The following is a 60,948-nucleotide window of genomic DNA, read 5'->3' on the forward strand; positions in this document are numbered from 1 at the left end:
ATAATTTCGTCGTATTTAAACCTAATGTGGGACCTGTACCATCATTGCCAGTTCTGACTATTTTCAGAAATGATTGGTTACAGAAATTATTGCTATTTTTAGAAATGAGTAATACTTTCAGAAATGAAACTACTGTTGGATACGATCTTATAATTATTATGCAATCCGAATATTTAGAAGTGACCATTGTATTCAAAATGTATTGGTACTTTTATATACGATTTTTAATATTGGAAACGATGACTAATTGTATAAGATCCCTTATTTTAGAAGTGATCCCTACTTTCAGATAAGTAGTTACCTTAAGTCTGAAACGTAGCCACGTGTGTATGTCTAAAGCTGATTCCTTTGTTGTATATTCTCCACTTGTTTTACAACCACCACCTGTCATTAATGTCCCCCACCTGTCATTAATGTCCTCCACCTATCATTAATGCCCACCACGTGCCATAAATGTCCCCTCCACCTCTCATTAATGTCCACCACCTCTCATTAATGTCCACCACCTGTCATTAATGTCCACCACCTGTCATTAATGTCCCCACCTGCCATTAATGTCCCCCACCTGTCATTAATGTCCCCCACCTGTCATTAATGTCCCCCACCTGTCATTAATGTCCCCCACCTGTCATTAATGTCCCCCACCTGTCATTAATGTCCCCCACCTGTCATTAATGTCCACCACCTGTCATTAATGTCCCCACCTGTCATTAATGTCCCCCACCTGTCATTAATGTCCCCCACCTGTCATTAATATCCCCCACCTGCCATTAATGTCCACATGTCATTAATGTCCCCCACCTGTCATTAATGTCCACATGTCATTAATGTCCCCCACCTGTCATTAATGTCCCCCACCTGTCATTAATGTCCCCCACCTGTCATTAATGTCCCCCACCTGCCATTAATGTCCTCCACCTTTCATTAATGTCCTCCACCTTTCATTAATGTCCACCACCTGCCATTAATGTCCACCACCTGCCATTAATGTCCACCACCTGTCATTAATGTCCACCACCTGTCATTAATGTCCACCACCTGTCATTAATGTCCCCCACTAATGTCCCCCATCTGTCCTTAATGTCCCACCACCTGTCATTAATGTCCACCACCTGTCATTAATGTCCCCCACTAATGTCCCCCATCTGTCCTTAATGTCCCACCACCTGTCATTAATGTCCACCACCTGTCATTAATGTCCCCCACTAATGTCCCCCATCTGTCCTTAATGTCCCACCACCTGTCATTAATGTCCACCACCTGTCATTAATGTCCACCATCTGTCATTAATGTCCCCCACCTGTCATTAATGTCCCCCACCTGTCATTAATGTCCACCACCTGCCATTAATGTCCTCCACCTGTCATTAATGTCCCCCACCTGTCATTAATGTCCCCCACCTGTCATTAATGTCCCCCACCTGACATTAATGTCCCCCACCTGACATTAATGTCCCCCACCTGTCATTAATGTCCACCACCTGTCATTAATGTCCCCCACCTGTCATTAATATCCCCCACCTGCCATTAATGCCCAGCGCCTGCTAGCCGACGCCCTGACCTACCAGTCGCCCGTCCAGTCGCTCAGGACCATCGTACGGTGTGGCGGGGACGTCAACGGGCCGGTCAAGAGGGGGCTCCGGCCCCTGCACTACGCCGTCCACTCTGGGTATGTGGAGGGGATCCAGTTCCTGTTGGAGCAGGGGGCGGACGTCAACGCCCCTGATGATATAGGGTATAGGCCCGTACACCTGTGTGCTAGGAAGGGTAGGTGGTCGTGGTGTGTAGTGTGTTGATGGAGTGTAGAGTGTTAGTGGTGTGTAGTGTGTTGGTGGTGTGTAGTGTAGTGTGTTGGTGGTGTGTAGTGTGTTGATGGAGTGTAGAGTGTTGATGGAGTGTGTTGATGTGAATAGTGTGTTGATGGTATGTAGTATGTTGACAGTGTGTAGGGGTCGGCGTGGGTTGGCTGGTAAAGCTAATGAGTCCCGGGTTCGAATCCCCCAGCAGACGAGTCTCGATAACTGGGGGCAGAATGTAGGAGAGCAAACTCTTAAATCAAACAACTGCTGATGTGTTTTTTTTTTTAGATGGACAAAGGCTATGGAAGCAAATCCAAATAGGAGTCAATGTCGAATAATGGGTTGACACGTAATACTTAATTGTGTTGGAGGAAATCCCATCCAACATAAAAATTAAAACAAAGAAGATTGTGTGTTGTGTGTTGCAGATGGTACATGACATATTACCCTGTAAGAGCCTCACCCACTAGTCCACCCCCAGACCTGCTGGAGCCACTGACGGTTGTGTGTAGTATGTTGATGATGTGTTACCTGGCATATTCCCCTGTAAGAACCTCACCCCTTGTCCACCCCCTGCTGGAGCCCCTGACATATTCCCCTGTAAGAACCTCACCCCCTTGTCCACCCCCTGCTGGAGCCCCTGCTATATGACATATTCCCCTGTAGGAACTTCACCCCCTGCTATATGACATATTCCCCTGTCAGAACCTCACCTTCTTGTCCACCCACAGGCCTGCTGGAGCCCCTGAAGATGTTGATTGACCACGGAGCTCAGGTCCATTTCTTTGTCGAGGATGTCGAGAACGCTGACCCGTCCAGGCACCTGGGATATCTGACCATTGGTGACTAGACTTTTATATCTGTCCATTGGTGACTAGACTTTTATATCTGACCATTGGTACTAGACTTTTATATCTGACCATTGGTGACTAGACTTTTATATCTGTCCATTGGTGACTAGACTTTTATATCTGACCATTGGTACTAGACTTTTATATCTGACCATTGGTGACTAGACTTTTATATCTGACCATTGGTGACTAGACTTTTATATCTGTCCATTGGTGACTAGACTTTTATATCTGTCCATTGGTGAATAGACTTTTATATCTGATCATTGGTACTAGACTTTTATATCTGACCATTGGTCGCCCGACTTATAACTGTCCAGTGGTGACTCGATTTTTATATCGGACTATTGGTGGATAAATTTATATTAGACCATTGATGACTAGTGTAGTGACTAGATTTACATCTGACCGTTGGTGATTAGACTTTTATCTAACCATTGGTAACTAGACTTTTATAACTGACCAGTAGTGACTCGACTTATATCTGAGCACAATGCAACTATACTTTCTAAAGAGTTAGATCGTTATTCCTCCTGGCTCCTGACCACTCCTCCCCCCCCACAGAGCCCCTCAACATGGCGCTAGAGAACAACCACGTGGAATGTGCCAGACTTCTGCTGTCCAGCGGGGCCAAGCCGGACAACCACTACTTCCTGGGCTACGAGATCAACCTGGTGCCCCTGGAGAACCTGGACTGCATGAAACTGCTGCTGGAGTTTGGTGCCGACCCCAACGTCTTCAGCCGGTCAGTCATCCGTGACGTCAGTTTGGGTGTTTGGTTTGGTGTGTCAGGTGGCGGGGAGATAGGTTGTCCATGTTGTCACGTGTCAGGTGTAGAAAGGTCATCTTATAGCGTCACTTTTGTCACTTGTCACTTTTGTCACTTGTCACTTTTGTCACTTTTGTCACTTGTCACTTTTGTCACTTGTCAGCGCTATTGCCATTGGTTAGCAGTGGTGACACTACGTACTATATTTGTCGCTTTTCTCATCACTTGCCACCATTAGCTAGCTTGTCACTAATATAGCCACCTGTTACCAGTATTAAAATGTATTACCAGTATCACCATGTGTCACCACTCACCCTTAATATCACCACTTCTCAATTATATCACTTTTGTCACCAGTATCACAACATGTCACCACCTGACACCAGGATCACCACTTATCACTGGTATCACCACTTGTCATGAATATCACCATTGGTCACCAATGTATCCACTTGTCACTTAGATTGTTTTACAATATTATCTTCCACATACCTAATATCCTAAAACCAATATCCGCTCCTCTCTCCTCCCCCCCCCCACAGCTGCGGCCTGTCCCCCCTGATGAAAGCCTGCAGACAACACAACATGCGCGTCACCAGACTGCTGCTAGACCACGGTGCCGACCTTGAACTTCAGCCAAGTTCAAGGTTCGAGCAGGTGACCTTGTTTGACATTCAGTTCTTCCATAAACTTTCCACTGTTTTAGTATCTCCCCCCCCCCCCTCCCCAGGGCCCACACACGCTAGACAGAAGAGGCACCCTCAGGTTAAAGTCTTCCCCCCCCCCCCCCTTTCTTCCCCTCCCAACCTTTCTATCATTAATTTCTAATTCATGATCTATTAATAAACACCTCATTAGATGGAGAATCTTGATTAAATAGGCCAACGATATTCTAATCAAGAACACATTTTAAAAATTATTAGTTGCTAAGCTATAATTACTCATTAATTTACGATTTGAACCAATTTATCAAAATTGCGAACATCATGTTTAAAAAAAATAGAGTGTTGACATTTAAAACGAATTGCCCTATTATGATTGGTTGATTTTAAAAGCCCGAGTCTGATTGGTTGATTTAAAGTTCAAACATCACTGCCGAGTAGTTTTATGACCGGAAATAGCCGGTTAGCCGGAGGTAGCTAGTCATAACATTTCACGACTTGACAGCAATAAAATAGAGAACCGGCTCGAAAGTGGTGTCTTGTGTCCGGTGTTTATTTTTCCATCATAAAACTCGGTTGTTTATTTTAGTTGATCGTGTTTTGTTATGTTGAGTGAAGTATTAGGAGGGTTTTGACAGCAAGGATCTGACCGGTTTTACACGGGGTAAAGTGTTTGATACCAGATCAAATCTAGATCTAGCAACAGGTGAACACTATATGTAGTTACAGATGTGTCTTATAAAGATTCTCCTACATCTGTTTAAAAAATATATCAGAAGCCGGATGCTCGCAACTCTCCCTTATACAACGTTAACGCTGGGCACTCAGTCAGTGTGAATGAATAATCTCCTACAACTTGCTTCAAATATTAGGGGACGGGCACCTACCAACTTACACACCCTCCACCCCCCACCTACACACACACAAACACACTAGAATTGTGCCCCCCCATTTATCTTGGTCGCCAAGTCGGATCTGTTCGATCAGTTCTTCCCCACCCTCAGAAAAAACAAACGTGGGGTGGGGGCATCCTATCCCAGTCAAATGTAACTTTGTTTTTCCTCTCAGTTGACCACGTTGACTAATATTTATTATTGCTCACCCCACCCCCCCCCCCCCCCCCCCCAGAAAACAGCCATCCACTACGCCGTACAGTCTGGCAGTACCGGCATCACCAACGCTCTGTTGAGGCGTGGGGCGGTGGTTGGCCGACCCCCGGGGTACAGGTAAGTCATTAATGTTAGCATTACACAGGTAAGTCATTAATGTTAGCATTTCACAGGTAAGTCACTAATGTTAGCATTACACAGGTAAGTCATTAATGTTAGTATTACACAGGTAAGTCATTAATGTTAGTATTATTTATACAGGTAAGTAATTAATGTTAGCATTACACAGGTAAGTCACATTAATGTTAGCATTACACAGGTAAGTCATTAATGTTAGCATTACACAGTTAAGGCATTAATGTTAGCATTATACAGGTAAGTCATTAATGTTAGTATTATTTATACAGATAAGTCATTAATGTTAGCATTACACAGGTAAGTCACATTAATGTTAGCATTATACAGGCAAGTCACATTAATGTTAGCTTTACACAGGTAAATCCTTTAGTCAGGTACTTGCCCAAGTCTAGTGGCGAACTTCGGGAAAAAATTGAACAATCTATAAAGACTTGTGACTAAAAATTCACACCTCACTAATAAATAAACAATAGATTTCAGAAAGTTGAGCACACATGACAGATGACTACATTAGTCTTAGCTACATAAAGGATTACTTTATTCACCTGGTGAAAGTGAAATTTTAATAGAAAATGTAATTGCTCTATCATTCTTTCCCTAAGACAAGAGACATTCCTCGACTTGAGCTATTGGGGGAAACGGCTTTATTTAACTATAGATAATATATTGTGACTTAAGTTTCTAAAATACTTTTTATTAACTTAACAAAATAAAACCTTTAGATTTTGCTTGCTTTTGTTTTAAATAAATCAATACCCCCCTCCATTACCCCCCCCCCCCCCAGGTACTCAGCCCTGCACACCGCCATCACGTGCGACAACCCGGACATGTGTGAGCTACTGCTCCGGTGGGAGGCGCACGTGGAGGAGGTGACCGACGAGAACTCCACCCCCCTGCAGTTGGCCTGCGCCACCCCCGGGCTCAAGCACCGGCTGGACATCGTCAAGGTTCTCCTCCAGTACGGGGCCAACCCCAACGCCAACGCCCCCTTCCTGTCCTACAGCAGCCCCTTCCTCTCCCCCCTCACGGAGTACATGCGCTGCGAGACGGAAGAAGTTCAGTATGACGTCATCCACGCGCTGATCCTGTACGGCGCTAAAGTTCACTTCTGCGCCGCCTCGACCTCCAGCCGCGCTAAAGACCCGCACGGCATCCTCCACTGCGTCCAGTACCTGAAAACCAAACCGGAAGTCTTCCACCTGCTGATCAGCGCGGCCAAGGTGTTCGACGCCGACTCCATCAAAGTCTACAGTAGCCTGTCGCCCGAGCAGAGGTTCACACTTCTCGCTGTGGCCGAGGCCCCGCGAGATCTAAGAACGCTAACTCATCTGTTTCTCAGAGACCACCTCAAGTCAAAACTCGTCGAGTGTGTTAGAGTTCTGCCCCTTCCCCGCCTCGTCAAACAGTTTCTGCTGTTTAACCCTACATCCGGGTTCCTAGATTCGCCCAAAGGGGAAGAAACTCCCCCACATTAGCATCAGCTGTACATAGAGAGACAACCATTTTATTTATATCAATCGTGCTGTGATCTGTAAAGTCAACTTACCTCCCCTATTTATTCACATTGTAAATACATTTCATGAGTTGCTGTACTTGTTTATGCGTATATTGTTTATTTCTTATGCTGTCTTTAAAAAAAAATGATTTAAAAAAAAAATAAAACTATCTTAATCACACTGAAAAGCAAAGCACGAAGTATGTGTATAGGTAGGGTGGGTGGGAAGGGGAGGGTTACAGTAAGGGAGAGCGTTTAATTGCCTCCTCGAGAAGTCCTGTTCGTACTCCGGTCAGATGAGGCTGGCTAGCTGATACACCTACCCATCTAGTAGAGAAAACTCCAAAATCAAACAACTGCTGTCGTAGATATTGTTCTTGGGTTGGATAAAGGCTAGCAAGTTCAGAGAGAAAAGCTTTCTGAGGTTGGAGGCAACGGGACACATGACGCATAACATGTTGACACGTAGTGCTTAATTGTGTTAGAGGAAATCCTTCCAGTAAGACATTTTAGACCAAAGATGAAGACATTTAAAAAGACTAATTTAACAATAAATACTTTGAATTACCCGTTTTTGATGAACTTGCTTCTTCTGGTGTTTTATTTTTCGGTCCGTCATGGATCGAAACTTTCGAGCGAAATTTCAACCATTTTTATCAACCTATTTCTGGTTCAGATCCGATAACAATGTGATGTGACATAAAATTTGACATAATTAAATGCTTCATTAATATTATAATTAATTAAAGATTGCTAAGTACAATCTTTTCGTGTTATAGCCTACTTGTGTGGGTTCATTTGGTGCACAAGTGCTTTTAATCTTGCGATTTGATTTTATGAACATTTATGTAGTGATTTCGCGAACTAAAATTCTATGATCTAGATACAAAATTATGTGAAGGGCCTATTTTTAAAAAAAGCCAAGTTTTATTAAAAATTTAATTAAGTATAACTACTACTGTGTGAAAACTCGTTACCTTCATGCTTCCTACACGTCCCCTCACAAATCCTCTCTTCTCCCCCACAATGGCCCACACATCACCTCATTTCCCCTACGATCCCCCACCATTCCCCCGCCCTCCCGGACATAATTTGAACAGATTGAGACAGAACTCTCCACTTTCCTTGAGCCAATTATCTGCTGCTAACTTTAGAGCTAAGCTGCGCGCGCATTTAACATCGTACAATCAAGAGTGGTCCACCTTTGAAAGACGTCCTAGTGGTAAACCTGTGGGTGACGTCCTAGTGGTCAACCTTTGGGTGACGTCCTAGTGGTCAACCTGTGGGTGACGTCCTAGTGGTCAACCTTTGGGTGACGTCCTAGTGGTCAACCTCTGGGTGACGTCCTAGTGGTCAACCTTTGGGTGACGTCCTAGTGGTCAACCTCTGGGTGACGTCCTAGTGGTCAACCTTTGGGTGACGTCCTAGTGGTCAACCTCTGGGTGACGTCCTAGTGGTCAACCTCTGGGAGACGTCCTAGTGGTCAACCTCTGGGTGACGTCCTAGTGGTCAACCTCTGGGTGACGTCCTAGTGGTCAACCTCTGGATGACGTCCTAGTGGTCAACCTTTTGGAGACGTCCTAGTGGTCAACGTTTGGGTGACGTCCTAGTGGTCAACCTCTGGGTGACGTCCTAGTGGTCAACCTCTGGGTGACGTCCTAGTGGTCAACCTCTGGGTGACGTCCTAGTGGTCAACCTCTGGGTGACGTCCTAGTGGTCAACCTCTGGGTGACGTCCTAGTGGTCAACCTCTGGGTGACGTCCTAGTGGTCAACCTCTGGGGGACGTCCTATTAGTCAACCTTTGGGAGACGTCCTAGTGGTCAACCTCTGTGAGACGTCCTAGTGGTCAACCTCTGGGTGACGTCCTATTAGTCAACCTTTGGGAGACGTCCTAGTGGTCAATCTTTGGGAGAGGTCGAGGCCAAACAAAATCTACCGTAATTGTTCATTAATTCTAAGCTAGTGAGAAAATATTCCTATTAGTAACTTGACTAAATAACTGTTTACAAATAAACAACAGATACCTTTTTATATTCATACTCGAAAATTACAACGGAATCTGATGTAAAATTGATGTTTCGGGAAAAAATTTATTCGTCTTTTTGAAAGTGTGTCGTTGAACACTTTACCAAAAGTGATGATGTAGGTCGGTAAATTTTAATAAGTGAGTAAAAGTCATGCTGGTTAGTATAAATTATTGCGTAGTATACGTATAGAAATAATTAATAATTATTATTATAATAATTAAGCCTAATTACTAATATTAACTAATCAAATAATTGGTATGGAGACAGCAACCCATCTAGGAGAGAAAACTCCAAAATCTGCACTTGTAGTTTGCTCTTGGTTGGACAAAGGCTATGGAAGCAAGTCTAAAAAGAAGCAGGCTGAAATCTGAGTCAATGGCCATATTGCACATACCATGTTGACACCCAATACTCAATTATGTTGGAGGAGATTTATTTCAAAATATAATTGAGAACGAAGAAGATGTAGACTATAGTGATGTAAAAACCATAAGCAATATAACAAACAGAGGCGTAGCGAGGGGGGGGAGGGGCGGGGGTGCGGAACGCACCGGGTGACACCATTTAGGGGGATAACACCAAGGCAAAAAAATAGCAAAATATATATAGAAAAACTTGATGGGGGGGGGGGGGCAAATCGAAAACTTGAAAGTTTGTCCCCGGGAAGGGTCGCTACGCCTCTGGGGGGTGACACCATTAAGTGCCGCACAGGGTGACACCCGACCTCGCTACGCCACTGATTACAAGACCATGAGATTCGCTACTAAACGATATATCCTTTAACGAGGCCACGAAAGACCACGTCCCATAGGCTTTGGCTGATATCACGTGATCATCACACTCCCAAATGACGTGGTGGGGGGGGGGGGGGGCTATTTAGGTCACACGTGATTGATGACAGTTCCTTAAAAACTCGGAGCATTTTAAAAAGTTATTTAAATTCTGCAATTCACGAAAAACAAAATTCCGGGAAATTGACTAAATAATTTTAAAATATTTCCTGAAAGTGTTCCATGAACAGTAAACATTTTTTAAAAAGTTTTTCACATACAGCCCTACAAGAAGATTTAGCCCTTAGAAACTAAAAATAACACATTTGTTAAAATATTTTAGCGGCTAACAGAGGAAAAAAATGGCGATTTAACCCTAAACTTAACCCTATTACATGTACACATTAGAGACAGGCAAAACTTTTGTTTTAGAGTTTAGAGGTGTATAATTTAGATTTTTTTTTGTATGCAAAACTGGCGTGTTTAAATAAATGGGTTCGTTATTTTCATGAGCAGTTATCTTTGTCTGAGTAGATTATTTTATTTGTCCTCTCGTAGGTCTGTGATCTAAAGGCTTTACTTGTTTAGCCTGGGAGGAATAATACTTTAGTGGGTTTTAATCAGCTTCAACACTGCTTTCTTAAACTTTATATATGACAAGTGCGCTGGAGTATGCGCACTAACGTGAAGGGAAATGCGCACTAAGAAAAATTGAAGTGCGTACTAGAAAGAGAGAAATAATAAGGGATAAGGGAAACATACATTAAGACGAAGAAACTTGTGCGTGAAGGAAATGCGCACTAAGAAAAATTGAAGTGTGTACTAGCAAGATAGAAATATTCAGGAATAAGGGGAAACATACATTAAGAAGACATTAGACATTCCGAATTTCGGGACATCAAAATTGAAAAAGTTTTAAAGCTAATAATTCCCACGTTTTTTTTGAGTTTCATTAAATTATGGGGTAAATTATCTCGACATTGCGCAACACTTCAGCTTTTAACTCTGTGTGGATATTCTTTTGAGTTCATCAAACAACGCCTTCAACCGTCTCGATTTACTTTAGCTGGGCAGCCAGCAAAGGGTTAAACACATTTCGCTGGAGACATCAGAGAGCGCTTATTAATTTTGCTTCAGATCGTCACCCCACTGCGCATGTCTATAATCTAGCTCACGTGACAGTCAACCGGTTCGAATTTTAAAACTAAAAAAAACAAAAACCTTAACCCAGCCCAGAAAGGGTTAAACTTTCCCGCCCTCGAAACTCCCGTCCTGGTGTTGTATTTCCGGCCTACGCCCACAAACTACTTGTTTTCTCCCAACCTCGGCGGACTGAAGATTTCAATTATCTTCCCCTGCCTCTGGCCAGCGGTTCTGTTCGCCTGCACGCGGCGCCAATGAAAATATGCCTGTTAGGCTTTCTATAAAAACAAAAATAACACACGCACAAAGTTAAGATTTTTCGTAATAAAAAAAAAATGCTGTTTAAAATTATGTGCATCGCGAAAGGGCGTACTTAGTTTAATGCGCGCATTTAAAAAATCGCACAAAAACAATTAAATATCTCCAATCCCAAGCGGGACTTACAGCATCAAAAAAAGGGAAAGTAAAGCTTCAATATAAAGTGGTAGTTATTAGGAGTAATTAAAGCTAAGTTTTGATTAGCCTTCAACAAGCAGACGTCGACAAAGAACAAGGGGACAAAATTTTTTATTTCGACACAAGTGTTTCGCTTAGACGCCACATTATGTCTCGACGCTTCCTAATGACGCGTGACTCCAGGTATGACATTACGTCTCGACTCATGACTCCAGGTCTCACATCACGTCTCGACTCATGACTCCAGGTCTCACATCACGTCTCGACTCATGACTCCAGGTCTCACATCACGTCTCGACTCATGACTCCAGGTATCACATCACGTCTCGACTCCTCCTAATGACGCGTGACTCTGCTACTGAAACTCTTCCACCACAATTTCCCGTACCTCACCCACAGTCCACCACACGAGAACCCCCGGGCTAAACGCTATTGATTAACCCCAGGAGACACGCTGGGCTGGATTGGGTTTCTGTCTCGCTAGTTGCTTCCCAGAAAAGCTTCCAGTATTTTCTTCACGAGATTCCGCACATTTTTTACTGCAACATTTTATAAGCCTTTCTTTACTGCATCATTTTATAAGCCTTTCTTTACTGCAACATTTTATAAGCCTTTCTTTACTGCAACATTTTATAAGCCTTTCTTTACTGCAACATTTTATAAGCCTTTCTTTACTGCAACATTTTATAAGCCTTTCTTTACTGCAACATTTTATAAGCCTTTCTTTACTGCAGCATTTTATAAGCCTTTCTTTACTGCAACATTTTATAAGTCTTTCTTTACTGCACCATTTTATAAGCCTTTCTTTACTGCAACATTTTATAAGCCTTTCTTTACTGCAACATTTTATAAGCCTTTCTTTACTGCTACATTTTATAAGCCTTTCTTTACTGCTACATTTTATAAGCCTTTCTTTACTGCAACATTTTATAAGCCTTTCTTTACTGCAACATTTTATACGCCTTTCTTTACTGCAACATTTTATAAGCCTTTCTTTACTGCAACATTTTATAAGCCTTTCTTTACTGCAACATTTTATAAGCCTTTCTTTACTGCAACATTTTATAAGCCTTTCTTTACTGCAACATTTTATAAGCCTTTCTTACTTTCGTTTCGATGTTTGAAAGAGAAAATAATTGTTGTGAAATATTTAATGTTAATTGCTGGACGCAGTTTGTAAAGTTATACAGAAACCCGTTATCTTATACTGGGGACGACAAATGAATGCAGTGAGACAATAAATACGAATCCTATATTTAAAACGATATATTTTAAGTTATTTTTAGATGTTTGAGACCCATGTCTTATAGTAGGGCGAAGGTAAACAAGGAAGGCTTAAAAGAAACACGGAAGTCAATGGATGTAGAGTTGGGGGAGAGAGGCGTGACATTGCAACAGGCAGAGGTTGTTGCTAGAGACATGACGAAATGGTGCTCACTTGAAAGATGAGGACGATGATGATGATGATGACGATGATGGTGATGATGATGATGACGACGGTGACGATGATGGTGATGATGATGATGATGGTGATGATGATGATGGTGATGATGGTGATGATGATAATGATGATGATGGTGATGTTAATGATGATGATGACGACGATGATGATGATGTTGATTATGATGATGATGATGATATGGCCAATACAAACTTATTTAAAATCTTTGAGACCTAGTAAATTGAATACTTTCTCCCATCGATTAGATTTTAGGAAATAAGGCATTTTTAAAAGGCTTATAGTCGCCAAGAAAAAAACGTAACTACATAAGCCTCGTATCTTGATTCGACTTTTATGTTTTCTCTATACCACAGACAGTGCCAAAGACATGTCGATACCATTTGTATTCACGCTCGTCCAACACCCCCCCCCCCCGACACAAGTGGTCATACATACTAGTCGTGTGTAGCCTACATCTATAATTCTGCCATACTAGTCATGTTTACAATCTGCCAACCCCCAGTGAAGCCAACCAGTTGTTTGATGAGCTGGACACTATGGTACAGCCCGGATATTGGGCTGGGGATATTGTGGCCAGTGATGAGTGAAAATCTCTCGTTTGCTGGGACAGATATTGTCGTCTGCGGCGTCTCTTGGTGGTGGCAGCCAGAGGGATTATTCAAGGTATCCATACCCTTATTCATCAATTTTTATATATATAGCCTATATATACGTATATATATATACATATATATATATATATATATATATATATATATATATATATATATATATATATATATATATATATATATATATATTGGCTATTGTAGATAACAAATCTTGGGTTTAAAAAAATCAAACTTTAAGCTTTATGTCGGCACACCCCCCTGACCCCTCCTCAATCCCGTACATGTGACGCCAGTAATATCTGTTTTGTTATTGAAGCGTGACACGCCCTCACCTTTCTGAACTTAAATACTCGACTTTGAACCAGGACCCAGCCTCTAGGGATTTGGTTAGATGATACTTTAATTAAACTTGTCTTAATTACGCAGTGTAATTAAAGTTGTCTCAAATATTGCAGCTTACAGTACACCGCTATTAGATGAAACGCTGCATTGTATTTCACGAAATTATATTTTTGGACACATACTAAAATAAAATAGTTTAGTGTAAATTATAGAAACTGTTGTTTGTTGTTTTTTTATTGTTAAAACTTACATTTTTCCTGTGACTTTTTCCTGTGACTTTTTTCTGTGACTTTTTCCCTGTGATATTTTCTGTGACTTTTTCCCTGTGACTTTTTTCTGTGACTTTTTTCTGTGACTTTTTTCCTGTGACTTTTTTCCTGTGATATTTTCTGTGACTTTTTCCCTGTGACTTTTTTCTGTGACTTTTTTCTGTGACTTTTTTCCTGTGACTTTTTTCCTGTGACTTTTTTCCTGTGATATTTTCTGTGACTTTTTTTCTACAATGGTAAAAATATCATGTTTATGTTGATAACCACGTACATCTTGGAGACGACAAACAATAAAATAAAAGAAAGAAAAGAAAAACAATAGAAAAAAAAAATTCATAAAAAACGTTTTAATAACAAGCTTTTATGTAATGATGCACTAAAAAGTAGAAAATAAATTATAGACTACTATTTAAATAACTATAAAGAAAAGCGTGGGTCACTTTAGTATCTATTGGATACCTTTACTAATGTTAAGGAAGACACCCACGCTTTTCTTTATAGTTATTTAAATAGTAGTCTATAATTTATTTTCTACTTTTTAGTGCATCATTACATAAAAGCTTGTTATTAAAACGTTTTTTATGAATTTTTTTTCAGTACTTTACATGTTTTATCTACAATAGAGTTACATGACTAAAAACCATTGCGCGCCTACTGAATATCACGTTCAGTAGGCGCGCAATGGTTTTTGAACGCAGCCATTACGTGGTCGTGATGGCGCAGCTATTGATGACGCGTGTGGTGTGGTTGGCTAGACATGCCTACTAATTCGGTCCAAATTTTAGTTAATTCGTAAAAAATCAATTAGGCATCCAATTAAGTCAAATTTAGTTTCAGATTGCATTGTCTTCATGTCTTGACCCACGTGCCAACTGTGAATCGTGTCGGTCAAGTAGAACTGTCCGAATTTTCACTCCTGCGTTTCCGTCTAGACTGACGACTGACGACAGACAGAGGAAGTGAGTTAAATAAAAGCTTGTAAAAAACAACATAACTTCACAGTTCAGATGTACCAAACGTATGAACACAGGTCAAATGTAAAAATCGTTAACTCAAAATAAATGTCGCAAACAAATATTATCAACCCAAATTAGAAATTTAAAACGTGTTCAATGACTATTTTTCCTTCAAAAAATAGAAGTAAATGCCTGCAGTTATTGATACGATTATTCTAATTTTGTGTGGGAGCAATGTCCTACGCTTGACTGGATTAACGTTAACTGGACTAAAGTGCCTTAGACAAAAATTTCCGTGACTAAAGTAGACTGGACAGCTGACTAAAATCATCAGGTTTTCCGCCCCTCCCACGAGAGAGCTTAATTAACACTCTCCTACGTGTGCTCACCCTTCTCAGATTATCTTAATCCCACCATTTTATGGTCTAATCCGAGTGACGTGCGGTGATCTCATCAACTCACGTGACCTAAAAAAACAATAATGGAAAAAAGAAACCATAAAATGACACTTCAAGTAACCTGTTTCGTGCTTTCCTTTTAAAGGAGTTCAATTCAAATCGCGAGACCTTAAATCAGATCACTATATCGAGGGTATAGAGAACAAACGCAGTATGTCCACTTTTTTAGGTCAAATCAATGTGCATTTATACTGATACTGTAAATAATACAAGCTACAAGAAAACTCATGTACAATGTCAGAAAAGTATAAAACAAATATTGTATGAATGTTTAAACATAATATTTTGCATTATTTTAATATTGGAATGAGATTTATAAACTCATTTTTCTCGATCAGATGTTGTAAGTCGACTCCATCGAATCGGTGTCGTGTTGTCTAATTTGTGTCTACTTTCTGTCTACTTTTACTTTCCTTTCACTCTACTTTAAGTCTACCCTTTCTCTACTTTCTGACTGCGTTCTGTCACAAATGTGACATCAGGGCATGTCAATACTTTAAAATATTTTCCGATGTCACGTGATTCGCTTAAATAGATCACATTTCAAATCAAACGTGCGTGTCACATGACTGGTGGAACTAGATCAGACTGTGCAATGTTTACAGCCGTCAATGCTGCTGTAGCGTGCTCTGTAGTCGTTGTTGTCAAGGACGTACGTGGGTGGGGGTGGGGGTGGGAGCTGGTAAGCTTGTTAAGTGTATGCGTGTTGTTGTTCATGACGTAAGTTATGGCGTCATCTTTTTTAAGTGATGGGTTGTCAATAGTCACGACATCGTGTCCAATGACGTCAGTTGTCGCGTCATCTTGTGTGTGTAGAGAACATGAGCAAGTCCACTATATAACGTTGAAGCTGTTGAAAAGCTTCTCAACGACGTTTTTTTGTTGGCTGAGGTTCGAGACCACATATTGCTATCTTGCTGTCAACTTTCTGTTGGTCGGTAGAAATTGGGTTGTTTGATTCTACTGGGTTGACTGACAGACGGCATTCAAACGGAATGAACAGATTAGAAACGTCGGGTTAAAATTCCATTCAAAATCTTGACACTATCCTTACAAAACAGAAGCCGGTATCCACAGCTCCAGCGCTCAGTAAACTACAGCTCTTGCGATAACTGATCTACGGCTCCAAGGGTTTTTAGATCTACAACTTAATACTAATACTATAGGAATAGGAGGGGCAAACATGCTAAAATTAGTTTGATTGTTCGTTTTCGTTATTTATTTAAATTATCGGATTCAAATTAAGCTCCCAGAGAAACTCCCATATTAGGTTTCTGAAAATGGTTCTGATTCAACAAAACAAGTTTTCTTCAATGGTCTAAGTTCTAATTATAATTGGATTCAAGCATTAACCTTTACTAGTGGGGCTCTTTTATGGTTACATTATATGTCCACCGATTAAATGACATATAAATGCACAACATTAGAATCATGTATGATTGTAATGCAAACATTAAACTATGTCTTGCACAACGCGGTAAAACAGCGAGAAAATCACCGCGCAAATTTCTCATCAAAAAAATATATTCGCATGCCGTCCGTTGATAGCCTTGTTCCATCAGATGAAACTGTTTAGTAAAAATGTCGCATCGTCAAGGACAAAATGTCGCCTGCTGTCAGCACACGTAGAGCAGGCGATCGATAGCCCGGCTCGCTCACTTTGAAGGCGCTCGCCTCCCCTTATTTCCCCATCTCGCAGTTACTTCCCCTTTTTCCATCCGATTTTCTCGCGGTCGGCATTGGCCGAGGGTTGATGAGAGAGTTGACAACGATGCGCCGACCGTGGGATAACACACACTGAATAATTTTATCAGCGGAATGAATGTGATTTGTTCCGTGCATTCAGACTATCACATGCTGTAATCTAAACTGTAGTGAGTTGTTTTTATACCAACCGGAAGTCTGGTGAACTCCGTGTCAACAGGTGTTCAAAGTTTTGGAGTGTTGTAATCTGCCAGAGTCGTCTAGACGTGTGACACGAGTCTGCAGGTGGCGAGGTGAGTCTCTCGTTGCTGTCGCTGTTGTGTCGATGTGGATGGCGTGTGTTTGTCCAGGGTGTTAAAAACGTGTTTTCTTGACAGGGGAGATAATATTAGAAGATTATCCGCGTCAAGAACGCCAACACCCAATTAGTGCTGCGATAGGCTGGGATGTGGGGGAATGTGTGTTTGTGGGGAGGAGGGATGTGAGGTTGGCGTGGAGTGGTTAGGAGTGGAGGTAGAGTGGGGTGTTTTGATACTTGTTAAGGTGATATATTTCACCGGTGTTTTAACAGCCGGTAATTATGGCATACTCTATAGCTCACCGTTAGAATTATAAAACTGGTGATGATTTGCAAGTTGAGGGATATATTAGGTTGAAGGGTTCGTTAAAAATGACGTCGCACCTTTAAAGCCCATCCCGTCCTCCCCCCCCCCCCCACGTCAAAATGACATTATTCTTCAATCCCCCCCCCCCCCCACCCGTCTCCCTTGAAACGCATTTTAATTTTTTGAAAAAAAGCCAATTAATTTTAAAATATTAATTAAAATTGATTTCTCCAACGGGAACATTATTTCCGTGTCTGTGAATTAGTTTGTAGTTCACGCTCGTCTTCTCCAACAAGTTAGCTAAACCTTCCCGCTTAATCCTGAGCCTGAACAAAATCTATTTCAGGTTCTGTTGTCTGGTGTAGTTTATTCACAACGTTGCTAATTTATTGCTACTACAAGATCTAAATTATGTAGAAGAATACAAAGATTTTCAAAAATACTCTTTTTCCTAAATCACTCGACTAACACGTGGTTAGGCCCTATACACTCGCTGTGGATATTATTGTCGGGTAACTTAACTCAGGCATAACCAGTAAATGGAAGGATTGGGGGCGGGGGGGGGGGGTGCGTGGCTAAAATATACCATTAACAACTGTATTTTAAGAAGACAGGGGACGGGATGGGGGTAGTAAAAGCCAAAACAATTTCTAGTTTTAGCCATAAGTCAATACGCGAAAATAATATTGCACGATAGTATCCCTTATGTAGCAATACACCTGGGCCTTGAATTGACGCTCGGTTTAGCTACAATTTGCATCTAAAATCTAAGCTGAAATTCCGCGAATAGTTTTTATATTCGTTTTTAGATATCTTTACAGCTAATGTCTTTGGTGTGAATGTGGTGGTATGACGTATTAGAGGATTCTTTATGTTGAAGTTTGTGATTATGACAACAATGTTAATATGCTTGCTGGTAAGGCGTGTTTGTAAATTGTAATTCATTCTTAATTAGTAGCTTTATTTTGGGGCCATTGCAATATTAGTTAAATTTTACGACAAACCAGCAGCGATTAAGAAAAACCACCCATAAGATTACACAAAAAAAAAACTACCCATAACCAAGAGTACAAAAAACAACCGTTTGAAAATAAAAAACCTCCAACATAAGATTTCGAAAAACCAATCACAAGAGTACAAAAAACATTTGAAAAACCATCCATATGATTACGAAAAACTACCACAAGCAATAGTTCATAAACCAACCATATTTAAAATACCACCCACAAAAACACGAAAAACCACCCACAAGATTGCAAACGAGAATCTGTCACAAACCTGTACAATGTAAATCCTCGGGAAAATCTTTCCCTAAGTCCCACAAGACAGACAGGTGCGTAATCTGGTGGTTGAGCCGCTAATCGATTCTCCCACCGCGTGAAGGGTTTGGTTCGATCGTTGGGAGGGTCTGGACATCGAACGGTCAAGTTTAGCCGTTCTTTACGGTCCCTGTTGGCCAAATCAATGCTCTCAAATCTCTGACAAGTTTCGTGCGAACAAAAAAAAAACTGATACAAAATAAAATGAAGTGGTTGGGAGAGGGGCGTGTGCAGTTCGAAATTCTGAATTTCATGTTAAAACATTTTGTACCAGGGTTTCTTTCAGACAATTATTTTTCTCTGAGGGCGCACTAAAAATTACGAAGGGGTGGGGGTGGCGGACACTGTTTAAAAAATATTTTTTTTCTATGTGAGTTATATATTTCTACGTGGTATACGCCACATACGACACGTTGTATACGTGATCTAACCAGTACCAACATCACACTTAACAGCATCGTCATCATCCCATACCTTAACAACATCAAAAAACATCAGCGACATCAACATTATAATCACATCAATTAGCAATATCAGATACAACAACATTATCAGAAACAATAAAATAATCATTATTATCATATTCATCAATTGTATTATCTTCTCCAACGCAAAACTTGAACGTAGAAGTACAGTATCTCATGTCTAGTATAGAAGACCATCAATTATTCAACCAAACACCAGATTATACTTGTGTAGCAGTACAGTATCTCATGTCTAGTATAGAAGACCATCAATTATTCAACCAAACACCAGATTATACTTGTGTAGCAGTACAGTATCTCATGTCTAGTATAGAAGGTCATCAATTATTCAACAAAACACAGGTGTACCTGTGTAGCAGTACAGTATCTCATGTCTAGTATAGAATGCCATCAATTATTCAACAAAACACCAGAGTACTTGTGTAGCAGTACAGTATCTCATGTCTAGTATAGAAGGCCATCAATTATTCAACAAAACACCAGAGTGTACTTGTATAGCAGTACAGTATCTCATGTCTAGTATAGTAGGCCATCAATTATTCAACAAAACACCAGAGTCTACTTGTTCTAAGCGAGGCCATCTTGGTTTATCTAAGCTCCCACGTGACTGTATCCCATACACCACAGCTGAGCTCCGAGCTCAACAACACATTGATTCCGACAGTAATTCGGTCGATGAACGGCATTTTTTACAGAATAACGGTACAAATGTCTCATGTTCCGAGATTTGAACGAAACCTACAGGTTCTTGGGGTAATACCCGGCTCCTAAAGTACCTGTTCCGGCTCCTAAAGTACTCAGTTCCGGCTCCTAAAGTAACCAGTTCCGGCTCCTAAAGTACCAGTTCCGGCTCCTAAAGTAACCAGTTCCGGCTCCTAAAGTAACCAGTTCCGGCTCCTAAAGTATCAGTTCCGGCTCCTAAAGTAACCAGTTCCGGCTCCTAAAGTACCCAGTTCCGGCTCCCGAAGTTCCCGAAAAATCCAGTTCCCGGGGCTCCTCGAACCGGTTATCCATTTTCATAGACACGGATCTCAAATTCCATAGATCCTATTCCCGAATTCCCTATATACGATTCACGAATCCACTAGATCAAGTACCCGCAGCTTTTTAACCGGATCTTGAGCCCATAGTTGGCTCTCGAATATTTTAGAATCGGCCCCTGAAGGTCCTAGACCCGGCCCCTAAAGTCCGCATCTTCGGTTCCTGAACTTCCTAAATCCGGCTCCTCAAGTTCCCGAACCTCGTAGACTCGGCTCCCAAAGTCACTGAGCCTTCTAAACCCTGCTCTCAAAGTTCCTAATCCCCGACCGGCTCCCACAGTTCCCCATCTTCATAGAACCGGCTCCCAACGTTCCAAAGCCTAGACCCGGCTCCTAAAATTTCCGGACTTCCTACACCCGGATCCCAAAGTTCCCAAACTTCCTAGACCCGGCTCCCAAAGTTCCCAAACTTCCTAGACCCGGCTCCCAAAGTTCCCAAACTTCCTAGACCCGGCTCCCAAAGTTCCCAAACTTCCTAGACCCGGCTCCCAAAGTTCCCAAACTTCCTAGACCGACTCCCAAAGTTCCCAAACATCCTAGACCGGCTCCCAAAGTCCCCAAACATCCTAGACCGGCTCCCAAAGTCCCCAAACATCCTAGACCGGCTCCCAAAGTCCCCAAACATCCTAGACCGGCTCCCAAAGTCCCCAAACATCCTAGACCGGCTCCCAAAGTTCCCGAACCTCCTACACCCGGCTCCCCAAACCCCCATCCCCAAATTGTACCCGTCACCCCACAGATTACATTCCCGGGGAAAATATTTGACGTCCCCGACAACTCCACGTCGGGATTTCCCGCTGAAGCCCACGTGACCAGACAATAACCGAAGAAATTACGGCAGAGTTCCCTTCCAGTAATCCCATCAGCCCCCAGCCCACAGAGGGGCTTTATCTTGTTTATGTGTTAAATCTGCCGGGCTTCTGGCTTAAGTCTGGCAGGAGCTGTGTCTGCTGTTGACGGGGAGGGGAGGCCACTGTGTACTGGCAGACGTAGCCGGATGTTCTAGGGGAGTTTAGCTGAATCGATAGAATCGTGGTTCTCCTGGGTGACGGGCCTTTGAAGATACGGAGTCACTTCTTGATTCTAGATTTCTAAGCTTCAGTCCCTTTGTGCTGGGCAAGCACTTATCTTTAAAGTGTGTGTTGTTTATTGAAGGCGGTATGGGGGACATTTCAGGTACCATTCCTTTACTTCAGCGACGATTTACGCCCTGCTCCTGAACTACCTAGACCCGGCTCCCAAAGTTCCCAAGCCTAGGCCCGGCTTCCAAAGTTCGCGAACTTTCTAGACCCATGTTTTAGCTACAATTTGCGCCCTGCTCCGCGCCCTAACATCGGCTCCCTTGTTTCAGTACGATTTGCGCCCTGCTCCGCGCCCTAACATCGGCTCCCATGTTTCAGCTACGATTTGCGCCCTGCTCCGCGCCCTAACATCGGCTCCCTTGTTTCAGCTACGATTTGCGCCCTGCTCCGCGCCCTAACATCGGCTCCCATGTTTCAGCTACGATTTGCGCCCTGCTCCGCGCCCTGGACACAGCGTCTTGCTGGTCACGTGGCATTGATGTGACACCCCGAGTTAGCGCACCTGGGGTCAGCTTGTAGAGTGAAGCTGGTGCTTGTATACCATCTTACTCAATCATGCTCACCATCCCCTCTCCTCTCACACATACACACACACAACCTACTTATGATATGCTTTAACCAGCTCGTGAGCTCTTACTAATCTCAATGAACGATTAAATCTGATACATATCACCCTTAGTGTTGCTTTCCTTTTAACCAGAGATTCTGTAAACAACTCTCATGTTTTTACAGTTGACTGGTTCCCTTCTGATAAGATGTTCTGAAATCATTCATAACTTGAATGGGATGGTTGAGTGCTAACGCACTGTTAATCAGAAGGTCGTGAGTTCAATTCCCTGGCTCGTAGGACGCTGTGAGTTCATTCAGCTCTAATAAGTACCCAGCTCGATTTGGTGGTGGGGGGGGGGGGGAGAAGGAAGTTTTAACAAAGTTCTGACCACACAAACTCTCCCAATGCCGAGGCCACATAAACAGATTATTCAGCTAAAATTATGGCATGCAATACAAAGACAAATAAAATAATAATTCTCTTAATCCCCCAACCCCCAATACACCCACCTAATCCCCCCTCCATCCTATAGAATGTCGCAATACACAAAAGAAATACATTTGAAATAACCCTTTGTGAAATGAAGTTCGTACTTTGAGTTGATTGTCGGAAACACGTAGCAGCATTAAATATTGACGAAATTTTCTTTTATCCGCGCATGCGCCTCATTATAATAATAGCACACTAACCACCTTAATAAAAAAAAAAATTTTATTGATTTTTTTTTTTGGTTTAGTTTATGAATACCTCGCAGGCAATGAAATGTTGCGGGTAGTTTAAAAAATTCTGAATGTTGCTGTAAAAGAGATTTTTAATAATCGAAATTTTGAGTTTCGAATTGGAATGTAAAGTAAAGAATGATGACATCTGGTTATGTTGTAGCAAGTATCTTGTCATATATGTCATGTCTAACACTTCAGTAATGTCAGGAATATCTTGTGTGTGTGGCATATTTAATAAATGTCAGTTACGTAATATGTGGCATTTTAAAACAAATGTCATGTTCACTATGTATGCCTATGTCATATATTAAATGTCACGTAATCCTGTGTGGCATATATAACGAATGTCAGGTACACTGTATATGGCATGTAACAAATGCCATGTACATCCTGCGCGTCAAAAATAACAAATGTCAGGTACACCTACCATGACAACCAAATGACATGTCTCACAAAACAATGATGGCATCAACACGAACTGTATTGGGTACCACTAAAACCATCCCACCATCCCACCACTAAAACCATCCCACCCCTAAAACCATCCCACCACTAAAACCATCCCACCACTAAAACCATCCCACCACTAAAACCATCCCACCACTAAAACCATCCCACCACTAAAACCATCCCACCACTAAAACCATCCCACCACTAAAACCATCCCACCACTAAAACCATCCCACCACTAAAACCATCCCACCACTAAAACCATCCCACCACTAAAACCATCCCACCATCCCACCACTAAAACCATCCCACCACTAAAACCATCCCACCACTAAAACCATCCCACCACTAAAACCATCCGACCACTAAAACCATCCGACCATCCCACCACTAAAACCATCCCACCACTTAAACCATCCCACCACTAAAACCATCCCACCACTAAAACCATCCCACCACTAAAACCATCCCACCACTAAAACCATCCCACCACTAAAACCATCCCACCACTAAAACCATCCCACCACTAAAACCATCCCACCACTAAAACCATCCCACCACTAAAACCATCCCACCACTAAAACCATCCCAGTCCCACACTAAAACCATCCCACCACTAAAACCATCCCACCACTAAAACCATCCCACCATCCCACCAGTAAAACCATCCCACCACTAAAACCATCCCACCACTAAAACCATCCCACCATCCCACCACTAAAACCATCCCACCACTAAAACCATCCCACCACTAAAACCATCCCACCACTAAAACCATCCCACCCCTAAAACCATCCCACCACTAAAACCATCCCACCATCCCACCACTAAAACCATCCCACCACTAAAACCATCCCACCCCTAAAACCATCCCACCACTAAAACCATCCCACCACTAAAACCATCCCACCACTAAAACAATCCCACCACTAAAACCATCCCACCACTAAAACCATCCCACCATCTCACCACTAAAACCATCCCACCACTAAAACCATCCCACCACTAAAACCATCCCACCACTAAAACCATCCCACCACTAAACCCACCCCACCATCCCACCACTAAAACCATCCCACCACTAAAACCATCCCACCACTAAAACCATCCCACCACTAAAACCATCCCACCCCTAAAACCATCACACCACTAAAACCACCCCACCATCCCACCACTAAAACCATCCCACCACTAAAACCATCCCACCACTAAAACCATCCCACCACTAAAACCATCCCACCACTAAACCCACCCCACCATCCCACCACTAAAACCATCCCACCACTAAAACCATCCCACCACTAAAACCATCCCACCACTAAAACCATCCCACCACTAAAACCATCCCACCACTAAAACCATCCCACCACTAAAACCATCCCACCATCCCACCCCTAAAACCATCCCACCCCTAAAACCATCCCACCCCTAAAACCATCCCACCACTAAAACCACCCCACCATCCCACCACTAAAACCATCCCACCACTAAAACCATCCCACCACTAAAACCATCCCACCACTAAAACCATCCCACCACTAAAACCATCCCACCACTAAAACCATCCCACCACTAAAACCATCCCACCATCCCACCACTAAAACCATCCCACCATCCCACCCCTAAAACCATCCCACCCCTAAAACCATCCCACCACTAAAACCACCCCACCATCCCACCACTAAAACCATCCCACCACTAAAACCATCCCACCACTAAAACCATCCCACCACTAAAACCATCCCACCACTAAAACCATCCCACCACTAAAACCATCCCACCATCCCACCCCCAAAACCATCCCACCCCTAAAACCATCCCACCACTAAAACCACCCCACCATCCCACCACTAAAACCATCCCACCACTAAAACCATCCCACCACTAAAACCATCCCACCACTAAAACCATCCCACCACTAAAACCACCCCACCACTAAAACCATCCCACCACTAAAACCATCCTCATTCTCACCTTTGTCCACAAATTCTTCGTTATCCTAATTTTAAAATCTCATTAATTAAAAACTATTTTTTTTTAAATGTTGGATGTACTTTTATTGCAAGGATGACGTCATATCGTTGAAACTTGGTCGCTTTGTTCTGACGTCATCGGTGACCTTTCACCTCATGGAATAGAACATCTTTTGTTTCCCCACACAAAAGTATACGCCTACACGTTTACTTTAGCAGGTAAAATGACTAACACACCAGTTAAGTAAAATAATTGATTAATTAAAAATTAGGATTTCGATGTAAACAAAAATACCATTCATAAAGCCCCCATCCCCCCCCCCCCACTCACCTCACTCTCTCACACATCCACCAGAACACCCCGCCCCCCCCCCCCGCCACCCCACCCCCCCCCCCCCCTATCGGTTATTCATTGAGACCATGAGAAAAAAACGTTAATCAAGACGCGCTTTAAACTTTTTACTTTTTTCTTCCAATTTTCTCAAACTTCTATTTTCGTCCCATTCAAGTATTTTCTTGCTGAACTTAAAATGAAAAAGAAAATTGCCAACTCTATTGATTTCAACATCCTTCGAAAAATAGAAAAATATTGTGTTTTCACAAAACCTATATATATATATATATATATATATATATATATATATATATATATATATATATATATATATATATATATATATAAAAGAGGTAGCTGGATTAAAGGTATGTTGATGGACGTCACGACAAGGGTCACGCGAAAGGTCAAGGCAAGGGTCACAGCTAGAACATATAAATATTTAAATACTTACCTTTAATCCATCGACCTCATCGTTTAGGGCTTAAGTTAATGTGTTAGTGACCTCTGGGTCCCCCCCCCCCCACCCCTCTCTCTTTCCACCCTACAACCCATTGTTTCTGAGACCGGTTATCTGTTGGGTGTTATCCTTGACCTTGGCATCTAATTTAATCTAATTTACCAAGCATAATTTTTACGACCATCCATTTATGTCATATGACCATCCATTTATGTCATAAGACCATCCATTTATGTCATATGACCATCCACTTTTGTCATACGACCATCCATTTATGTCATTGAGTTTGAGATCTGTGTTGGATCGGGTTTAGGGTTTAGCAAGGGTTATGACAAGGATTGTATAAAAGGATAGTGATTAGGTTCGGGTTAGGGTTGCTCTAGCAGCAAATAATTAAATAATAGCTTCGAGACACTTCAGAATGATGAACTTCCCCAAACATTTTCACCATTCTGGAAAGTTAAAACCACGTGAAGATGACATTTCTAGATTTAGTCCATACATGACATTGAAAGGCTTCAGCTAAAAAAATATCTTTGACTTGAGTTTAAACCAGTGGACGCTAAACATTTCTTTCTTTAGTCCATACATGGCATTGAAAGACTTCATCTTAAAAAAAATCTCTTACCTGAGTTAAAACCAAGAAAAATATAAAAATTTCTTTATTTAGTTCATACATGGCCTTGAAAGGCTTCAACTAAAAATATCGTTTAAAGAGATTACTCAATTCCAGAAGATAGACTCAGACAGCCGAACCTTTTCAGTGCACACAGTTCGTGTTTTTAATTTTAATATCCCACCTTAAATACTACAACAGCAATTTTAAAAACCTGGTGTATATTATAATTGGTGATAGAGCGAATTCAAACATTGCAAAACACATGGTATGTTTTGTTTATTGCCGTCTGTCTGTTTGATTGTCTGTCTGTTTGTTTGCTTGTTCCAGTCGTTCTTTTGTAATGACAACAAAACTTTCCGCATTTGTTGTGAAATGATGAAGATATTGAACACACACGTGACAGCCGCCATTGTTTCCTGCGGCACTTCCTGTCGCGAGGCATACTGGGCTTCGATCACAGAAATATTTTTATGTCCTTTTTTTTTTGTCATGTAAGTTTTTATGAGAAGGCAAAATAAAAAAAAAAATTCCAATTTATAATGTCATCGAAAATAAAAGGTTGTGAATGTCAGAAGTTTCACTTTATACATCGGCTGACAATAATAATTCTTCGAACGTTTTCGTAATTTTTAGTTCTTGTTTCTTCTTCTTTTTCTTCTTCGTTCTTATTTTTTGTATTGTTGAAACAGATTCACTCCAACACAATTAAGTATTACGTGTCAACTGGTTATGCGCCATTTAGGCCGTTGACTCCAATTTCAGCCTGCTTTTCGTTTTTGGATTCGCTTCCATAGCCTTTGTCCAACCAAGAACAACATTAAACATGCCAAGTTAAATTGTGTGCCAAGTTGAATTATTGCCAAGTTAAATTGTGTGCCAAGTTAAATTGTGTGCCAAGTTAAAATGGCTGATTGCACTATTTCCGAGTTCGAACCCACGGACAGTTGAGGCTTGTAAGCGGTGGTCATCAACCTTGGAGATTGTTCTTGGTTGGACAAAGGCAATGAGGCAGTTCCAGAAAGTAAGAAGCTCCTATACACCCTACTCAAGGAAAAACTATATGGGGCACCCGCGGAACTGGAGACCACAGTCCAGTCCATACACGAAGTTGTTTAAATCCTCCAACATAAACTAAATTAAGAACGCAGAAGAAGAAAAATATGTGCAAAGTTGAAATTTGCGCCGAGTTAAAATATTTGCCAAGTTAAAGCATTTTCCATTGTTAATAGAATATTATATTCAAAATCGATAAAAGTAGTTAACTCATGTCCGCGACAATTATTTCAAACACATTTCAACATCTGGATGTCAACACAGGGAATGTTTTGAACCCTAACCTTGACCCAAACCCTTGAACCCTAACCCTTGAACCCTAACCCTTGAACCCTAACCCTTGAACCCTAACCCTTGAACCCTAACCCTTGAACCCTAACCCTTGAACCCTAACCCTTGAACCCTAACCCTTGAACCCTAACCCTTGAACCCTAACATTGACCCTAACCTTGACCCCTAACCCTTGAACCCTAACCCTTGAACCCTACCCCTGGAACCCTAACCCTTGAACCCTAATCCTTGAACCCTACTCCTGGAACCCTAACCCTTGAACCCTAACCCTTGAACCCTAACCCTTGAACCCTAACCCTTGAACTCTAACCCTTGACCCCCTAACCATTGAACCCTAACCCTTGAACCCTAACCCTTGAACCCTAGCCCTGAACATGACCCTGACCCTAATCCTAACCCTGATCCTAACCCTAACCCTAACCCTGACCCTAACTAATCATTAACTAAAGAATTCTCGGCGTTGATTGGTTGACCTATTTTTTCTTTCGCTTCCATTCCAGTCACATGATATAATGATACAACGCTTTGATCGTCTGCGAATAAATCATCTGGTACCTCGTCTTCTGCTAGATCAATGCACACCTTGTTAAGCCGGATTTAGGGGGTGGGGGAGGGGCGCGCCTCGCGTGGTCGAAAAACGTGCGTCAGTGATCACAGATCTATTTATAGCTGCCGCATTACTTGTTTTAGTTGAGCTGAAATGAAGAGAATTTTTAAAATTTTCTGATACAAAATGTGAAGGTTCTCTGTGCTAAATTCGTCTAAATGTCGTCTGCAAATAAGTGTAGAACTGTCTAATTGTCATATTTTGTTTATATGATTTTTTTTAAACCCTCAAATTTTTTATTAGTCTAATTGCCCCAAGTCATATTTTGACTAAAAGTGTCAGATCTTTTCTAGATTTCCCCAGCTCTTAATTGGTCTGTCTCGTGTCCTTTATGTTCTGAATAGTCCGTGTCCTACATTGATCTAAATGGCTTATGCTATAAATGATCTAAATATCACGTTCAGTATTGGTCTATATGTCCTATGTTGGTCTATATGTCATATGTTGGTCTATATGTCCTGTGTCCTATGTTCAAAATGTCCCGTGTCTTTAACCAAGCTCGCGTGTTTTACAATGTAGCTGTATATTTGTACGTACTTCTTTAGGGTAGTTTTCTGATGTGTGTGTGTATGCATGGGTTTGTGTGTATAGGTGTATGTGTATGTGTGGGTTAGAAATTGTTTTATGTTTATGTTTTTCAAGTGTTAATATGTATGTATATGTGAGTATTTGTAATTGTGTGCATCTGTGAATGTTTATGTGTGTTTTTAAGAGTTATTTTGTGTGTTTGTGTTGGTGATTGTGTAAGTGTGTGTGTGTTAATGTGCGTCTGTAGGTGTGCATGGACATATGTGTGTGAATGTGTTTTTGTTTCGTGTGTATGTTTACTCTGTGTCTGTGTTTATGTGTATGCGATCACACGTGAAAAGACCTGCCATATCCGAGATTTTACTCAACAATCTCACTTTATTTCATGGTGATTTGTTAAACGTCATTCGTTAACTTTGCCATGAGTCAAATTAATTGATATAACAATAAAACTCGTTAATTAGATAATTAAACAAAAAAGTAAACAAATATGTAGACTGGAACCCTGAGGCGAATATTGACATCCAGACATCCAGACATACGTCCACGTGACAATACTCACGAGGTTGTGTGTATCTGTGCATACACTATATATATATATATATATATATATATATATATATATATATATATATATATATATATATATATATATATATATATATATATATATAAGATTGGCGTTAAGTCTTGTCTCACAAGATTCAAGATGGCTCTGTTATTAACAATTAGGTCAACAGCAACAGATTTCAAAGCGCGTGTTCTTGATTGAGTGGTTGCGCACGGTCAACATGCTCACGAACGAGCACATTTCAGCTCTCGTGAAATTCTCCGCAGATGACGACACAAAGAATCTCGCATTATGTGAATCGATAATTTTTAAAAACGCCTCTCTAGGCCTCAACTTTCACTCACCTCTCTCTCTCCCCACAATTCATTCCGACCCCCCCCCCCCCCACACACACATGCTGCCTTCACCACCCGGTGTTCAACAGGTCACATGGGTTAATGCCCTTGGATGCTGTGTGTGTTGGTTTTCTCTGCACTAACACTTGACATTAAATGTCTTGTTTGTCAGACACAACTGAATGAATAAGAAAGCGCACATAACCTTTGGAGAAACCTATTTTGTCTTTGATCAGCACTTGTTTTCTGGACAATTTAACACTAATTAGGCCTATATTTTTCGACATTTTATTTTTCTAAAGCTCGCAATGTACCACTATAAACATTTACAGATTTTCGCACTTTCTAAAGTTTGCCATATACCACTATCATAAACGTCTCCAGATTTTCGCACTATTTAATGCTCACAATGTACGATATGTTTGCAGATTTCGCACTTTCTAAACCTCGCATTGTACCACTATAATAGTTTCCGGATTTTCGCACTTTATAAACTTCGCATTGTACCACTATTATACACATGTTTTCAGCTGTCGCACTTTTCTAAAACTCGCAATTTAACAACCTTATAAACTTTTTTTATGCGACCAAATATGGCTCTAATTAATTAATAGGGGACCGGGGCTCAATTGGATGTACCAAAACCAGATTTGTGTACACTGTAAGTTCCGCTCACACCGTCATTGATGAAAACCTCATCTGCTACTGGTGTTTATGTCATTACACAATTGATGAAAATCTCGTCTACTGGTGTTTATGTCATTACACAATTGATGAAAGAGGAAAAAAATATTTAGGACGTGAAGCATTCTCAAATGTCACCGTATTGATGACATTTAAATGTCAAATAAAAGGTTGCAGATATTTTTTTATTCCTTGTTGATTTTCGACAGGTAGCGGAATTATTGGAGTCATTTGACGTGGTATTTACAACTACCGGGGTTTGGTTTGACTGGTCGTTTATAATTTGTCAGTTATTTCTACCGTAGCTCGGCTCAACTTGTCAATTATCACAATGTAATTAGTCAAGTTGCATGGGATGGCGTGGTCGAACGGATAGAACCTTCGACAGCTAACACGAGTGCTGGTATAGAGCCTAAGGACGTCCCTGAGGGCAGCCAACCTTACTTGGGTTAGAAAGGAATTGAAACAGGTGAACTCTACTTCACCTGCCCATTGGGGGCCCCGACAGTTTCGAACAAATATTCAGTCTTAAATATAAAAAAAATTTTTAAAGCGTGTTACGCCTCTTTAGAAATGTCTTAAATTTGTTGATGTAGTTTGTTATTTGCGTCCTCGTTTTACGTGGTAGGACGGGTGTGGCGTTGTAGTTTCTTAAAATCCTCACTACCATAACTTCCTTTCAATAATTGCATGAAGAAACTTGTTTAGCTCAAACTATTTTCTTAAATAATCTTTAATACTCTCCACTGTGACGTCATTTATGTTGTAAGCGAATTATTGAATGAATAAACTTTTGTTTAGCTCCAACTATTTTCTCAAATCTGCTGCACTGTGACGTCATTTCAATTATCGAATGAATAACTTTCGGTTAGTTCCAACTATTTTCTTAATTAATCTTTAATACTCTCCACTGTGACGTCATTTATTTTGTAAGATATACAATGAAGAAACTTGTTAAGTTCTATTTTCTAAAATCTGGTGTACTGTGACGTCATTTCAATAAGTGAATGAAGGAACTTGTTTAGCTCCAACTATTTTCTCAAATCTGCTGTACTGTGACGTCATTTCAATAAGTGAATGAAGGAACTTGTTTAGCTCCAACTATTTTCTCAAATCTGCTGTACTGTGACGTCATTTCAATAAGTGAATGAAGGAACTTGTTTAGCTCCAACTATTTTCTCAAATCATCTCCCAAAGCCATAAAGCCTGGCTCTACAAACATCTGTTTGCCTAATCTAACGCGGCTGGAGTTGAGTTAAAGTTTAACGGAGCTTAGAGTTCAAACAAGTTATTAAAGCAGCTATTGTATCCCATTAGTTTGTCCACAGCGTCCCCCTAGAGTTCAGTACAGCTTCCGGCGGAAGTAGCAAGTGATTACCTCCCCTGCTGTAGTTGGGGCAGAGACCAACGTAGACAGTGTTCTTGTGTGGAAACTTTAATTGAGTTTTATCCAGCTTCAATCAAGACGAGGGTAAGGACTGTTGGCGAGGGGTTTTGAAATATTTGACGGACGCACGCGGGGGTGGGGGGGGGGGGTTTGGCGTGTGGGTTGTGTTGATGAATACTCGATAAGGTTGAGCGGGTTGGAGTGAGGCAATGCCATGTCGTAAGGGTTGGCTTGAGTGGGATTTAAAGGTGGCTGTGTCTGGCGAGATCGGTAGAACGTCTGACGTGTTGTGGGTGTTGAGGATATTCTTCACTGCTAGGGGTCGTGGGTTCGAACCCAAGATTTACAAACTTTGTGTGTGTGTGTGGTTAAGTGTCATGTGTCAGTAGATTTGGGTGCCACTAATGTCACGTGGTAGAATCACGTGGTTTTCCTGATACTTTTGGTGATGTCACTCAGGTAACGTTAGGTTAAAGACAGGTAAGTGCTATTCATTGAATTGGGTTATGGGCCTTTCTTTCATTAACGGCCTGTTTCTACTGTCTCATTGAGTTGGGTTACGGGCCTTTCTTTCATTAACGGCCTGTCCTGCTGTCTTTAGCTGTCCGGCCATAGTTAACTTTGCCTTGTTGGCAAATAAAAACTATAGCGATTGGGTAGACAGTTCTGTCCCAATATGGTGCATCCATCTGTTCCTGTTTAGGTGCACTGCCAAATTTAATTGCACCTTTCAAGTTAAGTAGCACAGTCAAATATATTGCACCGTACAATTTAGGTGTATTTAGATGCACTGTTGAAGCTATGCAAATTCTAGTGCATCGTCAATGTAGGTGCATTTAAGTGCACTGCTGGAACGTGTCACGTCGTCACCCCCACTTACACCGACGTGTCACGCCGTCACCCCCGTCACCCCCACTTACACCGACGTGTCACGCCGTCACCCCCGTCACCCCCACTTACACCGCAGAAGACTAACTACCAACATCTCGCCCGTCCAAAATAGCTCAGTAATTATCTCTGTTAATATAACTCTTTAAAAATATTCTTTGATATCCCTTCATAAACAATGGCTTATTTCCCTTCTGAAGGGCTCGGTTGCCATGACAACCGTGACGTCACATTCACCGCCACGGATTTCCCTCATTGACAGGACTTTTATTGTCTAAGGCGTTTTTCTTTGTGGCTTATTGTTAGGTTTTTTAAAAAAAGAATAGATTGAAAAAATTCTGATTAAAAAAAATTATTTGACCTTTTCTCAGCTATCCAGAGTAAGATTATTGACAGAGATAATCTAAAAAGTTTTTAATCAAAAAGTCATTATTTGTGTTATTATTCGGCGCCACGCTGTTTCAAACATAAGGAGATTTGAGTCACGTGGTTTATGATTATCCAATCGGATGGTGGACATGGGAACTGTTGGAAATAAATAATGACAATTCATGTCGGTGTTCTGTGTTCGAATCCCGGAGGCTCCGGTAGAAATATGTTTGAACAACCCAGGAAGTTCAAGGCCAAAATGGATTAGCAGACGTGAAAATGGTACCAGCAGACGATCACGAATAAAGTCGTGGGTCAAGCAAGTGAGGGAAATGTAGGTCGTAAATATCCAGAGTTTCTTCCAGGCATCTCTTCGGGGGGAAGGTCCCCCCCCCCCGAAGAAAGTCTACCGCCCCCCCCCCCCCCCGGACGAAATGAAATTTCGAAAATTTCAAGTGCCCCCCCCCCCCCGAGGAAAAAAGTCTGGAAGAAACACTGTAAATATCGTGGCAGAAAATAATAGTAATAAAAATAGGACAACTTAGTCAAATAGTTAAATAAGTCAACTACGTCATATAAAAAATAGGACTAACACGTCAACTAGTAAAATAAGTCATGAACCTAATTTTAAAAAAAATAAGACACTTACGTCACATATATAAATAACAGGTCAAGTACGACATAAAATATAGGACAACAACGTGAAATTAAAAAACATGTAAACAAGTCGTCGACGTAATAAAACAAATTGTCACATATGAAAAACAGTTCAAGGACGTCTTATGAAAATTGTTGGCAACTACGTCATATAGAAAAACAGGTCACTTACGTCATCTTAAATATAGGGCAACTTCGTCAAATACAAAAGATAGGTCACTTACGTCATACAACAAAATAAGACAACTACGTCAAATAGAAAAAGCCGACTATAGAAAGCTCAGTGTAAACCAGAGGCGTAGCGATGGGGGCGAGGGGGGGGGGGGGGCATATGTCCCCGGGCGCCTACCTTAGGAGGCGCCAAAATGGGTTGTAAAAACAAATTAAAATGTCAATTTAGCTGCATTTTTGCAGTTTGAGGGAGGGGGGGGGGGTCAAAACCAAAGTTTGAGGAGGGGGGGTGTAAATCGAAAAGTTGAGGGGGTGCAAATTGAAAATTTGCTCCCGATGGGGCGCCAAATTTAATGTTTGTCCCCGGGCGCCGGGAAGGGTCGCTACACCTCTGGTGTAAACACACGTCCCACTCAACATGGAGACGGCCATTTAAAACTTGTGCTAGTCGGATGTTAGAATTTTGTATGACCCGAGGCATCTCGGTTACATCTCTGTTGGCTAGACGGTCGGTTACATCTCTGTAGGCGTGACGGTGCCATTGTTCAGGAGATTTACGGTAATTTACAAATTTAGAATTAAATTACAGCACCCTTTCATTCCCCTCCCCCACCCTCCTCTCTCCCCTCCCCCACCCTCCTATCTCCCCTCCCCCACCCTCCTATCTCCCCTCCCCCACCCTTCATTCCACCCCCTCCCCCTACTCAAGCTCCAGACTTGGTAGCCATTAGACTAGGCCACATGCAGCCCAGTAGCAGACGACAGAATATAACGATGCCTGTTAATAAACCACCCAAAGAACCTGTCTGGGGGTGGGGGCGGGAGGGGGTGGGCTCCACCGGAAGTGAAGATGGAGTCTTTATTTTAAGATGTCGATGGTGGAATGTAATACAAATGTTAAAAGGTCAGAGGTCATTTCCGGAGCGGCCCCGGCAAATTGGTCTGATGTCACGTGATTTTAATGAGGAGTTTAGTACAGGTCTGACGCGAGCCGGCGTCGTTGTCTGACTCCTGTAGCAATCGACGCTTCAATCAAACTCCAATTTTCGTCTCGAGTTGGGTGTATCGAATTATCAAAATAGATTTTGTTAGTGGGGATTTTAAAAATAGTTATAATGAGCCACCCAAAGTAGTAATTAGTCTACATTTTTAGGGATATCCACGTCAGAGGTCATTGACCCCCTTCTCTCCACGGTCCCCTGCGGTTGTCGGTGTAAATAAACGATTTACTTTTGTAATGGACCCAAACCCCTGTAAGATCTCTTCACCTTTTTATATGACCCCCAGACCTATCTTTTTATGACCCCATACTTCCTCTTTTATGACCCCATACTTCCTCTTGTATGACCCCATACTTCCACTTGTATGACCCCATACTTCCACTTGTATGACCCCATACTTTCACTTGTATGACCCCATACTTTCACTTGTATGACCCCATACTTTCTCTTGTATGACCCCATACTTTCTCTTGTATGACCCCATACTTCCACTTGTATGACCCCATACTTCCACTTGTATGACCCCATACTTTCACTTGTATGACCCCATACTTTCTCTTGTATGACCCCATACTTTCTCTTGTATGACCCCATACTTCCACTTGTATGACCCCATACTTTCTCTTGTATGACCCCATACTTCCACTTGTATGACCCCATACTTTCTCTTGTATGACCCCATACTTTCACTTGTATGACCCCATACCTCCTCTTGTATGACCCCATACTTTCTCTTGTATGACCCCAAACTTTCTCTTGTATGACCCCATACTTTCTCTTGTATGACCCCATACTTTCTCTTGTATGACTCCATACTTTCACTTGTATGACCCCAAACTTTCTCTTGTATGACCCCATACTTTCTCTTGTATGACCCCATACTTTCTCTTGTATGACTCCATACTTTCACTTGTATGACCCCAAACTTTCTCTTGTATGACCCCACGCATATGACCCCATACTTCCTCTTCTATGACCCCAAGCCTCTTATTGTATGTCCCTCCCCCTCCCACTCCACCACATTATCTCTGCCACAAATATCTGCCACATAACAACCCAATCATCATGTATTACCTCCCCTGAACTAATCAGTCAATGACGAGTACAAGCCCTTGTTTGACGGCTCGGGAAAAGACTAGAGATGAAAGCTGCGTGCTAAGCGTCTCAGTGGAGACATGTCTTAAGACGTTTCTGTCTTCTTGGCACTTTCCTCTGTCTTCACGAGACTTTTCTGTCTTATTTGTATCTTTTCTGTCCTCTGTCTTCATAAGAATTTTGACTGCCATTTTTCGTCATGGTACTGTTTCATTCATGTATTTATCAGACTTTTCCTGTAATCATTCTGCACGAGACTTCATTGACATATGTCTTCATAAGTTTTGATGCGGTGTGTCTTTGTAACATATTTGTGTCATCTATATACTACTAAAAGTCAACTTTGTTTACATGTTTGAATATTTATTTGTTTGCCTGATCGAAAATTGTGATATGTTCGACTCTATCTGGAAAGCTGTAAAATGGTATGCAGGTAGAGAATAATTTTTTAATGCAGACAGACTGTTGATCACAAATTTATTTAAAGACGTTAATTAATTTATTGATTTATTCATAGTTAAATTAACCGTATTTTTTTAAAAATGTTAATACTTTGAATAAACTTTGTGGGGATAGTGACGTCCCTTGATGTGTTTACATTTTTGGTACAATAAAAATGGCGGACCCCATCATAGACTTTGTGGCCCATTCAAAAGTTTAACGCGTTACAAAGCTAATTTTCTGCCGGCTATAACTTAAACAATACGTCCTTTTGCTGTATTTATTACGTTCCAACACTTATATCAATTTTCAACTGTCTTTTTCATTTAGTTTTACGATAAATTTCTCTAGATCTAAAGATCAGCTATCGAAGGAAATTTATGAATCTAGCCTAGATCTAGATCTAGATCTAGATCTAGCCTAGATGTAGGTCACTAGATTCAATGTAAATTCTACATCTAGAATCTATTTCAGGCCTTAATTATTTTATATAAATCTTTGTTTGGCTTATTTAAGATAAAATTTAATTTGAAAGTTAGTACTACTAGACTTATTTTTAGATCTAGATCTAGAATCTATACGCGTAAATCAAGTTGCATAAGGAGACACATAGTATAGTATAAAAATTCACTTGTGACGTCACGAGTAAATAGCTAAAATGGTAGCGTAGTCAGCTCTCATGCAGGAGGCACGGGTTCTAGACCAATATGTCAATGAAATTTTTTTTTTCAATTTTTTTTTTTAGATGTGAATGATAACGTTGCCTATCTGAACTTGGCAAGATACAGGGCAGGTGAAGTAGAGTTCATCTGTTTCTTTGTCCTAAGCATATGAAAGGATAGTGTGGTCAGATACATGCTCGGCTGGAATTGTTTTTTAAACGATAAAAACATGTTGTCTGAGACTTGGCAGGACACTGGGCAGGTGAAGTAGAGTTGAGTAGGTCACCTGTGACGTCAGTTTATGAAGGGATAGTCCGAAATCGGTGTTTTCGGTGTTTTTAAAAGATAAAAAACATATATTTGAATGTGGGGTCTGTTTTTTGTGACGATAAGTGACACTGCAGTAGCGTACCGAGGAGGGGGGGGGGGGACGGTAGGGGAGGGGAGGCGGGGGGGGGGGAAGGGGAGGCGGGGGTGGGGAGGGGGAAGGGAGGGGGGACATATGTTGGGGCGCCAAAATGGTTTGGAAAAATAAATTGATAGGTTGAGGGGGGTTCAAATCGAAAGTTTGAGTGGGGGGGGGGGGGAATTGCACATCAAAAGTTTGAGGGGGGGGGGGGGGTTCAAATCGAAAACTTTGTCCCCGGGCGCCGGGAAGGGTCGCTATGCCTCTGAGTGACAGACGTGATGTTTTTTGATGGATGACCCCCGAAACCCACAGTTATCCAACGGATGACGGGTATTCTAGTTTGTCTTTACAAATCGGGTTGCCACAACCATACAACCACCGCCATTTGTTCACCAGCTGATGTTGTAAGAGATTCATTTAACCCTGAAGTCTCAAGTTTTGGACCCTGAGCACAATCTGTAAGATGTCCATGAGTTCACCCAGCTCAAATGGGTACCTTAATCGAGTTAGGGAAAGTAAAGGCTGCTATGTGTAGAATTGACAACTCCTATATGGCCACAGAAACTGGTGAACTCTACTTCATCTGACCCATTGACTGTTGGATCCGAACGTTTTTTAACACGCCATACAGTTAAACATTTACTGGAAATCTTCAAATTAAAAAAAAAAATTATGCCAATTTAATTTTGTATTAAAAAAAATGCAAGTTCATAATTACTTAATTATACCATTTCTATAGCTGATGTCGGTCTAGCTAGCATACAAGCTTTGTACTCGCTGTATTTGTGGATGCCGTCTTTAAAGACTCAATAGTTAATGGGCTTAAGTCACAGTTGCTAAAGTCACAGCAACCAAAGCTACAGCAATAAATACTGGGAACCTCAGCCGTAGAAGTAAAAGTCGCGAGGACTAAAGAAATAGCAACATCATTCACAAAATAAAAATCTCAGCAACAGATGTATAAAAAAAAATATTTGTAGGAAAAATAAAATTCCACATTTAAAAAAAAAAGTTTATTTTAATTGATGAGCTAATTAATTAAAGTTTATTACATTCAATAAGACCCACAAACGTGCCGACCGATCAATAATTCTAGCTTTACAAAACACGACAGCATTCAATTATCTACTCTCTCTTGTTGAACAACCGCCGTGACGTTTATTGATGGCTTTTGTATAGCACCACATTTATGGTGTTAGTTTTCTTCCTGGTGTCACATCTCGTTGTAGTCACGTGCCCAAGCCAAATCTCGTTGTCACGTGCCCAAGCCAAATCTCGTAGTCTCGTGTCAAAGCCAAATCTCGTTGAAGTCTCGTATTCAAACCATATCATATTCTGCTCATCAAACCTCGTTATAGTTTCATGATCTACAAACTTACATAAAGACTTTATTAAAGTGTTACGCTTAAATGTTTTTTAGAAAAAAAACAAAAATATTTTTTTCACTTTACACCAAAGCCGAAGTAGAGCCCGACTCCCAGATTTAACTGCCTGTAGACATCTGCCAGCACTGGCCGTCGTGACGTCACACCATGAGAAGTTTTTGTTCCAACAGTTTCATTGTTTCTATTGGATCTTTGTTAACACGTGACTTCAGTAAAATTACTCGCGCATGACATCTACACAATGCTTAAATATTGGAAGGTGGGGGGGGGGGGGGGGGGTAATAGTCGCCTATTACAAGTGAAGTTTTAATTATTTCACCCCCGGCGATGTTAGTTCTGATCAATGTTCTGCTTTGTATGTGTGTGATGGGAGATGTATGTCTATAATGGATGTGCGTGTGTGTTATGTATGTGTGTGTATGTGATGGATGTGGGTGTGTGTATGTGATGCGTGATGTATGTGTGTGTATGTGATGTATGTGTGTGTATGTGATGGATGTGGGTGTGTGTGATGTATGTGTGTGTGTGTGATGGATGTGGGTGTGTGTGTGTGTGATGTATGTGTGTGTATGTGATGTATGTGTGTGTATGTGATGGATTGTGTGTATGTGATGTATGTGTGTGTATGTGATGTATGTGTGTGTATGTGATGTATGTGTGTGTATGTGATGGATGTGCATGTGTGTGTGTGATGGATGTGGGTGTATGTGATGGATGTGGGTGTGTGTGTATGTGATGTATGTGTGTGTATGTGATGTATGTGTGTGTATGTGATGTATGTGTGTGTATGTGATGTATGTGTGTGTATGTGATGGATGTGCATGTGTGTGTGTGATGTATGTGTGTGTATGTGATGGATGTGTGTGTATGTGATGTATGTGTGTGTATGTGATGTATGTGTGTGTATGTGATGGATGTGCGTGTGTGTGTGTGATGTATGTGTGTGTATGTGATGTATGTGTGTGTATGTGATGGATGTGCATGTGTGTGTGTGATGTATGTGTGTGTATGTGATGGATGTGTGTGTATGTGATGTATGTGTGTGTATGTGATGTATGTGTGTGTATGTGATGGATGTGCGTGTGTGTGTGTGATGTATGTGTGTGTATGTGATGTATGTGTGTGTATGTGATGGATGTGCATGTGTGTGTGTGATGTATGTGTGTGTATGTGATGGATGTGTGTGTATGTGATGTATGTGTGTGTATGTGATGTATGTGTGTGTATGTGATGGATGTGCGTGTGTGTGTGTGATGTATGTGTGTGTATGTGATGTATGTGTGTGTATGTGATGGATGTGTGTGTATGTGATGTATGTGTGTGTATGTGATGGATGTGCGTGTGTGTGTGTGATGTATGTGTGTGTATGTGATGTATGTGTGTGTATGTGATGGATGTGCGTGTGTGTGTGTGATGTATATGCGTGTGTGTGATGTATATGCGTGTATGTGATTTATGTGCGTATAATATGATGTATGTGCGTATAATATAATGTAGGCCAATTAAACGAGTGTTGATTATTTATACATTGTACTTGATGTACGCGACGACGTGGTGGAATGGTAGAGCGTTCGGCTACCATCCCGAAGGTCTCGAGTTCAGATCTCGGGACTGTTTGACCTCTCTGAGTCCGCCCAGCTTTTGTGGGTACCTGGGGAAAAGTAAAGGCGGCTGACCACACCACCCCTTCATATACAGAAATCAAGAAACTTAAACTCTACTTCATCTGCCATACGGATGTTTATGTGTAAAAGGGGAGTTTCACATTACGTGATGCTATACATGTATGACATCCTAAAATGTGAAGCAAATGTCGGTTTAGATGGCGTGTGTTCACTTTAATGAAGCAAAAGGGGTTTAAATGACGTATGCTAATTTTAAGCTGCTCAAAATGACCAGTTCCTTAATTATTGACGTCACCACTCCACGTTAGATACCAAAAATGGAAATAATTTAATGAATTTCGTTTCGTTACATTAGCTTGAAACTTTTAACTCTCACAGACCGCGCTGTTTACTTTGGGATCGTGTAAAATAAAAACTGGAAAATTTCTACAAAATAAACATCAAACCCAGTATGGTTTTAATGGAACGAATTTTGATTGATTTTTTATTTCTAGTTGTCATTAAGGGGATTAAAATAGTCCAATAGAAAATAGGAGAACCAAAGTGTGGAAAGCGTGGCAAGTCCCATTCTGGTTTTAAAAACAACAACCTTTGAAGTGTGAAACTAATTAAAGTAATATTTTAAGGGTCGTAGCAAGGCTTATGTCTATAGAATTAAAAGATAATAATAAAACCCTCACCCTCCCCCCCCCCCACTAGTATATTCTCTTATCTATCACATAGTTTAGGGGATGGTCTTTATGGCAACACTATTGGGACTTTTACAACATAATGTACCCTGTATGGTCTTTTGCTGGTTTCAATGTGACTGGTACAGTCCATGGTGTCACTACTGGTACAGTCGATGATGTCATCTACTGGTACAGTCCGTTATGTCATCTACTGGTACAGTCTGTGATGTCACTACTGGTACAGTAACCCACTGGTACAGTCGGTGAAGCCATTACTGCTCCAGTCGGTGATGTCACTACTGGTACAGTCCGTGATGTCACTACTGGTACAGTCCGTGATGTGACTACTGGTACAGTCGATGATGTCATCTACTGGTACAGTCTGTGATGTCACTACTTGTACAGCCGATGATGTCACTACTGGTACAGTCCGTGATGTCACTACTGGTACAGTCGGTGATGTCATCTACTGGTACAGTCTGTGATGTCACTACTGGTACAGCCGATGATGTCACTACTGGTACAGTCCGTGATGTCACTACTGGTACAGTCGGTGATGTCATCTACTGGTACAGTCGATGACGTCACCCACTGGTACAGTCGATGATGTCACTACTGATACAGTCGGTGATGTCATCTACTGGTACAGTCCATGATGTCACCACTGGTACAGTCGATGATGTCACCCACTGGTACAGTCCATGATGTCATCTACTGGTACAGTCCATGATGTCACCACTGGTACAGTCCGTGATGTCACTACTGGTACAGTCGATGATGTAACTACTGGTACAGTCGATGATGTCACTACTGGTACAGTCGATGATATCACTACTGGTACAGCCGATGATGTAACTACTGGTACAGTCCGTGATGTCACCCTTCTGGCCCCGAGACTGCCTACGATTGTCCGTTAAATGGTGTCACGTGTTCGTACCACCTGACATTTTCGTCACAACTGACAACACTAAGCGATTTCTCGAAGCACTAATCACATTGATGACTCGTTCGCGGTGCAAACAGTTTCTGTGTAAACAGAGCAGAGTTTCTTCCAGGCATCTCTTCGGGGGGGCTTTGCCCCCCCGAAAATTTTTTACCGCCCCCCCCGAACGAAATGAAATTTATATAATTTATATAGAAAATATATACTTTTAACAGTGTCCGCCCCCCCGAAGAAAGTTTACCGCCCCCCCGAAGATTTCAAGTGCCCCCCCGGAGAAAAAAGTCTGGAAGAAACACTGAAACAGAGTATGAAATCTCTACCTTCAAAAAAAATCCTACTAGAAACTGTTCAGCATAATAGAACACCATTGTTGAAACTTGAATACAAAACTAGAATTCACTGGCCGCCATTATTATATGATACTCTAGTCCAGGGGTCTCCAAACTACGGCCCACGGGCCGCATGCGGCCCGCGAGGTCTTCTCATCCGGCCCTCGGAGATGTTTTTGTCTATGGCAAAAAGTTTGTTGGAGGTGGCTGAGAAAAAAATCAAAAGAAACTGAAAATGTAGCATTGGGTGCAAATACCATTGAAGCAAATGTTGCCTAGCAAATGACCTCCTAAAGACAAGTTCAAAGTAAGGCGGGTGGGTACTTGAAATTTGTATGTATATATATATATATATATATATATATATATATATATATATATATATATATATATATATATATATATATATATATATATATATATTTATATATATATATATATATATATATTCCGTTGGGGGGGGGGGGGTAGGGCTCGCCACCACGAAGAGATGCCTGGAAGAAACTCTGGCCCCAGAACTAATGTTTGATAGTTAGTGCGGCCCTCGGGCTGAGAAGTTTGGAGACCCCTGCTCTAGTCTAAAACTAACACACGATACTCAAGAATTAATTATAACTCGCGAACAAATCAAATGTTACCCCAGATAAAATCTAGGACAAAATCTAGGACGAAATCAAGGATAAAATTAAGGACAAATTTAGGGTAAAATCAAGGATAAAATCATCAAGGACAAAATCAAGGACAAAATCTAGGAAAAAAACATAAAAACATAAAACACTAAAAAAACAAAACGCGTAGGTGTTCTACTTCCTAATTAAATTGTTCTAAAAACTTTTATTTATCCCACCTTAGATACCACCTTCAAAATCTGTCTCTAAATTCAAACGATCACTCCTACGACAGCCCTTTAGCACTACTCCACCCCACCCCCGCACACAGCACCAACTGTCACCAAGCCTCCACGCCCACGCCTCCCCCTACAGCTAGAAGCCCTACAACATCACCACCCACACAAAAAAAAAAAAAAAAAAAAAATCACACCCACCCGTCCCTGTCGTCTGCTGTAAGAAACGGAACAATCCGCTAATTCCCCTTTCAACAAGTTCATTATCCGAGTTCTTACATGAACACTCTCTCAGAGACGGGTTCAGTTGCCAGGATTAAAAGCAGTGAACAAAGAAATCTGGCAAGCTGTGACCGAGATTAGCAGTGTCAAAAACCTTTTGAAGGGTCTGATTGGCTGATTGGGTTGATGATTTTTTTTTCTATGGAACTATTTTTACTCGCTCGTCGGCCATTTTCTATAGAACGTTGGAGTTTTGACGCTGGGTATTAATGGCGGTATATATATATATATATATATATATACATATATATATATATATATATATATATATATATATATATATATATATATAGGGGGGGGAGGGTCCGAAAAAATCGACTATTGTGGACGCGTGTGGACTGGGTGGAGGGGGGGGGGGTGTGTCTAAGATCGCAAATTTTTGTGAACGTCATAAATGGATGACACCTATGTGTGTGTCTTCTATACGGTTTGCATGTGTGTTTATTGTTGTATGTGGTTGTGCGTATGCAATGCAGTATTGCAGATAGTCTTGTGTATTGCGTATCACTGTATGTTTGTTTTACAATGTGTGTATGTTTGCGTTACTGTGTGTGTTTGTGTTACTGTGTGTGTGTGTGGTTGTGCTATTGTATGTGTGTTTGTGTTTGCGTTTCTATGTGCGTGTGTGTTTATTTTAACCCCTATAAATCAGTAACACCCCCCATCCCATCCCCCTCCATTTTTTCCAGGTGACCTGACCGGAAGCCGCCATGACTGGAGAGTGTGAGAACACCGGAAGTGAGTGCACGGAGGACAGCAACACGGTGGCAGCTGCGTCAAGTAAGATGCGCACTGGCTCTGGTTATTTTCTCCACAAAAGGAGAGACATTTTTTGTCTAAAACGAATGTCATGTAGGGCTACATGTAGCCTAGATTTAGGGCTACAGGCCAAGTACTTGAAACAGTCAAACCCGCGAATCTAAGATCAGGACTGTTGTTTGCTAATATGTATAGGTGACGTAGAGTTCCATCGCTACTTGTATCATTCTATTCGATTAGCAGACCCACTATATCACTCAAATTCCAACTTCGATTAGCAGACCCATTATATCGCACAAATTCCAACTTCGATCAGCAGACCCACTATATCGCTCAAATTCCTACTTCGATCACAGACCCACTATATCGCTCAAATTCCTACTTCGATCAGCAGACCCACTATATCGCTCAAATTCCTACTTCGATCAGCAGAACCACTATATCGCTCAAATTCCTACTTCGATCACAGACCCACTATATCGCTCAAATTCCTACTTCGATCAGCAGACCCACTATATCGCTCAAATTCCTACTTCGATCAGCAGACCGACTATATCGCTCAAATTCCTACTTCAATCAGCAGACCCACTATATCGCTCAAATTCCTACTTCGATCAGCAGACCCACTATATCGCTCAAATTCCTACTTCGATCAGCAGACCCACTATATCGCTCAAATTCCTACTTCGATCAGCAGACCGACTATATCGCTCAAATTCCTACTTCGATCAGCAAACCCAATATATCGCTCAAATTCCAACCCTGTGCCACAACCATCTATACAAAGCGCCAGACAAACTTATTCTCTTTTTCCACACCATATTTTAAAACATTCACCATTCTTTTCCTTTGCTGACTTATGTCAAAAGTATATTTGCATCAAATTCTTCCTCTTAGACAAATCTTGCCCTTTCAACCCCGCTTACGTCACAAACAACTACTAGTTATAACACCTGTATAGAATTTTAATTTACAACAACTACCAGCTATAACACCTGTATAGAATTGTAATTTACAGCAACCACCAACTATAACACCTGTATAGATTTGTAATTTACAACAAGCACTAGCTATAACACCTAAATAGAATTGTAATTTACAACAGCCACCATATAACACCTGTATAGAATTGTAATTTACAGCAACCACCAACTATAACACCTGTATAGATTTGTAATTTACAACAAGCACTAGCTATAACACCTAAATAGAATTGTAATTTACAACAGCCACCATATAACACCTGTATAGAATTGTAATTTACAGCAACCACCAACTATAACACCTGTATAGAATTTTAATTTAAAATAACCACCTGCTATAACACCTGTATATAATTGTAATATAATATCTGTATAGAATTGTAATTTGCCAAGACACTGAGTACAAAAATGGCCATCTTCTTCGGCCATTTTGACATTTCAATTTCGCATTCAGTACGCATGCGCCAACGGAAGCTGTTAGCGGCAGAACTAGGGTAATTGTGACAAAGTGCCAGAATACAGAGTGCTAGGTGCTAATGGAATAATTGGTGCAGATATTTTTTTTCTGCCATCCCATATTTTTAGCACGTTTCTCCTCTGTATTGCCACGTCATTGGGTAGACGCAAGTGGACATATATTAAAACAAAAGGTCGTGAACTCGAGACAATTGATATAATTCTACAGATAAGGTAATTAGAGAAAATCAGACAAGATGATTGGATAGTGATTTGACAATTGTGTAATTATAAACTGTTCAGCCTGTTTCGGTTAATTACTTTAGCCGGCTAATCTATGAACATTAAAGTTCATGTGAACAAAATGTCAGCAGACATACACTAACAGACATTTGACTTTATCAGGACACGTGTAGTGTATGTCATCACTTCCCCCACCCCCACCCCCACCCCGGCGAAGAAGCTTGACTCAGATGCCACGTTGGCCGCTTGGTCGAGTGGCCAGATAAGAGAAGTGACATCGCAATGTGGGATTGCTGTAATGCTTCTCTTCTGGGAATGTCATTTGATTGGATGGCGCAGAACCGAAAATGTGTTTTTAAACAAATTATATTTTAAACTGAAGTATATCTTTTTTTTTCAATGAGTATTCTAGATACTCTACTGCACCCCACTGAATCATGTTGACATGTAAGTCTTGGATTCATGTTAAATTATGGCATACGTTCCTTGCTCGATTGTGCCTTAATTTTTAATGCATTGCTTTTGATGAGCGTGCTGTAGCCTCTAATTCTCTTTGTTGCAGATGGGCTACCTTACCTCATCCTCATCATCACTCTCGTGCTCTGCTCCATCCTCCTCGCGACTATCGCACTCATCATCATCGTCGTCGTCACCAGGCACAGGCGAAAGTGAGTATCTGTTGGCCAGGTGTGTCTGTTGGCCAGGTAATGTGTATCTGTTGGCCAGGTAATGTGTGTCTGTTGGCCAGAAATTGTGTATCTGTTGGCCAGGTAATGTGTGTCTGTTGGCCAGGTAATGTGTATCTGTTGGCCAGGTAATGTGTATCTGTTGGCCAGGTAATGTGTGTCTGTTGGCCAGAAATTGTGTATCTGTTGGCCAGGTAATGTGTGTCTGTTGGCCAGGTAATGTGTATCTGTTGGCCAGGTAATGTGTATCTGTTGGCCAGGTAATGTGTGTCTGTTGGCCAGAAATTGTGTATCTGTTGGCCAGGTAATGTGTGTCTGTTGGCCAGGTAATGTGTATCTGTTGGCCAGGTAATGTGTGTCTGTTGGCCAGGTAATGTGTGTCTGTTGGCCAGGTAATGTGTGTCTGTTGGCCAGGTAATGAGTATCTGTTGGCCAGGTAATGTGTATCTGTTGGCCAGGTAATGTGTGTCTGTTGGCCAGAAATTGTGTATCTGTTGGCCAGGTAATGTGTGTCTGTTGGCCAGGTAATGTGTATCTGTTGGCCAGGTAATGTGTGTCTGTTGGCCAGGTAATGTGTGTCTGTTGGCCAGGTAATGTGTGTCTGTTGGCCAGGTAATGTGTATCTGTTGGCCAGGTAATGTGTGTCTGTTGGCCAGGTAATGTGTGTCTGTTGGCCAGGTAATGTGTGTCTGTTGGCCAGGTAATGTGTGTCTGTTGGCCAGGTAATGTGTGTCTGTTGGCCAGGTAATGTAAGTCTGTTGGCCAGGTAATGTGTGTCTGTTGGCCAGGTAATGTGTGTCTGTTGGCCAGGTAATGTGTGTCTGTTGGCCAGGTAATGTGTGTCTGTTGGCCAGGTAATGTGTGTCTGTTGGCCAGGTAATGTGTGTCTGTTGGCCAGGTAATGTGTGTCTGTTGGCCAGGTAATGTGTGTCTGTTGGCCAGGTAATGTGTGTCTGTTGGCCAGGTAATGTGTGTCTGTTGGCCAGGTAATGTGTGTCTGTTGGCCAGGTAATGTGTGTCTGTTGGCCAGGTAATGTGTGTCTGTTGGCCAGGTAATGTGTGTCTGTTGGCCAGGTAATGTGTGTCTGTTGGCCAGGTAATGTGTATCTGTTGGCCAGGTAATGTGTGTCTGTTGGCCAGGTAATGTGTGTCTGTTGGCCAGGTAATGTGTGTCTGTTGGCAAGGTAATGTGTGTCTGTTGCGATGTCAAAAAACTATATCAGGTGTCTTGTGATCTGCTAGTGTAGCCTACAGTTTGACTCAACCCCCACCACACACCTCAACATACTTATACTATTGCTTTATCTTCTATCGGTACATCCCTTGCCCTCAATTCCTGACCCGTCCACCCCTCACAAATGGACTCGTCTATACTACCTACCCAACTAACCAATGCGTGAGCGAGCACACAGCTGGGATCCCTGCCATCCTCCGTTAATCCTGCACTGTCCACCATCTGTCCGAGTTAATCAGGTCAAGTGAAGCTGCGTACGGGTATCACGTGACCAACTTCCGAGTGTACGACAGACCATTCAAATAGTTCCTTAGACCAAAGACTGAATGGGCTTTCATGGGAACACACACACACACACACATATATATATATATATATATATATATATATATATATATATATATATATATATATATATATATATATATATATATATATATAGTAATTGTGAAAGTACAATAAACCTACATGTCTACCAATTGAAAAACCGAGCACTTCTCTAATTCCGTCATCTGATTGGGCTGGTTGAGCTCTCTCACACACACTCACACAGACACACACACACACACCCACACACACACTGATTACATGTGGGTTACACGTAACCGTAGATTTGATTTGTTTTAATACGTCACTTCCTGGCCCTGGCCAACTTGAATAATAGCTCTCAGTGTGGCCTAGGGGGGGGGGGCAGCGTATAAGTACATGTGGAGGTTCTAGAACTTTGGGGGGGGGGGTGGCAGTTGTGTATAAGTACATGTACAGGTTCTAGAACTTTGAGGGGGGGGTGGCAGTTGTGTATAAGTACATGTGGCTATAGAGGTTCTAGAACTCTGGGGGGGGGGGGGGTAGTTGTGTATAAGTACATGTAGAGGTTCTAGAACTTTGGGGGGGGGGGGGTGGCAGTTGTGTATAAGTACAAGTAGAGGTTCTAGAACTTTGGGGGGGGGGGGGTGGCAGTTGTGTATAAGTACATGTGGCTATAGAGGTTTTAGAACTCTGGGGGGGGGTGGTAGTTGTGTATAAGTACATGTAGAGGTTCTAGAACTTTGGGAGGGGGGGGGTGGCAGTTGTGTATAAGTACAAGTAGAGGTTCTAGAACTCTGGGGGGGGGGGGTGGCAGTTGTGTATATGTACATGTATAGGTTCTACAACTCTGGGGGGGGGGTAGGGGTGGCAGTTGTGTATAAGTACATGTAGAGGTTCTAGAACTTTGGGGTGGGGGGTGGGGTGGCAGTTGTGTATAAGTACATGTAGAGGTTCTAGAACTTTGGGGGGGGGGAGGTGGGGTGGCAGTTGTGTATAAGTACATGTAGAGGTTCTAGAACTTAGGGGGGGGGTGGCAGTTGTGTATAAGTACATGTAGAGGTTCTAGGACTCTGGGGGTGGGGGGGTGGCAGTTGTGTACAAGTACATGTAGAGGTTCTAGAACTTTGGGGGGGTGGCAGTTGTGTATAAGTACATGTAGAGGTTCTAGAACTTTGAGGGGGGGGGGGTGGGGTGGCAGTTGTGTATAAGTACATGTAGAGGTTCTAGAACTTTGGGGGGGGGTGGGGTGGCAGTTGTGTATAAGTACAAGTAGAGGTTCTAGAACTTAGGGGGGGGTGGCAGTTGTGTATAAGTACATGTAGAGGTTCTAGAACTTTGGGGGGGGGGGGTGGCAGTTGTGTATAAGTACATGTGGCTATAGAGGTTCTAGAACTCTGGGGGGGGGGGGTGGTAGTTGTGTGTAAGTACATGTAGAGGTTCTAGAACTTTGGGGGGGGGGGTGGCAGTTGTGTATAAGTACAAGTAGAGGTTCTAGAACTCTGGGGGGGGGGTGGCAGTTGTGTATAAGTACATGTGGCTATAGAGGTTCTAGAACTCTGGGGGGGGGGTGGTAGTTGTGTATAAGTAGATGTAGAGGTTCTATAACTTTGGGGGGGGGGGGTGGCAGTTGTGTATAAGTACATGTAGAGGTTCTAGAACTCTGGGGGGGGGGGGGGTGGCAGTTGTGTATAAGTACATGTGGCTATAGAGGTTCTAGAACTCTGGGGGGGGGGGTGGTAGTTGTGTATAAGTACATGTAGAGGTTCTAGAACTTTGGGGGGGGGGGGGGTTGGAGTGGCAGTTGTGTATAAATACATGTAGAGGTTCTAGAACTTTGGGGGGGGGGGTGGGGTGGCAGTTGTGTATAAGTACATGTAGAGGTTCTAGAACTTAGGGGGGGGGGGGGGTTGGCAGTTGTGTATAAGTACATGTAGAGGTTCTAGGACTCTGGGGGTGGGGGGTGGCAGTTGTGTACAAGTACATGTAGAGGTTCTAGAACTTTTGGGGGGGGGGTGGCAGTTGTGTATAAGTACATGTAGAGGTTCTAGAACTTTGAGGGGGGGGGTGGCAGTTGTGTATAAGTACATGTAGAGGTTCTAGAACTTTGGGGGGGGGTGGCAGTTGTGTATGAGTACATGTAGATGTTCTAGAACTCTGGGGGGGGTTGGGGGTGGCAGTTGTGTATAAGTACATGTAGAGGTTCTAGAACTCTGTGGGGGGTGGGGGGGGGTGGGGGTGGCAGTTGTGTATATGTACATGTATAGGTTCTACAACTCTGGGGGGGGGGGTGGGGGTGGCAGTTGTGTATAAGTACATGTAGAGGTTCTAGAACTCTGGGGGGGGGGGGTGGCAGTTGTGTATAAGTACATGTAGAGGTTCTAGGACTCTGGGGGGGGGGGGTGGCAGTTGTGTATAAGTACATGTAGAGGTTCTAGGACTCTGGGGGAGGTGGGGGGGGGGGTTGGAGTGGCAGTTGTGTATAAGTACATGTAGAGGTTCTAGAACTTTTGGGGGGGGGGGGTGGCAGTTGTGTATAAGTACATGTAGAGGTTCTAGAACTTTGAGGGGGGGGGGTGGCAGTTGTGTATAAGTACATGTAGAGGTTCTAGAACTTTGAGGGGGGGATGGCAGTTGTGTATAAGTACATGTAGAGGATCTAGAACTTTGGGGGGGGGGGGGTGGCAGTTGTGTATAAGTACATGTAGAGGTTCTAGAACTTTAGGGGGGGGGGGTGGCAGTTGTGTATAAGTACATGTAGAGGTTCTGGAACTTTGGGGGGGGGGTGGCAGTTGTGTATAAGTACACGTAGAGGTTCTAGAACTTTGGGGGAGGGGTGGCAGTTGTGTATAAGTACATGTAGAGGTTCTAGAACTTTGGGGGGGGGGAGGTGGGGTGGCAGTTGTGTATAAGTACATGTAGAGGTTCTAGAACTTAGGGGGGGGGGGTGGCAGTTGTGTATAAGTACATGTAGAGGTTCTAGGACTCTGGGGGTGGGGGGTGGCAGTTGTGTATAAGTACATGTAGAGATTCTGGAACTCTGGGGGGGGTGGCAGTTGTGTATAATTACATGTACAGGTTCTAGAACTTTGGGGGGGGGGTGGCAGTTGTGTATAAGTACATGTAGAGGTTCTGGAACTTGGTGGGGGGGGGGGTGGCAGTTGTGTATAAGTACATGTAGAGGTTCTAGAACTCTGGGGGGGGGGGGGGGGGATGGCAGTTGTGTATAAGTACATGTAGAGGTTCTAGGACTCTGGGGGGGGGGGTGTGGCAGTTGTGTATAAGTACATGTAGAGGTTCTAGAACTTTGGGGGTGGCAGTTGTGTATAAGTACATTTGGCTATAGCGGTTCTAGGACCAGTGTTTCTTCCAGACTTTTTTCTCCGGGGGGGGGGGGGGCACTTGAAATTTTCGGGGGGGGGGGGCGATAGACTTTCTTCGGGGGGGCGGACACTGTTAAAAGTATATATTTTCTATATAAATTATATAAATTTCATTTCGTTCGGGGGGGGGGGGGCGGTAAAAAAAATTCGGGGGAGCTTCGCCCCCCCCCCCCCCCCCCGAAGAGATGCCTGGAAGAAACTCTGTCTAGAACTCTTACAGAAAGGGGAGGAAGAATTGCGTACAAGTACATGCAATGATGTTTGTTCTAGAGCTCTTATAGTTGGGGGTGGAGGCAGTTACGCACAAGTACAGGCAGTGATAGATATCCATGGCCTGTAAAGACAGTGATGGATTTTTATTGAGGGAGGGAGTAACGTACCACTACATGACTTGATTGAGGTTCTAGTACTGCTGAAACTATGATAGTCAAAAAGTTACATGAAATGTTGAGATTCATTGAGTTACTGTAAACCTACCGCTGGCCGTAGTGTCACTAGGCGGGGTGGGTGTGTTGTCTTCACCGGGTAACACCATTAGGGGTAACACCATTAGGGGGTGACACCATTAGGGGGTGACACCATTAGGGGGTGACACCATTAGGGGTGACACCATTAGGGGGTGACACCATTAGGGGGTGACACCATTAGGGGGTGACACCATTAGGGGTGACACCATTAGGGGTGACACCATTAGGGGGTGACACCATTAGGGGGTGACACCATTAGGGGGTGACACCATTAGGGGGTGACACCATTAGGGGTGACACCATTAGGGGGTGACACTATTAGGGGGTGACACCATTAGGGGGTGACACTATTAGAGGGTGACGCCATTAGGGGTGACACCATTAGGGGGTGACACCATTAGGGGTAACACCATTAGAGGGTGACGCCATTAGGGGTAACACCATTAGGGGATGACACTATTAAGGGGTGACACCATTAGGGGTAACACCATCAGGGGGTGACTCCATTAGGGGATGACACTATTAAGGGGTGACACCATTAGGAGGTGACACCATTAGAGGGTGACGCCATTAGGGGGTGACACCATTAGGGGGTGACACCATTAGGGGTGACACCATTAGGGGGTGACACTATTAGGGGGTGACACCATTAGGGGGTGACACTATTAGAGGGTGACGCCATTAGGGGTGACACCATTAGGGGGTGACACCATTAGGGGTAACACCATTAGAGGGTGACGCCATTAGGGGTAACACCATTAGGGGATGACACTATTAAGGGGTGACACCATTAGGGGTAACACCATCAGGGGGTGACTCCATTAGGGGATGACACTATTAAGGGGTGACACCATTAGGAGGTGACACCATTAGAGGGTGACGCCATTAGGGGGGTGACCTTATTAGGGGTGACACCATTAGGGGTGACACCATTAGGGGGTGACACCATTAGGGGGTGACACCATTAGGGGGTGACACCATTAGGGGGTGACGCCATTAGGGGTGACACCATTAGGGGGTGACGCCATTAGGGGTAACACCATTAGAGGGTGACGCCATTAGGGGTAACACCATTAGGGGATGACACTATTAAGGGGTGACACCATTAGGGGTAACACCATCAGGGGGTGACTCCATTAGGGGATGACACTATTAAGGGGTGACACCATTAGGAGGTGACACCATTAGAGGGTGACGCCATTAGGGGGGTGACCTTATTAGGGGTAACACCATTAGGGGGTGACACCATTAGGGGGTGACACTATGAAGGGGTGACACCATTAGGGGGTGACACCATTAGGGGGTGACACTATGAAGGGGTGACACCATTAGGGGGTGACATCAAGTCGTAAAATATGCCCCCTATATCTAGTTAAAAATTTAAAAAAAATATTAGGGGAGACGGGTGACACTAAACAGACTATACTACATTGTTGGAGATGAGGTGGGGCGGCGCCCTGAGCTAACGCACCGAATGACACCCGTCCAAAGGACGCCAAAAAAAATAATTAATTAACAAAAAAAACAATTTTCGTAAAATTTCGGTAGCCTGCACTAAGCCGGAAGTCCGTCGGATATTTTTAGAACCTCTGCGCTGGAGAGTACACACCGAAAGAAAAAAAAATTGTAATCGGAAATTCCCGCATCGTCTCACGGCGAAAATAATCGATTCCATTCTCTGTCGTCTGCGGCTCGTCCTGGTGCTGATTGTAATGTATTTTGTCGGTAATTAGGGTAGGCAATTACCGAGCCCCCACTGGCAAGTATTTGTAGCCCGCCTACGTTATTGTCACCTCAGGTTCTACGATGGTCAACATCTTCTGCTTGTGGTCACGTGGTGTGAACTTGGAGGTTTTCTGGAGGTTTGTTGGTCAAGAGGTTTTGTCTGGTCAATACAGTTGTGAATTTTTTAGGGCTTGTGTGAAGTGTGTGGGTGGGGGTGTGGGTGGTGGGGGTGTAGAGGTGGTTGTAGGTGCTAAAGTGTTTGAGGGGATTTGGAGGTGTCGTTTGTTGGGATTCAGTGTCGGAGTGGGTGTAGAGGATGTGGTGAGGTGAGGGTGGGTGGGGGAGGCTGTAGAGGGTGGGGATATAATACGGTTGTAGGGGGAGGCTTGATAAAGGGATTATCTTTAAAGCGATGGTGAGGGTGTGGTTGGTGTGTGGTTGGTGTGTCGTTTATCTATAGGGTTGTGTGTGGAAAGTGTGGGTGATGGAGTGTAGTTGTGGGGTGGAGTGTGTGTAGGGTTAGGATTAGGAAGTGTGAGTGATGAGGGTTGTGTGTGGGAAGTGTGAGTGATGAGGGTTGTGTTTGTATTGGTGGGGGTGACGTGTGGATGTCAGGAAACGTGTGGTTTGGGGTCAAGGTGAGGGTCAGTAAGCTGGTGGGGAGGTGGCTTGTGTGGGAGGTCATGGAGCATGTGGGGGAGTGTGTGGGGGAGTGTGTGGAAGGGTTTGCACACGTAGATTATTCAGCAGGGGTAATTATTGTTAAGACGTCATTAGATTCTGCGATGGGGGAAAAAAACCAAAGTAAAACTGTTTTCCCTTTTTTAAATATTCACACGAAAAATTAAGTCTTGCGCAAAGTAATGTCACCAAGATGGCGGATACGAGAGTTGTTGTTCTTAGATGATCTTCAGCTTCAGATGATATTTGGTTAAATTATGTTTGTGTGGTACAGGCTCTCGTCTTGTTGGTAGAAATTTTGGTTTTCGTGGAAACACATGTGTTGTGTGAGTGTGTTGATACACAGGCTATGTGTATGTTGACACAAAGGCTATATGTATATTGGTACATAAATTATGTTAATATAAATTAAATGTCAGAATTTTCTTACATATTTTATCATTCAACACAATTGTGGCTTCACATTGGGCTTATAGGGCAGATGTAGCATATGAATGGTAGCTTTGTAGTTTAATTAGTCAGCAAATTACTAGTGGCACAATTTTAAGGTCTTTAGGTCTTTACAATACACTAGACATAATCGTTAGCCTGACACTAGACATAATCGGTAGCCTATTCGGTAGCCAAGTAGCCAGCGCTGCACAAGTAAGAAATTGCATACTCATACACTGACTGCATAACTGCACAACAGTGTGATAATCCTCATTGTATGAAGACTTTTCTGTGTGCGAAATTATTTTTTGGTGTGATTTTTTGTGTGTGTGCATCTTTCTGAGTGCGCAGTCTTCTCTTTGCGCAATTTTTGTATTTGCGCAGTTTTCCGTTGCGCATTTTTCTGCCCTGCATTTTTCATTTATATAACGCCAGATGCTGTTGGTGATTTCACTTTAAAAAATTGAATGTTTCTGGCCATCGTATAATTTCTTATTAGCGCCCCACGCTTACAAGACGCCCGGGGCTTTAGTCCCCCACTTTCCACACCCACACTAGCTTCGTCAGCTTTGTAAAACCACTTCCGTCACGTGTCATTCAACCCCGACGGTCAGGATGTGACGTCAGCACATGTGTACGGGTTCCTCTCTGACATCTGGCTCAGCTGTAGCCAATCTAGCCGCCATTATAGTCGCCATTTTGTTTTTAAAAATAACGTTGTGTTTGTTAATACAACCCTCAAGGTCAAGCTGATATAGGTCAAGGTTGAATTTCTATAAATAAAACTGCGGAGGTGGGTATGGATTGTCGTTAAGGGGATTTTGTGAGCGAGGGCGTAAGCTGGACGTCAACAACAACGACAACAACGCCGACACCAGCCGCATCCCCCACCACGTCTGCCAACAACCCACCCACGCCGACGTCAGACTAGCAGCGCCATCGTCTGCCCTCGGCTGAGTAAAAAACAAAGAGGAGTAGTTTCCCTTGTCTGACCACTTAGTTTCGTGATTCGTGAAATTTTCTGTTTGGTTGGTCGTCTGCTGTCAGTGGCTGACAGATCGTACTGTCAGTTGTCTCTCGTGGGTGGAGGTGGGGGGGAGGGGTTAAAGCACTGGGGTTTACAAAATGTCGGTATCGCTGTTGGACAAGCAAGCAGAAAACGTCGATAGGACATACCGGTAGGACATTTAATCAGGACAAACCGATAGGACAATACGGATAGGGGATTCAATCAGGATATACGATAGGACATTCAAATCAACTGTTTCAAAGTATCTTTTCATGTGGTATCTTAAACCTACTGACGTCATGTTTTTATGTGGTATCTTAAACTTTCAGACGTCATGTTCTGATTAAACGTTACGACTCTTCTAATCTAGAACGACGAGAATCTTTTGATTAGCCGTACACCATCTGTGAAAACGTGTACAAGATTTCAACTTCCGGTGATTGGCGGGGCTAGGGGGTGAGAGAGGGGGTGTCCGCCCCGAGCGACAAACTTTTTCCATAAATAAGTTTTATTTCCGCCCCAGTGTAGGAAAAGTGTAGCTACTCTACAATTAAATGAACCCTGAGCTAAAGCTAAACTTGTAGGTATAAGCTTAAACAAGATGTATTGATAAAAAAATCCATGTAATGAATATCCCGAGACTCGTATGCTCCTTAAGTCCTTAGTACAGTGATCTACGCATTACCAACTCTCATGTCTCGCGATCTCACGTCTCGCGGCCTCAGTTCTCGCGATCTCACGTGTCTCAGTGACGAGAACAGAGCGGCCGGTGTGTGATTGGATACCCAGTACACGGAGAAAGGATGAAAGCGATAGAGAGATGAACGAATGAAACAAAAAATTGATGTTTAGGTGGAGGGAAATAATCCACAATCTCGCCTCTATTTTATGTTACTATATCCGATTATCCAGTAGTATATATACTTATTTATTACATATCCTTTTAGCACACACAACACATCAACACAATCCACTTATAAACGAGCTACAAACCCACCTACAGAATCCCCACACATAATTCACTCACACAATTCATCCACACAAATGAGCCACCCACACTACCCACCCACACAAGTCATCCACACAACCCACACACAATCCACTCACACAATCCAAGTCCTCAATCCACACTACCTTCAACATAACCAGCCCACAATCCACATTATCATTAAACACAACATTAAACACAACATTAAACACAACATTAAACACAATATTAAACACAACATTAAACACAATATTAAACACAACATTAAACACAATATTAAACACAACATTAAACACAACATTAAACACAACATTAAACACAACATTAAACACAACATTAAACACAACATTAAACACAACATTAAACACTACATTAAACACAACATTAAACACTACATTAAACACAACATTAAACACAATATTAAACACAACACCATATTCTGCCGTTCACCTCTTCCTCTACATCAATTTTTCAATCAGAATTTTCATTCCAGCCCAACAAACCTGTCCGCTTGCTGTCACTTCCTGTTTCCGTTTAAATTTGGCGGGAAGAGAAGTCCGTGAAATGTATCAGCTCCTGCTGTTGTTGACAGCTGGATTAACCCAGTTTATAAAAATCTGGCAATTGTTAGCACATTTTTTTGTTTGAAAGTTTCTAGTTAAAATGTGTAGGGTTAAGACATTCAGTAATGTGATGATGAGTTATAGGCCTTGCCTAAAACTTTAGGTGCTGTAGTTACCCAATCCCAAGGGGGGGGGGGGGGGCTTGTTTCTATTCTTTTTATAATTTTTGTTTCGATTGCGATCGGGAAGGTGGCGGTGGACTTGTTGCCCCCACCCCCCTACCCACCCCCCATCCCCACTCCATTCCCCCCCCCCCCCCCCGAAGAGATGCCCGAAGGAAACTCAGTTGACAACCCTTCCTCAGAAAAAAAGATTAATAAGAACGATGACAGCCCTTTTATCAGATAGTGAGAACAGCGACAATCCTGTACCAAGCTACAACAACAACAACGATGTAACAAACTATAAACAATGGATCCCTTTGCCTCCATCAGTTAAAAAAAAACCAACAGCACCGCTGTCTTCTAGTACAAAACGAGAATTGATGGCGAAAAGGGGCAGACACCGCTAATCACCGTGTAATAGCATGAATTCCCTCGCGGTTACCTCCCCTGTTACGTCAGTATCTGCTCTGACAGACGCGATGATCTCCCCTGGCATTTACCCCAGAACTATCATCTTGTTTTTAAAGTTTTCATTGGGAGTTCTCTCCCCTTAGAGACTGACAGCAACATAAAGTACGAGAGATAGCGGGTAATAGGCACGAATATAAACCCCAACCCAAAGACGTGGTCTTTCATTTTCCTGATTCGGTAACGACCCGACGACCACTAGCCGTTAGGTTGTCCGAAAATATTTGTCCAGTTTCTTTTGCTGCTCTACCCCCCCCCCCCTGAGCTAAGAATATTCCCAGTGTTTCTTTCAGACATTTTTTGCGGAGGGTGAGGTGCTTCAAGCCTACGGGGACGGACATTGGTTAAAGCATATATTTTGTCTATAAATTCTATTTCGTTAAGGAGGGGAGGGGGTGGCGGTAGACGTGCTTCTTGGGTGGGGCGGTTCCCTCCCCCACCCTCCCCGAAGAGATGCCTGAAAGAAATTCGGTTCCCGGCTTGAAAAAACGAGTATTCACTGTCTTGGCTATAGACTACCTGTTTGTTTGTTTGTTTGTTTGTTTGTTGGTTTGTTTGTTTGTTTTTTTGTTTGTTTTATGTGTTTTCTGAAGGAAATCACGTCTTATTTGTCCTGTTTCATTGTTGGAAAATTCACAAGTTTTTAAAAAAGATTTTATTGTTTGAGCACTCTAACGGTTATGTCAATTTTATTGTCTGATGGTTTTAAAACGTTTATTTGTGTCCGATGGTTTAAACAACGTGACCTTTGTTTCCCTTGATTTCAACATGCGACATTTGATTGTGTACCTCATTATTCATTGTTTACCCTCTGTGACCTTGACCTCCCCAGACGGCTGGACTCCCTGGAAGAGACGGCCATCAGCTACGACGACCTGGCCAAGCCCGGCCTGACGGCCATGGAGGTACAGCCTGACATGAGGACCCTGGAGCCACGGGGCGACCCACGGGCATACATGTAAGGGGGGTGAGGGGGGGGGGTGAGAAGGTGGGGGTGGGGGTGCAGCCTGACATGAGGACCCTGGAGCCACGGGGCGACCCACGGGCATACATGTAAGGGGGGTGAGAAGGTGGGGGGTGGGTGTGGAGGTACAGCCTGACATGAGGACCCTGGAGCCACGGGGCGACCCACGGGCATACATGTAAGGGGGGGGGGGGAGAGGTGTGTTGGATTGTGATGTGGATGTGTGTGTATAGAGACATGTGTGGAGGGGATGTGAGGTGGTGTCATGAGGGGGGTGATTAGGGTCAGGAAAATGCACGTGTGGACCTCACGTGCACCTAGCATTGAGCCCAGCTCATTTTATTTTTTAGTCAGTTTGTTTTTTCTAAGATAATTGCCCGAGATATGTGGTTTCTATTCCTATAAAAGGGCCTCCGTGTAACTGGCCCATATACATATAAAAAGGCCCCTAAGAAAGAGGCCCATTTAAATATAAATGGGCTCCCAAGTAGCTGGCCCATATAAATATAAAAGGGCCCCTAAAAAGGCTCATTTAAACAGAGATGAGCTCCCAAGTAACTGGCCCATATAAATATAAAGGGCCCCGAACAAATCCCTCCAAAGAGTTACAAGTAACCCGGCTCTTAGATTGGATGTGTCGACAGATTGGTTACTTGCAATAACTTCCTACCCAGTGTACATAAGGCTGCGTGTTTAACCCTTACATAGCTGTAGATCCCACCCAATATCCCGTGTTTAACCCTGTAGATCCCACCCAATATCCCGTGTTTAACCCTGTAGATCCTACCCAATATCCCGTGTTTAACCCTGTAGATCCCACCCAATATCCCGTGTTTAACCCTGTAGATCCCAAACCTAGCGTGACCAGCTGTGGAGCTTCTATTGATCCAACTGTCTTTTGAACAGGCCTTACGCCCCTATCCCTCCCCGCAGGTTCGGGCCCCAGGGCCCGTTCGACGACAAGCGGCGGCTCATCCCCGTACCGGAGGAAGAGGGGAGCGCTGACGAGGGGAGGCAATCCCAAGAGGACCTCTTCAACTTCCGCTCCTACGAATACAACAGCGGTAACCTTGGCGACGCGGACGGGGAAGGCGAGGGCGACGGCGACTCGGAGATTCAGCAAGGGGCGTCGGCGTCTTCCATGCGGGCGTCGCGTCAGACTGGGTACATCCGCGGCAAGCAGAGGGAGCACACCGGGACGTGAACGGAGGGGCGGATAACCCGGATGTTGAAGCAACATACCTTGTTATGTAGTCGTTACCTCCCCTTTGTTCAGTTATGTTTAGTAGATGGCGTGTAACTAAAGTTACGTTTTGTTTTTCAATGTTACGTGGTCAAGGTTATAAATAATAACACAATAACATTATAAAAAACATTCATAAATATGTATATATAAATATATATATAAATATAAATATAAATAAATATATATATATATATATATATATATATATATATATATATATATATATATATATATATATATATATATATATATATATATATATAATTATCTTCTAGTATCCCAATTCAGTGATTATGTTCAATA

General features: G+C 42.5%; 2 protein-coding genes across 2 annotated transcripts in view; both read left to right on the plus strand.

Annotated features, from left to right (window-relative positions):
- The window catches only part of LOC131945985 (ankyrin-1), a 14,005-nt gene extending 7,094 nt beyond the window's left edge, over positions 1-6,911 (plus strand). The window contains exons 3-8 of the mRNA XM_059306617.1: positions 1,538-1,766; positions 2,530-2,640; positions 3,214-3,394; positions 3,961-4,075; positions 5,209-5,306; positions 6,112-6,911. Of these exons, the coding sequence (XP_059162600.1) occupies positions 1,538-1,766; positions 2,530-2,640; positions 3,214-3,394; positions 3,961-4,075; positions 5,209-5,306; positions 6,112-6,802 (1,425 nt within the window). The 3' untranslated portion in view covers positions 6,803-6,911. The remainder of the gene's footprint in view (positions 1-1,537; positions 1,767-2,529; positions 2,641-3,213; positions 3,395-3,960; positions 4,076-5,208; positions 5,307-6,111) is intronic.
- A 10,162-nt stretch (positions 6,912-17,073) lies between these two features.
- On the plus strand, positions 17,074-60,732 carry LOC131946035 (uncharacterized). The gene is made up of 5 exons (XM_059306663.1): positions 17,074-17,314; positions 44,578-44,668; positions 46,892-46,997; positions 59,268-59,393; positions 60,306-60,732. Exons 2-5 carry the CDS (start codon positions 44,599-44,601, stop codon positions 60,601-60,603), a joined length of 600 nt encoding a protein of 199 aa, XP_059162646.1. The 5' UTR covers positions 17,074-17,314; positions 44,578-44,598; the 3' UTR covers positions 60,604-60,732.
- Positions 60,733-60,948: the final 216 nt, after the last annotated feature.

Source organism: Physella acuta, unplaced genomic scaffold (assembly GCF_028476545.2).
Source record: "Physella acuta isolate Inbredline_101_S28 unplaced genomic scaffold, ASM2847654v3 ptg000543l, whole genome shotgun sequence".
Taxonomy (NCBI): domain Eukaryota; kingdom Metazoa; phylum Mollusca; class Gastropoda; family Physidae; genus Physella; species Physella acuta.

Coding starts and splice junctions, on each gene's coding strand:
- LOC131946035 (XM_059306663.1), top strand. CDS start 44,599: ATGACTGGAGAGTGTGAGAACACCGGAAGTGAGTGCACGGAGGACAGC. Junction 44,669..46,891: donor CACGGTGGCAGCTGCGTCAA/GTAAGATGCGCA, acceptor TCTTTGTTGCAG/ATGGGCTACCTTACCTCATC. Junction 59,394..60,305: donor GGCGACCCACGGGCATACAT/GTAAGGGGGGTG, acceptor TCTTTTGAACAG/GCCTTACGCCCCTATCCCTC.